This window comes from Abramis brama (genome assembly GCF_963993115.1).
Source record: "Abramis brama genome assembly, chromosome: 3".
Classification (NCBI taxonomy): domain Eukaryota; kingdom Metazoa; phylum Chordata; class Actinopteri; order Cypriniformes; family Leuciscidae; genus Abramis; species Abramis brama.
The window spans coordinates 13,848,856-13,920,944 of NC_139965.1; the positions used below are offsets into that span (position 1 = coordinate 13,848,856).

The following is a 72,089-nucleotide window of genomic DNA, read 5'->3' on the forward strand; positions in this document are numbered from 1 at the left end:
CTAAAATTCGCTCCATTGGTTCAACAGGTTCTGTAGGCTGAGTTTGACATAAAACAGCCTCAGGTTTAGCAGCTTTGCTAACCTTTGTTTCAGGAGGCTGGACAGCAACTTCCTGTTTCAAAAGAGAAATGGCCGGGGGCGCTCTAGAAACAGAGCCACATCGTCTCTCTCTTCCATACTCCTCCAAACGTGCATGAACATCAGCCGCCGTCCATTGTTCCAAAGGTCTGCATTTGAATATAAGGGAAAGCTCAGGGTCAGGACAATGTCTGATAAACATTACTGTGAGCTCATTGGATAGATTGTCAATCTTCTTGTCCTGTCTCTTTAAACAGTCCTCAGCCATATCCATGGCCCTATTCAGCCTCAGCCAATAGTCAAAGGGATCCTCACCAGCGTGTGGAAGTGTGCCATAAAAATCAGCTAATGGCATGCTAGAAAAAGCTGTGTCACTGAAATGTTGTTTCAACAAATCAAAAATAGGACTCGGGCCTTTGCACAAATCAATGGAAGGGTTACTACGCAAGCCCACCCTCACAACTTCACGAGCCCGCCCCAAAAGCCTACTTAGGACTTCATCAGCTTGTTCTTCGATTGGCGTCCCTATCTTGCGCAAATATGACAGCACTATGGCTTCCCACTCATGTATAGTGTACGGCTCAGCCCGATCACCCCTAAAACAAACAGGTTCCTTGATTTCAGATTTTAGAACTCTGCTCAAAACAGATGAGTCTGCACTACTTGAACTGCAGACTTTAGACTCTAAACAGGAAGCAATGCTCTCCCCAATAGAGCGTCCCATTCGCTCTACCATCCCCACTATTAATTCCATCGACTCATCCCCTCTCAAGCTGGGTTGTTTCAGTCCACCTTCACTGAACTGGGGGGGTGGAGGACTTGAATTGACATTTACATCTTGCACAGCCTCTAAGGCAGACATTGGAGTAGATGTAACAGGAGTATAATCAAGTCTGCCTCTCCCAACTGATGGCATAGGAGTAAACATGAATAGACCTCTACCCCTTCCAAAACTGTTGTCTGAATCCATATCCTATATTGACATTAGCACTGATGAACAACAACAAAAAAACAACAACTATATATTACTCAAACAAAAGGAAAATAAAATAATAATAATTCTACCCTTTTTTTAACATATGTAATTGTGTTGTTTCAAAACTTCAGAAAAGCACTTTCATAAAAAGAGAGAAAAAAATAAAATAATAATAATAATAATTCAGAGTCCGAAGTTCAGTCAAAATGAATGTGCTAATATTCAGAGTTCAAAGTTCAGTCAAAATGAATTTGCTACTTTTCAGAGCTCAAAGTTCAGTCAAAATGAATTTGCTGATGTTCAGAGTTCAGTCAAAATGAATGTGCTTATTTTCAGAGCTCAAAGTTCAGTCAAAATGAATTTGCTGATGTTCAGTCTCCCCAATAGTACTTTTCAATAAACCAGTCAAAAAAAATAATAATAATTACGTAAAAAAAAAAAATATATCCTTCAAAGGTTAATCTTCAACGGCTATTATTGTCAAATAAGCAAATGTTGCCTTCAAATGGATACCACAATACCAGAACTTTGTTCCTCTAAGCAGTGAAACGTGTTCCTTCACTCCACCTTGTGGACAAAAACGGTATTGCAGCAAACAGCTCCGGCGCGAAAACTCTCGTCACCCACGGCACGAACTCCTCCGGAAATCTCCGATCAGTCGATTCACCACGCTGCTTCCAGAGTCACGGTCACGGCACCATTGTAACAGTGTTGTCTCTGCGTTGTGTTGTGTTGAAATCAGATGGACACCAAATCGCACTTTAAGATGTTTATTCTGTTGACAGTGAATATAGAACAGCGGTGATCAGTTTCAGGAATCACCCTCGTGCATTCGCGGCCATTCTCACTCTCGACTGGCGCGAGTCTAAATGACTCTTTTACATAAACTACATAAACAGTAATTGATAACACATTTGAAACTGGTCTGTACCTGTTGACAGTGAATATAGAACAGCGGTGATCAGTTTCAGGAATCACCCTCGTGCATTCTATTGGAAGTGAACATTAAACTTGATATTACAATACATACAACAGTGACACAAACCCAAATCATACAACATACTTCTAAACACACGTATAACTCAGTATTAGCCCTTAAAATGGTTATATAATTACGAAAATATATTTAACACACGGAGCACTCACTCACCGCGGCCATTCTCACTCTCGACTGGCGCGAGTCTAAATGACTCTACCGGAACCAGTTCATAATTCTACCAGATCTGGGCGGAGAGTGCAATTAAAGGGGCCATACATGAAAATAACTGTAGCAAGTGGAAACACATATTTGACCTGTTACACTTACATATTTAATATGTTGTTCATCAGTAGTGTCAATCACTCTATAATCCAAAAAAGACTAATTAGTGTATTAAATATGCATAATCATATATCAATATTTGATCTGATAAACCTGTTAGTTCAACAGAGAATGTGTGTATTTCATTTTCAAAAGTACACCTTTTTATATACTGGAAGTTACAAGAATTACAGGTATTTATTTATTTATTTAATATGCAACAGTTAACATGTTTCATAACTAAAAGTAAAGTTTCCCATCTTGGGACCAAGGAGGATAAATTATTAAGGCAAGTGAATAAAGGTTTGAAAATTCTGTCATTATTTACTCACCATCATGTTGTTTCAAAGCTGTATGAGTTTCTTCTGTTGAACACAAAATATATTTTGAAGAATGTTGGTAATCAGACAGTTGACGGTAGCCATTGACTTCTTACTATGAAAGTTAATGTCTATCGTCTGTCTGATTACCAACATTCTTCAAAATATATTTTGTGTTCAACACATACAGGTTTGAAACTAGCTTTTGTAGTTCCCTTAAAGCTACACTGTGTCATTTTTAAAGTTGATTCTTAGCAAAAAACACTCTGTTCTTTCAAAATGATATGTGCTCATTAATGTGTAATTACTTCTACCAACTAATCAAGTATTCTCGTAAGCGTAGAATCTGCCATTTAGAATACATACGAGCGAGTCGCTCGAATGGCAGCAGTCATGTTGCACCTCCATCTTGAAAATACATTAGCCAAAGAGGGACATACCTGGAAATTCAAGCTTCGCCTTTCGCGTTTTTACACTCAGTGGCACCGTGACGAATGCGAGGGGGAGATTACTCGCGACTGCCGCAGATTTGAAGTAATACGGCCACCGTAGGAGTTAAAACGCCCTCGGAATGGGAGGGGCTAGAAAGTAATATTCAGTTGGTAGTCATAAACAATTTCACCGCTAGATGGGAGAAAATCCTACACAGTGTAGCTTTAAACCTGTGGTGCATCAAATACATATTCGAAGTACAAATGATGCTATAGTTTCTAGAAAACGATAGACAAATGCTTAAAACGGAGCGTGTCTCACTGCAGGACAATGTTAAATACCCAGGCAGACACTGAGGTGTGACTGTGAGAAGATCACAGTTGAGGGGTGATCTCATCGGTCTGTGTCGCAGTGTCCATGAGTCCTGGCTCTCTCCCCAGTCTGCGGGGTTTTAACAGGTAATCCGAGTGGAGGGAGGACTCGGTCAGGTCCACAAACCGCATGTAGCTCGCCTGCACCTTCTGAAAGAGGAACAGAAGCACATCAACATGCTGATGCAGTTAGTTAAACAGGTGAACTCTTCATAATGACCAAAGATGGAAACGTCCTCAAGCCAAAGGTCAAATGTCAACACTGTTGTTTATTATGTCAGGAAGGGAGGAACCAGGCCTGATTCCAGAATTAAATCACTGAGGGAGATCTAGTAAAGTGCAGATGTAATGTGTAAGCAAGCTCTCCACACTACATCCCGAATCGCGTACTGAGTAGGGATTACATTTGAATTTGAATTCACTTTGCGACCGTTAAAAAAGTATGTTCTATATGGGTAGTATGAATGTAATCCGGACGTACTGCATCCGCCATGTTGCCATTATCATGTGACTTACCAGCGCCAGTTACGTCTCTTCCCTGTCATTCATAAATCCTCTCCTGTGGCCTCATGGGATAGTAAAGTGTTCATCGTATGCAGACTTAAGAATCTTGCTGGAAGTCGTCCGGAGGCTTTACGCCTACTGTTTTCGAATACTACGGCTGCATCCGAAATCGCATACTTCCCTACTATATAGTAGGCAAAATCATGTGACAAAAGAAGTATGTCTGAATTCACTGTACTCATAAAAGAGTAAAAAGTACCGGATGATCTACTACTTCCGGCGTAATTCTGAATCATGCATACGATGGACACTTTACTATCCCATGAGGCCACAGGAGAGAGAACAGTCTGGCTGCAGGCTTGCACTCTCAGACTACATATGTTACATGTACTTACCATAGCAATAACAGTAAATTATGCATAATTACATGCAACTAACCCTAAACCAAATCCTAATCCTACCCTAACCCTATAGTAAGTGAAGTCACTTGCAGAGGAAGCGCAGGTGAGAGTAATGAATGACAGTGAAGCGACACAACTGACGCTGTAGGTCACATGATAATGGCAGCATATAGCGAATGTAGTAGACCCGGATTACATTCATACTTCACACACATACTACATAGAACATACTTTTTTAACGCTCGCAAAGTGAATTCAAATTCAAAATAAGTACCTACTCAAGAGAGTATGCGATTTCAGACGCATCCAATGTATTCAGACATGCTATTCTGGTAGTGTACTGTTTTTCACATACTATATAGTAGGGAAGTATTCGATTTCGGAAGTAAGCTCACTCTCAGTTAATTGCGATCTCACAAAGTTCTGTTATAATCAATGAAGCTGACAGCATAGTTAATCTCTTACTTGCATCGTGTCTGCACGTTGTTAATGAGAGGATTCACAAATGTGCAGAACTCATCACTGAATAAAAATACTCTGGCATTTTGACCGATGAGTGGATTTTGATTTAGCACCTCTGATTGGCCACTGCGTTCAAGAGATCAACAAACATGTCTGTGATTGGCTACATAATACTAACCGCTGCAAAAACACATTGCAAATAGAAACATTTGATGTTCTTCACAGCACAAACACTGATTTGTTGTTTTGTCAATATGATATTATTACAGTAAGATGGTCTTGCTCTTAGCATCCTCAAGCACTCCCGTAGAACCGGGCCTGAAAGGAACACCAATGTATGGTTTGCGCCACGGAATAAAAAAATAAATAAAGTTAATTACAAATTTTTGTCTTTTATATTGAGTTACAATTGCTAGTTATAAACTTGTTTCACTTGCTAGTTTAAATCTCGGAATTCTGACTTTTTAAAGTTATAAATTCGCAATTGAGAGTTCACATCTCATAACGCTGACTTTTCCCCCATCAAAATACTTATATTACATCTAGAAATTTGACTTTTTTTCCTGAGAATTCTGAGTTTACATTTCACAATTCTGTTTTTTTTTTCTGTTATGGAATTTAAAAAAAAGAGAAGCTAATTGCGCTTTTTTATCTCACAATTCTGATTTGTTTTCTTGCAATTGTGAGTTTATATCTCAAAATTGTAGGAAAAAAGTCAGAGTTGTGAGATGAAACATTGCAATTGCATTTTTGGAGGAAACATGCTTCCATACTAATGCACAGACTCATGGGGGGAAACAAACTAAGCTTAACTCTTTCCCCGCCAGTGTTTTCTTTCTTAAAGTCACCGCCCAGCGTTTTTGATCATTTTCGCAAAACTTTCATGGCCCCCCGAATATTTTGTTGTATGAATATCTAAACATGCAATACAGTATATCAAAACAGAGAACAAAGCCTCTGCAAAAATTTTTTTGCATTCTTCTTTTATCGACACTTGAATATGAGTAAGTTTCATAAAAAAGCAACATTATGAACAAAACTCTGAGAAGCTGTCAAAAACGAATCGCTTCCAACAACCCCCCAAATCTTCACAGTCCTGCACCTATTCATGGGTTTGACATTAGGAAGTTTGATTTATCTGCTGTTTAATGTTCACGATCACGTTATTTTCTATGTGCATAAGCAACAATTCTATAGCACTTGTTTCTGCTTCTTCTTCGCCTGCGTTTTGATCTGGAGATTCTGTACTCTTCCAGAAGATGCATAATAGCGCCCCCTACCGTCTAACAGAGAAAACATCTATCTATAAATTACAGGAACGTCTGTCTGTCTGTCTGTCTATGTGTCTGTTATTCACATATCTCTCGAACCGTTAGTCCGATGGATTTCAAACTTGACAGGTGTCTCGCTACGGACACGAGTAAGTGCAGTGCCAAGTTTGACGTTGTTTGGATTAGAAATGCAAAAGATATCGTTAAAAATATCGGTAAAAGAAGCACTTAAAGGTTGTGGTTTAAAAATAAACATTCTGACATAAACACTGTCCGCTAAACAAAGTCAGCTACACTGTTTATTTCTGAATATTATATTTTATTCACGGCCATCATTTGTAGTAACCTATTCACAAACTGTTTGGTCAAGCGTAGCGTTTTTTCGGAGTTCACTGTGTAGCTGTCTCCCTGAATCGTTGCGCTTATTCATTTGTGGATGTTAACTGAATCTGTAAGTCAGCTACACTGTTTACTTCTGAATATTATATCTATCTAAAAATTACAGGAACGTCTTTCTGTCTGTCTGTCTGTGTGTGTGTGTGTGTGTGTGCCTGTTATTCGCATATCTCTCGAACAGTTAGCCCGATGGATTTCAAACTTGACAGGTGTCTCGCTATGGGCACGAGTAAGTGCAGTGCCAAGTTTGGCGTTGTTTGGATTAGAAATGCAAAAGATATCGTTAAATATATTGGTAAAAGAAGCACACATTTGCTTTTGCCGCTCTAGCCGCTGGCCACTCCCCCTCTCACACTGCACACTGAGTGAGCACAGCGCAGGACCAGAGGCCACTCCCCCTCTCACACTGCACACTGAGTGAGCACAGCGCAGGACCAGAGGCCACTCCCCCTCTCACACTGACACTGAGTGAGCATAGCCCAGGACCAGAGACAGAGAGGGTCGAAGAAAGCAGCGGAGCTTAAGTAGCGTTTTCTCGGAGTTCACCGTGTAGCCTGCTCCCTGAATCGTCGCGCTTATTCATTTGTGGATGTTAACTGAATCTGTAAGTCAGCTACACTGTTTATTTCTGAATATTATATTTTATTCTGGTGCGCTTAACGTTATCGCTACTGTGTAATAGTAGCCTATGCTATTTACCTACTAAACATATCCTATTCAATGTGTTCACAGTCTCTTTCACGGGCATCATTTGCAGTAGCCTATTCACAAACTGTTTGCTCAAGCGTAGCGTTTTCTCAGAGTTCATTGTATAGCCTCCCTCAATCATGTAGTTCAATTTACCATATTTATTGTATGTCATTATGTCAGTATCAGTATTTGCTTTCTACCATGCACAAAAAAAAATGTCACTGAACTTTTGCTGTGTAATTGTAACAATGAACACTCAAACACACCGAACCAACAATTACTAAAAACACACACAAAAACTGATTTTGCACGGGCACTTTGCACTAGTGGTCATAAATGACGATGAACGAGTCAACAAGAACCAAACGTCAGAGGAGGTTCTGGCTCGGGAGGAGAGAGAGAGAGTTCTGTTATTCTGTCGTTTTGTTGCAGATGCTGCTGGATTCGAGCAGGTCCCATTTTAGAGCTGTTCATTTATTCATGATGACCTCATTACAGGGGCTGACCTTAAACTCTGCTTCGTACTGAATGCTCTCCCTGCAGGCCTGATCCAGACTGTCTCGCAGCTGCTGGAGCCTGCAAACCAACACACACACACACACACACGCTCATGCACCACTTCAACAAATTATTACAAGGAGGAGAAAAAATAAATAAAAAAAGAGTGCTGGAGAGGCAGTGTTGATGATGACAGAAACAAAATCTATAAATTCTAGGGTTCCTGTAGAAAAGGGAGAAGGCAGAAAGATACAAAGAGAGAAACTGATGAAATTTACAGAAGGTGGGAAGGAGAAAGAGAATAACTGAGATGCATCACAACAGGGATCTGGGCTGAGCGGGGGGGGAGTTTCATGTGTGTTTTTGCCTGTTTTGTAGCTCAGATATCTCTTCTTCATGTCTGTCCTGTAGGACCCGTTTCTCTCTTTCTGCTTTCATGTCACACTCCTCACGAACACGTCTCTCTGCGTCCTGCACACATCTCCTCACACACTCCTGACAGACAGAGGAAGGCAATGAGCAGAATGACTCACTATGAATAATACGTTATTCTGATTGGTCAGACTTTAAACTGTGCAGATTTGGTTGGCTCATATATTACTAGTATATCAATCGGTAGTAAATCAGTTAATCAGTAATTGCATTATAATCAGTTGTTAATGGTAGCAAATTATTAAACAAATCTAGCACTTTTCTTGATTTGTCTGATTCGACTACAAGAGAACCCTCACTCTAGCCTGGAAATCCAGACCAAAATCTGAAAGATTAATGGTCTGGCATCGACTAATGAAACTCAGCTCGAGGGGCGGCACCAAGCATGCATTTGAAAATCTCACTGCACGCAGTTGGATAACACTACAACCAATCACAACAATAAAACCCATACGCTTAGATACCAGCAGAGCTCAATGGTAGATTAGACTCTTGCCGTATCCGGTCGGCAAAACAGCAAAAACGCCCTTCTTGCAAAGGAACGATTGGAGCGCCGTCTTCTGTTCCTCTTTTAGATAAAAAGCCAAATCTAACTCGTTCATTGTAGCGGCCAAAGCCGTTTCAAACAACTGGTGTTCATCCATAGCCATCTTGCAATGTTTACTATTGACTTCGACGTCACAGCGCTGTCGTCATCTCGCTTCTGGCCCGCCTATATCAGATAACCCGATGTGATTGGTGCAGCTCGGATACAAGGGCATATTTAATGAGCATCATTACTCAACGCCAGAGTAAACTCGCTGAGCAAATTCAACGTGTGCTCTCGTGAGAACTCTGGATTTCCAGGGTACCCTAACCCTAACCCCAAGATGGAAATTTTCACTGCACATCATTCAGTCATGTACAGCTATTTGTTGTCTTGTCTGTAAGGGTTGTTTAGTTTCATTGTGTTTTAGTTTGGTTTTCCCTGTTCCCGTTTTTCTGAGCTCTAGTTCCTTGGTTGTTTCCATGGTTACAAGTTACACACCTGTTCCCTGTTCTGTTGATTATTTTTCCTTGTGTATTAAATGCCCCGTACACTTTGTATGATTTTGGGCTGTCAAATGAAAGATGACCGATCGTGGCGATTGATTTCTGTGGTCGTGGCTCCTAAACGGTGGTTCTACGTCGAACAGCGAGAGCGGTTCAAAGACGGCTGTTGTAACAGTCTTGCGACCAAAGACAGCCTGTGATAATATTCTGAGTGTCAGTAACTTAGCGTGATCGTCTCAACGTGTGTTTTCTGCTACGACCTACATCTACTGACTAGCCAATAAAAATGCAACATAAATTGATCAATGCGACATGCACTAAAACTTACAAGATTTACAAGATTGGCATGCCAAGTTGGCCTCTTTTCCCTAGACATGACCACGTCCATATTCTCCTCTTTCAGTTCCTCCTCTTTTTTCAGCGCACATAAAAACCACAATTGCCAAAGTGCGATTCATCTTGCTCTATTTGTTCACCACTAGCGCAATGCTGATGATGACGTTTTATTCTTCTATATTAACTTAAGTTGTAGCCTACGATTCAATAGGTGTCATCCTCATATAGTATACATCCATGTCGTACCCAGGTTTATTACATCCATGTCGTACACTGTGATCTATAATGATCTTATAGGATTTCCCAAATCACACAGTCTGTAGCAGGAATTATCCCTTTTTTTCTCAGTTCCTTGTTCTGTTAACGTTATGTTGAAAGTGTGTAGTTATTCTTTGTTCCTAGAGTTCAGTCTATCTTAGTCATTTCTCCTGTGTTTCTCCATGCTTCTGATTGGATTATACTCGACCAACCCTGACAGAGCCATTTATAATAATTAAAATTTGATTTCATTGGGAACTGTGTAAAATTCTTTATTGTAGATGGTTTATGACTAGTACAGTTTTTTGGTTAAGTATGACGTTTTGCAGGTATCTTTACCTGGCAAACCAACTATTTGCCTACTTCTCTGAGGGGCATTCAATTTCAGAAATTTTTCAGCCCTTTAATATTAGCTCTGTAAAATGTTCTGTGATTAGCTCATAGTCTGTTTGATCTCAATTTAATATAATATTGTTACAGGTTTCATCTGGTTTCTAAACCAATTGTTTTGAAGACTGTAATTAAAAAATGGTTAGACAAAAAAAAAAAAAACTATTTGCTTAGTGGAAGCTCAAAATTCAAAACTTATTTAAAACTCAAATCAGTATTTCATGTCCACATATTTATTTGTATAGTAGCTGCGTTACTGCACAAGCATGATAATATAGTCAGCCGGACATTATTGCAAAATAAATCAACTAATTGTCCAATCATTTTCTTTTGTATGTTTACTACAGACCTTATTTTACTTATAATTTGAAAAACACCATTATAAAAACCCATAGGAAAATCTCGAGAGACAAATGAGTCTTCCGTGTTTTGTCGTCCCGACTGCAGCACTTCATTGCCACCAAAACGTAACAGACATGTTTTGACATGTTTACACACCAAACAAGACATTATTTAGAGCTCTTATGAAGCTGACCTCACCACAATGCAGTGTAGGTTTATCTGGTTTATTATTGTGGGAACCAAACATCTAATAATAAAGATCAAGATAAACAAGACCACAGACACACACACCTGAGTCTCTTCTCGTACGGTTTGTATTATTGTCTCTCTGGTCTCCTCTGCCTCTTTGTTCAGCTGTTCTCGCAGCTTCCTACAGGCTTCCCCTACGGCCTGGACCTTCTCTTCCTCCATCCGAGCCTTCAGGCCTTCACAACGAGCTCTGAACTGGGCCTGAAGCTCGATCTGAAGCTCTCGCCTCATTTCAGCCTCCAGCCTGTCCCTCGCTCGCAGGGCCTCCCGAAACTGGGCCTGCAGACTCTGGGGAGGACGCGAAAGAGATGAAATAAAGGGATGAAAATGGATGAGGAGGACAGAGAAGGATGAAGGACAGATGATGAAGGTGTTGGGGTGAATGCGAAAAGTGGGAGATGGAGAGGTAGAGAGAACACAAGAAGACAGAGGGCGTTAGGGAGGGAGAGGAAGAAATGGATGGATGATCAGAGTTGGCAGGGCAACTGTACTGGGCTTATGAAGAGGAGAGTCATCTTTGGGTTTGGCTGCTGCTTGCTTTCCCTGGAGAGCAATTACACAAGCAATTACACCCTATTACAAAAGCTCTTCTCATTTCTCTGACACAATGGCGAAGATTTGACTGCTACTGGCATTGGAGTCGAAACCGGATCATTCGTTAAATCTGACACTCGGATGCAGCGAGGATTATGCTGCTGTTGGACGGGGGAAAAGAAGTTGAATTAGAAGCCGAGTCTTTTTATCAGAAAGTTTTAATCAAGTCCTAATAAAATCTCTCCAGACTGCTTCCCTGGAGACTGAAATATGGCTTTCTGAATTCCAGGAGACACAGTGTTACAGTCTAATATGTCTGTATTAATTACTTTTTTGACATGGTTCACTTGAGGCTTACAAATATTCACCTCCTCTTGGAGTTTAAGGGCAGCACGTTTCTCCTCCTCTGCCAACTGCTTAAAATCCTCCACGACGGGGGCGTCAGGCTGTTCCCGTCCAATCGCAGGTCGGGAACTGACCAAGTTTGGAGGCAATTTTAGGTGGTTGTCTGTTCTAGCGTTGGGAGATGACCACGGACACAACCGTTCTCCTAGTTCTGAAAGAAGAAGTGGTTTTAGCATGAGAGTCAGTGGTTGCAACAGGTGGCAACCGATTACAAATCACATATGGCTTTTAAATATGTATTATAAATGGAAGATCTTATGCATGCTTCATAAGGAAGTGTCTCAGATGCACATATAGGAAAGAAAAACCATAAATGTTATCTCTAAAATCTCACTCGTTTATCCTGGACACTTAATAGAGAGCAAATGAAAACTTTGGTTTAAGTCTTTCCACATGTTCCTCCAGTGGAAAAAGAGCCACATGAATCTTTCTAGAGTTTCAGAAGAGAAACATCTCAAACTGTGCTCAGATTCGCCAAGAGACCCAAGTCTGTAATGTAAAGAGCTTTTTCCAAATATCTCAGATTAAATTCTTCCAGTACTAAAGTATTTGAGAAATGTTGCCATGTTCATTTACAGTTCTATTCTGAATGTCAACAGTTGTTTTATTTGTCTACTTTTTTTTTTTTTTTGTGATCAATTATTTATTTATTTTCTTACACAATGGAGAGGAAACACCTTCACAAGATAAAGAGAAGACCTTAGACTGATTACATCATCATTGAAAATAAAACAGAGCGCAATTAAAGTTACTATTACTTTTTATTTATCCTAAATTTTCGTATGCGTTTTTTCATTTCCGTCATTCAGTGGCTCTGAATTGTCAAAACACCTCTTGAAATGCTTGCTACGAATGTGAAAAACGCAGAATTTTTTTTTGACGGACAAAAGTTTCGGAGACGTAAACGTGCCGAAAAATTTCGGACAAGAATTTCAGACTCAGTGTGCAAGGACCTTAACACCGTGTCTAAACCAGACACAACCGTTGTCGCTAGAAGCTGTCCACGGCAAAGCAACTCGCCTCGCCTCGACTGGACAACCAATGATGATCGTACACACCATCATTGGACAACCTGTCAGAAATCAGACAGAACAAGAAAGAAAAGGGAGAGAAAGAAAGCGCAATAGAACAAATACAAGAAACGCAAGTCATAACAGTCCTTCGTATCAGAAGTAGCTTCTGGTACGAAGGATTGTTACAACCTTTGTTCTTGTATTTCTGTTTCTTGAATATGTCCACACTGGATGTGGCATGCTGGATTTGCATTTGTCGTTTTGTTGCGCCCCTTGTGTCAGGTGTAAGAAATTTCAGGAGGAACAATACACATGAAACATAAATAGTTAGATAGTTCACCCAAAATTTTTAATTCTGTCATAATTTAGGCTACTCATCCTTGTGTTGTTTCAAACCTGTATGACTTTGTTGAAAGTAATACAGGTTTGGACCAACAATACTTTGGGTGAAATATACCTTTAAGTTCTGAAAGAGCAACTTTTAAGCAAGTATATATTTTTGTTTCTCTTAAACACATATTCATTCTTTTGTGGATGAACTTGTGTATAATTTTTGACCCCTCTTCCTACATTTCTCTGTTTGTTGGACAAAAGTCCAGTAGCAGACACTGTGGTAACGTTAGTAAATGCCAGAGTCATTAGGCTGGATGTGTGGAGGTTGATGGCACTGATTGCTGTGAGTTTTACTCTGGTTGTCTGAGGCAGAGAATGTTCTGTTCTGCCCTTCAGCATGAATTCAGATTACACTACTGGAGAGCAACCTATATGTGACCTGGTATGCGCTAATGAAGGCTTGAAGAGAGAGGATGTTTGTGTGGTATTAAGGCTAAACTCACCCAGAATGTGTGTGTGGAGCACTCTCTGTGTGCTCAGAGTCGTCCTGTTCACCATCTTCTCGAGAGACCTTGTGTCCCACATTTTGCCTTCACAAACACTGAACCTTGGTCCACAGAAGCACCAGAGATTGGTTCTTAAAAACTCTCAATTTCCTAGTCTCCACAACGTCTCATTCTCTTTCGGGATTTGTCTTTTCTCTCAGCCTTTGACTTGCTGATGGTCGCTTAGCAACATGGACAACAAAACAACAGACTGCGCTGCTTAGCATTCAAGAATGATTTGATCCAAGAGATTTCAGACAAGATGCCTGCCAGCGTGTGTGTGTATGTGTGTGCGTTTGATTGTGTGGAAGTGTTTTATGAGCAGCCTCCCACTGCGCTAGTCATTTGAGATGTTTTGCTTCAGGGTTCATGCTCATTTGTGGGTCACATTTTGTGGAGTACAAAGAGCCTAAAATGGAATATAATGCTCAAAATGGAACCTCACATATATTTTGAAAATCAAAACATACAGGAAGATGTAACAGAGATATTCTAAAACAATAAATCAAATCAAAAATAAATCCCAAAACTAAAACATATGAAATTACAAATTTAAAATGATATTAAAATAGAAAACGACAACTGATTTTGACATTTTTATACAATATGACTGGTGCTTGCCCATGCAAAAGTTGCTGCCATGATCCCCACAGTAAATACCCACTGGAGTGCCACAGGGCTCAGTACATAGACCGCTTTTATTCTCCCTTTACATCAAATCAGTATTCATCACCTCTTACATTGTTCTTATGAAGATACTCAACTAATTATCTTATTTCATCCCTCTAACAACCAGGTATCCTCATGAATCACTGCATGTCTGGCAAGCATTAATGCCTGGATAAAAGTTTGATCAAAAACCTCTGTTGATCCCAGTGAGGAAACAACTTTGCCTCATCATTCTCAACGCTTTTCACCCACACAGAAAGCAAAAAAACCCCTCTAGTCACACTTGACAACTTCCTGCCATTTGCGCCCACAAATGAACCAGATTCACCCAGCTGAACATCCACTAAGTCAGACCTTTTCTCAGACAGACACGATCCTATGTGCAAGTCAGTCAATGCTTAATGTCACACCTTCAATAGCGCCTATAGCAGGGCAAAGAACTTTGCTTTTCCTCCTCACATGATGTGCAAACAGCAACATCCTAACTAATCTTCAGATGCAGACACAGCTAAAGAACATTTTGTAAGTTGCGTTAGATAAGAGATATACATATTTAGTTCTAAATGTTTTTGTGCATGTCTGTATGATGATATGTGGTTTGCAAGGAGTTCACTTGTTTTATTTACCAGGTGAATATGCAAATCTTGGGATGGAGTAAAAATACAACTCTTATTTTCTAACTCAAAAAAGTATTAAACTTTTTTAACTTTAAAGCAGGGCTATGCAGTTTCGGGAATTTCTTCGCTGTATTCTCACTTTTTGCTCACAGGTTTCTCTATAGAGCTCCCCCTACAGCTTCGGAATAGATATTTGACAACACTGTCGAAAAACTCGTTGGTGACTCTCAGATACCAGAGGCTAGTAGATCAACGACATCAAAGCAGATGGGACTTTCTTTAAAACGTCTTCTTCATTTGGGTTCGAACAGCGTGAGGGAGCGCAATAATGACAGAATTTTAGCAGATTTTTTTGCCGTAAAGCAATTCGTTACATCGCGAGACCTGATATCACGCGATACTTGGCCCGCCGGCCCAAAGTTACAAGGGTGGTTTTTCAGCTCTCAGGCGCTTGGGGGGTGCGAGACGACCACCATTCAACCCGAAAAAAGTCATATAACTATTCCAATGACTCCGAAGCTGTTCGGTTAAGGTAAAAAAGTTACTTAGTTTACCTTTAATTAGTGTGTAATGTTGGTGTTTGAGCATAAACAACATCTGCAAAGTTACAACGCTCAAAGTTCAAAGCAAAGGGAAATATTTTCTGTGTGTGTCTGCAAGCTGCCTGCTAACACGCGAGCTCTTGAAGCTCCGCCCTCTGTGCCGGGAGCAGCAGCTCATTTGCATTTAAAGGGACACACACAAAATGACGTGTTTTTGCTGACCCTAAAAAGGGACAATTTTAACATGCTACAAAAATGATCTGTGGGGTATTTTGTGCTAAAATTTCACATACACACTGGGGACATCGGAGACTTATTTTACATCTTGTAAAAAGGGGCATTATACCACCCCTTTAAAACAAGTTTTGTATTACAAAAAATACTTAAAGTCAGCATTAAAGGAAAAAAAGATTCGCCCTGATAATCGATAATCCATTAAACTCATATTTTAGGTAAAAATATGGAAGAAAAGATTTGCCGTTTTACCGTGACTAAGAATGTTATCTTTTTTCTTAAGATTGTTCTTCAGACAAAATTTGAGAATTCAAAAATGTAAAAAAAAAAAAAAAATGAAATAAATAAAAAAAATCAAAGAATTTAAACTGTTATAATAACTTCTTTCAAATATGCCTTACAAAATTGGTCTGTATTGAAATTGTTGTAATACACCGCTATAAAAAAAAAACTTACAAAATGCTTCAAGAATTGCACTTTGGAACATCCTCAAAAACGTCTTAGAATTTATGTTTTTAAGATTTTTTTCTTAAGACAACTTTAATGAATTGGGCCTATGATTGCTTTGAAATCTGCATATCATCATAGAACAAATGCTGGACGGGAGAAGTTACGCACCCATGAAGTTTAATACTTTGAGTTAGAGGTTTGTTAAAGCATGAGCAATAGTAACTTACCTTTGCAAACACCACTAATTACAGAAAGACAGTGACATTTTTGATGTAAACACGTTTATTAATCTTAACCACTGCGATCTACCTGTAGCAAACGGTTCCTCTGAGCAGAAAGAGCCACAAGCAGACCTGAATGAGGTGGCTTACAATCCAGGAAAACTGTACAAAATAAAAGGGTTTGTGTTACACATTTGTACAAACAACTGAAGCTTTCAGCAGTGGATGTAATATGATATTCAGCATGCTGACTAGAGCATGTTTGGCAAGCCTGAAACATTCAAACCCAGTGCTTTAAAGAGTAAAGTACAGAACATACACACAGCGTAAAGCTGCAAAAAGTGTACATTTGTAAAAATGCACACCATTTTGTCAAGACGACAGCTAACATTAGAATATGAATAGACTCTCTCTCGCACACACACACACACACACACACACACAAACAAACACGGGTTATTATAAAAGGGAATGTGCAGCCTCAGCTAAAGCAATGAGACTCATTGAGAGGCAGGAAACCAACCACATTCACACACAATAAAGCAGATCACTGGCTTACAAAAATATATTCACAGCTGCCCACTGTAGCTCTATAACACATTAAACATATAAACCGTCTCAGTCCATCACACACAGACCTTCCCTGTGTCAAAATCATCTCTTACATGGATTAAACCTGCTGCTGAAATAACGGTTCTGTCTTCACTGAAAGTCCCAGACAAGGCTCAACGTGTTTCCTGAAAACAGGTTCTACGTGGTGAAAGGAAAACAAACCCAATGCAAATCGGAAAAGGCTGTGCAGCTAAATGGTAAACCTGAGAGGCATCTCACTCCAACAGCGGCAGATCCTGAAGGCATTGCTAGAAAACCCAACGTAAACATCAATTTAAGGAGCCATCCAAACAAAATGAAAACTATGAATGAATTATTCATATTTCAGAGGTGTTCCAGGTCATCTAAATCATAATTTGTTGTCAGAACCAGTTTAAATTCAATGGATTTTGGTTTTTCTTGACTTTTAGACATTCACCGATTGAGGTTTACGAACCTAGCGGCATGCAAAAAGGCCGGAGGATTTAAAAAAAAGGACTATTCTACAATTAAAAACAATGCAGAATTACAGTCTTACAACTCTTCACCTAAACAATCGGTATGATAGGTTTGGCAGTAGATTATGGGTCCGTTTGGTGTGCAGTTTTACAATCAAAAGTTCTAGCTTTCAATGACTGCTGGCTCCTCCTCCTGCACCCTCTCATTGGTTGAGGCCAACGGGCCGGCCCACCACAGCACCAGAGCGTTGTCCTGTCGGACATCATTTGTTGGCATCACATTTCCCTCGTCTGACTCAGAGTCCGAGTCCCCGCTGTCAGACGGCCAACAGAACTTGCGCTGACCGCTGGACGAAGCCACTAATGGCATGAAAGGGTGCACACTGTAGAAATGAGAGAGTAAAAAAAGTTAGTGGGGGTAAAGTTAGCAATATTTAGTCATTTACATTTATTTATTTTGCAGATTAAAGGTGCACTATGTAATAGGGGTGTAACAATATATCGTGTCACAATATATCGTAATACAAAAATACAACAATATGTGGATAGTGACAATATGTATTGTGTATAGTTCACCCAAAATAACATTTCTGTTTGAGGAAAACATTCACGTTTTCAGTGTCAGTACTACATTAAACTACTATATATATATATATATATATATATAAAATGTTGAATATAATGTATAATAATGCAATGGGGGAATATTTGTGGGTCCTGATAATGCCAAATGTCTGATGTTACCAGTAAAACGTGTCCTACATTATTTTAAATATATCTAGTCAGTGAAAGAGTGAAAGCAAATTCGTCTAAAATAATTCTGTATTTTCGGCTTCAGAATCATGAATATTTTTATTCTGGTGTCTCTATTGTCCTGTGCATTGGGTTTCCAGGACCAAGTCCAAGCCTATTCATTTACACCCACAATGTAATATTAAATTTAGCATTTTAATCAACAGTTCATTTGCTGTTAACCTTTTACCATATGTCTTGGAGTATCGCAATAATATCGTATCGTGAGTATAGTATCGTGATATGTATCGAATAGATGTATCCTTCGCTGCCTTTGATATCCCACAATCCTATGCTTTCCAATCTGTGAGAGTTGAGCAATAAAATAAAGATGGCACCTGAAAGGTGTGTTTGCTGGTCAGTTTGTGTGTAAATGTAAGTTTTTGATAAACATTTTCCACTTCTGATGTAATTTCTAGGGAGAAATTACTATTGTAGTAATTAAATATTCACCAGAGCTCGCTCTATTTAGCTGTAGATCATTAAACTGTTACTCTGCCACAGAAGTCTGTCCGAAATCAGTTTCGTGAGGAACCTTCGTGCGCAAACACTGCCTGCAAAGTCACGGCCTATAAGGCAGCAAGGAAATAAGTCACTGTCTGAGTTTTCAGATGCAGCCGGGTTATTTTAGCGGTCAGCAACTTTCCTATAGCGGTCGCCGCGCTGACTCTGAGCCTGAATGGTTTCGTGAACCTAGACAGACCAGCGCTTACACTGCAGATAAATAGCTGCGATGCCAAAAAGCACTCGCTGTTTATCATTCATCTTTGATATTAAGCATTTTATGTCCTGAATCCATTTATGAGTCTTTTCCTTTAAAAAGTCATTCTTCAATAAGGGGCAGATCTTGAAAAATGTATTTTTTTAAAAACACATACATGCACACATTAGATATATTAGAGTAAGTAAGATTTTTTTTTTAATACGTATATTAATAGTTTGAAAATGTATACTTTTATTTAGAAATATCCATTAAATTGATCAAAAGTGACTCTTACATTGTTACAAAAAAAAAAAAATCTATTTAAAATAAAAGTCATTCTTTATATTCAACTTTCTTTTTTGGCAAAGAATCCTGAAAAAAAATATCTCGGTTTCCAAAAAAATATTAAACAACTGTTTTCAACATTGGTAATAATAAGAGATGTTTTTTGAGCAGCAAATCAGCATATTATAATAATTTCTTCAGGATCATGTGACTGGAATAATGATGCTGAAAATTCAGCTTTCAGAGGAATAAATTACATTTTAAAATACATTCAAATAGAAAACAATATTTTTAAACTGCAATATTATTTCACACTATTACTGTTTTAATTGTATTTTTGATTAAATAAATGCAGCCTTGCTGAGCATAAGAGACTTCTTTCGAAAACCATACTGACCCCAAACTTCTAAGTTCTTAAGAAAAAGTGCAAATTATAGTTCTGGCACAAATTTAACCTTCGAGTACTCTTAAAATGAGGAAAATGAAAGAGGCACAATAAAAAGATAAAGAAATCACAATCTATCCATTAAAGCGAAGATTTATAAGGCATTATTTCTTTGAGGTTTACATTTTTGTCAAATTTAAAGTCATTGTCATGCATTTTCTACTTGTACCTGATGCCATTGACACAATCTGTGTGCGCCTGATACTGCAGCATTGGCTGTAGTGTCTCCTCATTCCCATCAGGTGGCGCTGTGAGGGTGTCCCACACTGACACCACACCATCGGTGTCCCCACTCAGCAGATATCGTCCAGATCTAATTCAGACACACAAATATCAACATAACATGAGCAGGGCCAATTACAATGGTTGAGTTTTTAGGCAAGTTGTAAATCTTGATCTTACTGGTCCATGTCAAAGTAGATACGCTGGTTGGTATTGACGTTCCTGTGCATGGAGAACAGAACCTGTCCTGGATCTCTCACGTCCCAGCACAGGATCTCTGAGTCCTAAAAGGCAGTGACACACAGTATTAGCAAGACAATTCAAAACATACACGCAAATAGCAGTGCTTCTGATTGGCTGATGCATCTGACAGCCCACTGACCTTGCGGCCGCCCGTGTACAGGTGATAGCCGTTGGGTGAGAACAGCAGGTGTGTAAGGCCTCCGTGGTGTCGAGTGGGCAGAAGAGCCAGCAGAGATCCATCCTCACAAGAGTAAAGGCCGGTCGAACGAGAATACGACCCTAAGGCGTACATGGACTGGCACGGACTGAAGGCAATACAGGAGATAATGCCAGTCTGACCCTGTTTCTTCACTTGAAAGATGAGGGATGTATGAAATGAGCGGAAAGAAAAACAGGAACAAAAGTTATTTTGCATTTTTGTTTTTTGTATTAGAGAACGAAAAAGATTCATGGAGTAAATGAGAAAATACAGAGGGGCGTTTCCCAAACAAGCCCAGATGAGAAAGAACTTGTTATTGAAGGGATAGTTTACCCAGAAATGTAAATTCTGTCATTAATTACTCGCCCTCATGTCGTTCAACACCCGTAAGACTTTCGTTCATCTTCAGAACAGAAATTAAGATATTTGTAATGAAATCTGAGAGCTTTCTGTCCCTCCATTGACAGCTACACAACTGACACTTTGACGCTTCAAAAAGATCATAAAGAGATCGTAAAACTAATCCATATGAATTGAGCGGTTTAGCCCAAATTTTCTGAAGAGACACAATCGCTTTATATGATGATTTAATTTAGGCTTTTATTCACATACTGTAAAAACATTGATCAACTAACATAAAAGAAGCTCAACTGAACTTGTGTCAAAGTGGTAGTTGCGTAGCTGTTAATGGAGGGACAGAAATCTCTCAGATTTAATCAAAAAGATCTTCATTTGTGTTCTGAAGATGAACGAAAGTCTTACGGGTTTGGAACAGCATGAGGGCGAGAAATTAATGACAGCATTTAAATTTTTGGGTGAACTGTCCCTTTAAGGGGTCTAACGAGAAGCTGAATTTACTCAAACAACAAACAACATTGCAACTTTACGCATAAATAAGAATTAATTTGATGTGCCGTCACAGGTGTACACTTCTGTTCAAAAGTTTGGGGTCTGTAAGATTTTTTTTTTTTTGTCTCGTATGCTCAAAAAAATACAAACATTTTTTAAATAGCAAGTTACAATTAAAGTATTTAAAATAACTGTTGTCATGTATTCCTGTGATCAAAGCTGAATTTTCAGCATCATTACTCCAGTCTTCAGTGTCACATGATCATTCAGAAATCACTCTTATATGCTGATTTGCTGCTCAAGAAACATTTCTCATTATCATCAATGTTGAAAACAGTTGTGCCGATAAATATTTTGATGGAAAAAGTATGATGCAATTTTTCAGGATTCTTTGATGAATAGAAAGTTCAAAAGAACAAAATTGAATATATTTCAACATAAGAAATATTTTGTAACACTATAAATGTCCTTGAAGAATAACTTTATTTTTTTACCTTTTTTTTATTTGACCCCAAACTATTGAAGAAGTAGTGTACGTATATCAGCTACTTCACAACGACTTTGTATGTGGCTCATCCAATCAGAGTATAAAGATGGAACTATATTATCCATTTTACTATAATATAACAATATGATAGGCCTGCATATTTCTAACACTCATCAGTTTGAACAAAGACCTTTTGTGTTACATCCAGACCAATAATTACAATAGCAGTGTTGAACCAACGTGAATGAGTCAGACACCACAAACATGCTAAGATAATTATATCCACAGCCACTGTCTAGATCAGAGCCATGCAAGCCATGTCAGCTTAATCAAGCCAAATATGTGTTTCCCGCCATGAATGCGTTTGGAATGAATCCACCCAAACAAACAAAAAGAAATTAAATGGGATTACAGGCATTCCACACCCATGCAACCAGACAGCCGTCTTGATGACCCCGATTAAAAACCGTTTGAAGAGTGAGAGTGATTGATGAAGTGGTTATTTCTCTACAAGAGGGACCCTCACCCATGGTGGGCCTTTCCTCGCAGTCTCTCCCAGGACGCTCGGTGTGGAAGACCCGGACGATTTTATCAAAGCCGCAGTAGAGCTGAGAGCCGTCGGGAGAGAAACACAGGGAATGGGCCGCGGTCAGCTCATCCAGGTGGTTGTAGGGTCGAAAAGATGCACGGAGGTCCCCGTAGAACGCGTCCCATATGTGGACTGGGTTGTCCCGGCTACTGCTGGCAATGCTGAAGGGGCAAGCAGCAAAAAGTGGGAAACTGAAATACACTGCATGTTACAGAAATATACTGCAAAAGATCTAAAAACTTTTTTTTAAAACTACAAGAGAATGCAACATCAGACTTAGTAATCAGTCTGGCTTTCATCTAAACCGGCAACACAAAAGACCCATTCACAATAGAGAATCTAACAAATTAAGAGCTAAGACAATTTGAAGTGAAAGATGACGACTACCGCTAGATGAAAGAAATTAGGCATATGAGTACGTGCCCTCCAAAGGATTGGAAAATCCCTAGGCAATCCCTTGGCATTGATAGGGGACAGTACAAACTATATATATATATAAATATATATATACTAAAACATTTTATTACATAAATTAAGGATTTCAGAACATTGAAAAAAAAATACTAGAGCTTTTTATAAACCATCTCTGCACTTTGGGATGTTCATGGCAAAACAAGGCAAGATATTGCATGGAAACTTGGTCAGGTTGGGATTAAATGCATGAATACTCTCATGAATATGAGTGAACGCTATGATTTTACTGTAAAACTGCTAAATTGTCAGATTGTTTTTCACCAAATTCAATTGAAGCACTTGGAAAATTATCAGCGAGTCATATTATATTTTGATATTTTGATCACGCTTTTAAGGTGCGGACATCTCTGCCATTGCTCAGTGAAAGTTCAGACGAAATCCAGTTATTGTAATAGGAATCCGATGGGGAGTTTCAGTATGAGGGCAAAAAAGTTTCCCACACAGGTTTCACACATGAGAAATCAAATGTGCCTTCGTCTTTTGACATATAAGAGTACTTTGTACCATTAAAAAATCCTGCAAGTTTCAGAGCTTAAAGGTAGGCTAGCAATAGCAAGCTAGCTTTGAAAGCATGAGATCCCACCCTCCCTTCAAAGCGTCTCCAAAGCCACGCCTCCTTCAAAACACATGAACTCACACAGAAGAGACGGCAAAGCATCAGAGACAACGTTAAACTACCTCATGTCTAAAAGTACATAATATTACAATAATAATGAACGTAAACAACTTACAGAGCTCTGACTTGTACCACCTGACTGCTGCAGATTCATTTCGCCGTTAATAGTGTTGACATAGAAACGCATAAATCTGAGTCTGAGGACGTGAACAGCTCCGGGTAGAACTTCACGGGTTGCCATCTCGTCATTACGATTATGACATGCTGTGAACGCAGCATAAGCTCATTGTTTCGGTTCAGGAGGAACTGTAAAAGTTCTGTTTCGATTGTGGTGCTCAGTGACTGACGTCTGTCTACAACTCTGCAAAGTCTCATGAAACATGCTGATGAAATTCCAGTAATCGATCACAAAATCATGGATAATTTTCCTTAGGGGTGGTGAACAGTCTTACAAAAGCAAGAGCTTACAAAAGCTAAAGTAAACACTACATCAATACTGTAATGTTAGTTAGCAGGCTAGCGGAGGCAAAGCTTTGCCCTTCGTTTACATCATAGCAACTACACACAACTTATAATTGGAACTGTTAATAGAAAACACAACTGCAAATAATAAGACATACTAAGAAGTTGTGATCCATAAACAACAGATTGTCCCGACAAAATGGGAACAGCTACGTCTCTCAGGAGAAGCTTTTGTGCATATAGCCTGCATCGTACTCTGTCTGCTTTTCTCCGTTAAATGTGCAGCGCACAGACAAACGTTGAGATAATCTTCAGGAACAGTGTTAAAAATAAATTTTAACCTCTCTAAGTTCGTCAGCCTTAGGACAAACTTTTTCCGGGTGGAAAAAACAGCGACGACACCCTTCATCTTCTCTGGCGCAGCTTAACCAGGCCTCGCCAACTTTTTAGCATATTCAGTGGGCGGAGATTATTTAAATGAGGACCATTATGACTTCATAAGATCCGGAAAAATCGTGATGTAGCCCAAACGAGCCGTTCACTGAAGAGTCATTACAGACTAACATAGTTCTTGAAAAGTGGATTCTGCTAAATTATATATCTCCCTTTGAAGTGGACTTTGAGCTTTGTAACCTTGCCTTTGTAAAAACCTTGGTAAAATACTATTTGCACTGTATTTTATTTCCTTTTTATTCTAAACTGTTTTAATTATTCTTATTTCTTTTGATTATTTTAATTACTTCTATGTAAAGCACTTTGAATTATGTTTACTTCAATGGCGCCGATGTATGGCGACATGCTTACGAGCCTCTCTCACGCCGCGCTTAGTGTTAGTTTTAACCTTACTTATTAGTTTGATAATACAGCCTACGTCCTCCCTTATCACTTATGATCGCCAGACTTTATTGGACATCGGACAACATCTATGATACCTGTGGATATTATCAAAATATCAGAAACCTGGCGCACTGGATATCGAAGGCGATATGGGCGGAAGAGAGGAAGACGCGGGGGACTGCTGGTGAGGCTACGCGGCCTCCAATACCAAGCATGCTGCTGGCAAACATGCAACTTGCCTCTGTTTTCACTGACATTTTTAACCTGTCATTCTCTCTTTGTGTGGTTCCAAATTGTTTAAAAAAAAAAAATCAATCATAATTCCTGTGCCTAAGAAAACGACTGCCACCTGTATGAATGATTTTAGACTTGTAGCCTTGACTTCTGTGATTATGAAGTGTTTTGAACAGCTCGTGAATACATCAACAACAACATACTTGTCTCCACTGATCCGCTACAATTTGCATACAGATCAAACAGAGCTGTGGATGATGCTGTATCCTTGGCTTTACATACTGTGCTCCAACATCTAGAGGGCAGGGATACGCATGTCAGGATGCTGTTTGTTGATTATAGCAGTGCCTTCAATACTATCAGACCGTCTATTTTAATACCCAAGCTGTTAGACCTGGGCCTCCGCAATACCATCTGCAGCTGGATACAGGACTTTCTAACAGGCCGGCCCCAGACAGTTAGAGCTGGTACTACATACTCAGCCTCTATAGTGTTAACACCGGAGCACCTCAAGGCTGCTGTCTCGGTCCTCTATTATATAGCCTGTATACCTATGACTGTATTGCAAAACATCCCACTTATAGTATTGTGAAATTTGCTGGCGATACTACCGTGGTAGGACTCATTGACAGCAATAACGAAACGGCCTATAGGGATGAGGTGAGTAATTTGATCATGTGGTGCCGCAGAAACAATCTGTCCCTCACTGTGGGGAAAACCAAGGAGGTCATCATGGATTCAGAAGGAACAAACCCACACATACACCTGTCTATATTAACAAGTCTCCAGTTGAAATTGTCAACACCTTAAGTTCTTAGGCATCCACGACTCCCTCTTATGGTCCTTCCATATCAGCTGTGCCATTAAGAAAGCACATCAGAGGCTTTATTTCTTGAGGTGTCTCAAGAAATATGGCATGTCCCTTAACATTCTACATAACTTTTACCGCTGTACAATTGAGAGTATACTGACAGGTAACATTGCAGTGTGGTTTGGCAGGGCTACTTCATGTGATCTTAATCTTCTGACAAAGGTGGTCAAAACTGCATCTAAAATGATTGGGGTTCCACTTGAACCGCTCCAAAACATTTACTGGAAACGCAGCACTAAGAAGGCACTAGGTCATTCTAGTCATCCTGCACATAATCTCTTCTCCCACCTTCCATCGGGGAGACGTTTGCAGAGCATCCCCACGCGCACATCACGTTTCAGGGATAGTTTTTACCCTCAGGTAATAAGGCTACTGAATGATAGTACAACAGGAAGAAGGGTTGAGGTTTGAGCGTAGTTACTATGTTTACTGTGCTTGGATATTTTAATGTTATTATAATTGTTATTTATTGACTGGTGCTGAGAGAGTGCCAAGGCACATTGTATTTCATTGCTGTGGTACTCTGTACTAATATGCATATGACAAACTTGAACTGAACTGAATTACCATTTAGTCCAGTCATTTTATGAAAAAAGGTTGAACAAATTGCAACAGAAGCAAACTCAACTGATTTTGTATCCTAATTATTTCCTGAGTATGGGGTAAAAAAGCCCCGAAGAATCCCATTAGGGGAAAGTTTTGAAAAAGACCCAAATATAGCCTATACATACGCCTATTCATTATTTCTCTTACGTGAATAGGGTAAATTTTTTAACCTTTAGATATCACCATGAAAATTACTGAGTTGATTACTTACATCAAGACAAACAAAAAATGTATTACAAGTTTTTTTAAAATTGTTTGTTAACATGGACAAATGGTGCATAATCTAATTATGTATGTGCTAATTTGCATAAATACCACAACAGGTCTAAACATTGGGTATAGCCAGGGGAAAATGTCTTGTTGAATCTTGTTGACATATAACAGTAAAATACTTAATGTCAAGGTCTGAATGGAACCCATTTAGGCTACCCATGAGCATTAATACATAGAGGCAGGAAAAAGTACTTTAAACCAGCCTTTATTAATTATTATTGCAGAGATGGGGTTTGGGACTGTTTCTGGGGATTCACTTTTTATTTTGCCTACCCTTTGTCTTCTCCATTCTCCTTACCCTCTTGTCTCCTGTTCTTCCCTCAGACTCGTCCCCCGGAAACAGTCCCACGGACCCAGCCCCAAACCCCATCTCTTAAAAATGAATAAAGGCTGGTTTCTAAAGTACTTCTTCCTGCCTCTATGTATTAATGCTCATGGGTAGCCTAAATGGGTTCCATTCAGACCTTAACATTAAGTATTTTACTGTTATATGTCAACAAGATTCAACAAGACATTTTCCCCTGGCTATACCCAATGTTTAGATCTGTTGTGGTATTTATGCAAATTAGCACATACATAATTAGATTATGCACCATTTGTCCATGTTAACAAACAATTTCAAAAAACTTGTAATACATTTTTTGTTTGTCTTGATGCAACTAATCAACTAAGTAATTTTCATGGTGATATCTAAAGGTTACAATTTCTACCCTATTCACGTAAGAAAATGAATGCATAGGCGTATGAATAGGCTATATTTGGATCTTTTTCGAAACTTTCCCCTAATGGGATTCTTCTGGGCTTTTTTTTTCCTTACTCAGGACATATTGAGGATACAAAATCAGTTGAGTTTGCTTCTGTTGCAATTTGTTCAAGGTTGACCCCCATTTTGGCTTAAAATGACTGGACTAATTGTGTATGAAATGTGCTATATAAAATAAACTTGCCTTGCCGATCTTTTTTATGCTCAAACAACAGCAACATTACAGACTAACTAAAGTTAAAAAAGTGAAAAAGCATAATAGGACCCCTTTAAAATAAAAAATAAAAATCCATGTCATGACCCCTTTAAGCTCGTTATGCAAATTCACTGTGCAGACCAACAGAAAGTGGATTGGTTTTAAAGTGAATCGTTGAACTGTGCTTTACTATGCTATTGACAAATTAATGCCATATGGGTTTGGATTGGAATGACAAGAGTAAATGATGTCAGAATTTTTATTTTTCGGAGAACCATTCCCTTAAGTACAGATCCGACGTTCCGTCTCAACAGGAGGGCAACAGTTTAAAAGTGAATAATGAGAAACTACACCAAATGACTAGAGTCGAGATGGAGGATGTAAATGACCTGAATACTAAGCACCTCCCCTGGAGGAAACAGCCAATCATAAGTCAGAGTTAATGATCAACCCCTGTGGACCTTCAAGCAGCTCTTTAAGCCCTTGGCAGCACTCAGAACATTACGCTACACACGCCTGGAAGAGAAATACTCGAAAGCTGCTGTTTCACAGTGCTTCAGAAATACCTGTAAACAATCACTAAGACAAGATAAAAGATGACAAATTGTTACTGAACACGTCTCTGACTTCTTTAACCTCATCCTCTTCATCTTAATGATTCCTTTATGAAGTTTACAGTTTGTCCTTGACCCGCGACTTGTCGTTCCTCCCTTTTCCTTTGTCATTTTCGGTCGCTGCAGGGCGGATTCTGTAATCCCAAACAACTTTGATCAGAACCGATGCTGCGCGTGTGTGAAACAGCACATGCCACAGTTAACGAGCCCTCGTTAGCAACCTGCCGCAGTTATTCATGACGACTGCCATTGATTTGGACTGATTTCTGTTCCATTGCCTTCTGTCCAACAAAAAACATAACCATCAAAGAGAACATCATTAAACGAGAGCTGGAGCGACGGAGAACTGGAGATGAAGAACAAGAGACCGCTTACTTCCTCCCTAAACAATTCCAGCACTGCTTTCTGCAAACCCTAACACACACACACACACACACACACACACACACACACACACACACACACACATACAGACAGACAAATAGATAGATAGACAGACAGACAGACAGATAGATAGATAGATAGATAGATAGATAGATAGATAGATAGATAGATAGATAGATAGATAGATAGTTAGTTACAACAGTATTCACACACACACAAAACACACACAGACAGACAGACAGACAGACAGACAGACAGATAGATAGATAGACACACACACACACACAGACAGACAGACAGACAGACAGATAGATAGATAGATAGCTAGCTAGATAGACAGACAGAGATAGATAGATAGATAGAGAGACAGAGAGATAGATAGATAAACAGACAGACAAACCGATGAATGGATAGATACAGACAGACAGACAGAGATAGAGACACAACAGCACTCACACACAGATAGAAATATAGATAGATAGATAGATAGATAGATAGATAGATAGATAGATAGATAGATAGATAGATAGATAGATAGATAGATAGATAGATAGGACACAACAGCACTCACACACAGATAGAAAGATAGATAGATAGATAGATAGATAGAGATAGATAGATAGATAGATAGATAGATAGATAGATAGATAGATAGATACAACAACACTCACACACAGATAGATAGATAGATAGATAGATAGATAGATACTGTAGATAGATACTGTAGATAGATAGATAGATAGACAGACAGACAGATAGAGAGATAGACACAACAGTATTCACACACACACACACACACACACGCACAGACAGACAGACAGATAGACAGATAGATAGATAGATAGATAGATAGATAGATAGATAGATAGATAGATAGATAGATAGATAGATAGATAGATAGATACTGTAGATAGATAGATAGACAGACAGATAGACAGACAGACAGATAGATAGATAGATAGATAGATAGATAGATAGATAGATAGATAGATAGATAGATAGACAGATAGACAGATAGATACTGTAGATAGATAGATAGATAGACAGTCAGACAGACAGACAGATACTGTAGATAGATAGATAGACAGACAGAGATAGATAGACAGACAGACAGACAGACAGACAGACAGACAGACAGACAGACAGACAGACAGACAGACAGACAGACAGATAGATAGATAGATAGATAGACAGACAGACAGACAGACAGACAGACAGACAGATAGATAGATAGATAGATACTGTAGATAGACAGACAGACAGACAGACAGACAGACAGACAGACAGATAGATAGATAGATAGATAGATAGATAGATAGATAGATAGACAGATAGATACTGTAGATAGATAGATAGACAGACAGACAGACAGACAGACAGACAGACAGACAGACAGACAGATAGATAGATAGATAGATAGATAGATAGATAGATACTGAAGATAGATAGATAGATAGACAGTCAGACAGACAGACAGACAGATAGATAGATAGATAGATAGATAGATAGATAGATAGATAGATACTGTAGATAGATAGATAGATAGACAGTCAGACAGACAGACAGATAGATAGATAGATAGATAGACAGATAGATATTTTACCACAACTTAAGGGATGTTGTTTCACACGGAGCAAAAATCTGTCACATCTTAGAGCCAGAACTAACAGTTTTATAAATAGGCACAATCAAAACCACTCACTCCCTCCAGAGGGTTTCGCAGAAAGTACAGGAAATGTGAGCAGCCACAATAAATCCAAGCCTTGAAATTTACATTCTGGGTCGAATCCAACAATCTCCACCAGAGGAGGAGACAAGGCTCATCAGCACTGATCATAACAGAGAAGAAACACAGCAACGCTGATCTGGAACAATAAGCTTAATTAAAACTCAATCTCTTTAAAGACGTGCCATGTCTCTGGAAACAATTAACTGGAGATTGTAAAAATGTGACTGTTAATCACTGAATGAAACCTGACCATTTGACCCAAATGGTCCACAAATTAGTCAAGTCCAAATGGTCAATTTCTTAAAAAAAATACAGCTTTGAAAATAGAGAGGATAGAGAACCAAAGAATGTCAATATCTAAGTCAACTTTTCCAACAGCCATGAACACATTACATTAATCTTTACTAAGTGACTATCAATGTCGTTTTTGTAAAGTGAAAAGCTCAAGAAATATTGGAAAAAGCTTCTTCTGATCCTCTTGATCTGGGGTTACAAACATTGGCATGTAGAGCATGTTTTATTTTGCTATGGGAAGCCAAACACAATTATTCTCCACAGAGCAAACCATATGCATACTGCATATCAATTTTGGCACTGCTACATGATTCTGACTTTGTCAGTTGCCCTGCTGAATGGATAATAGCGCAGTTTTTTCTGCTTTATCTGTTGCTTACTAGCTTTCAAAACAACTTTTGAGATAAATACAAAATGAACACTATTAATGAGTGTTTCAAACCGCCCAGCAAACACAGTCCTTAATATTAACAGTCCAAACACAAGCCACAATAACAGGGATTCTCAAAATGGTGTTATTAAGGGAAGATGTACTCCTAATACTCTAAACCCAAAGGGAACAGAACAACACGAAAACTAATGTTTTGTAAATCGATAAATTCAGTTCAAAAGTTTTTTTTTTCTCTCACTTTTATTCAACAACAATTGATCAAAAGTGACAGAAATATTTTAGCATTCAAATCAGTGCTGTTCTTTTAAACGGCTAAACATCAACGAATTCTGAAAAAGTTCATCAGTTTCAACAAACAATATTAAGCAGCACATCTATCGTAATATCAATAAATGTTTCTTAAGCAGCAAAATCAGCATATTAGGATGATTTCTGAAGGATCATGTGATACTGAGGACTGAAATGATGCTGAAAATTCAGATTTGCCATCACAGGAATAAATTGCATTTTAAAATATGTGACCCTGGATCACAAAACCAGTCACAAGTCGCACGGGTATATTTGTGGCAATAGCCAATAATACATTGCATGGGTCAAAATTATCGATTTTTCTTTTATGACAAAAATCATTCGGATATTAAGTAAAGATCATGTTCCATGAAGATATTCTGTAAATTTCCTACCGTAAATATATGAAACATTTATTTTTGTGAGTGAATGCAGCAATATCACAAACATAAATGTACAACTTTAAAGGCGATTTTCTCAATGTTTCAATTTTTTTGCATCCTCAGATTTTCAAATAGTATCTCGACCAAATATTGTCCTATCCTAACAAACTATATACATCAATGGAAAGCTTATTTATCCAGCTTTCAGATGATGTATAAATCTCAATTTCACAAAATTGACCCATGTGACTGGTGACAGGGTCACATATTTTAAGTTAATAATATTTCACAATATTAGTGTTTTTACTATATTTTTGATCAGATAAATGCAGCCTTGATGAACATAAGAGACTTTCAGAGACATAAAAAAAAAAACTTTTTAAAATTCCAAACAGTAGAGTATAGACACACACACACACACTATATATACACTCACAAGCATGTGTCCGGGTCCATAGAGGTCATCTTAGGGAACCAGCAGTAGTCATAGATGGTGTCTCCTTCTGCCATCTTCAGCACTGGACTCTGAGTGGACACAAACAGAAGCAACACCATTACATTGTGTACAGGATTTCCAAATAAGCAAACAAGAATGTTTATATATTTAAATGTAAAGCAAGGGTTTAGACGCAAAGCAAAAAAAAAAAAAGATCCTTTGACTCAAGGCTTTCAAAATGAAGATGCCAGTATTCATTTAAACTGTGTCATGAGCAGTGTTGGGGAAAGGTACTTTAAAAAGTAATGCATTGCAATATTGCGATACTCCCTAAAATGTAACAAACTGCATTACTTGGTAACTTTTTATGGAAAGTAATGTGTTACATTACGTTCTCTCACCTGGGATAGGCTTGCATGTTTGTTTTTTTAATAGCAAAAAAAAAAAGTTCTGTTTTTTGGCAAATGTAAAAGCCCTTTCACACCAAAAGTGAAACGAGTAAGCCTCAGGCTGAAGAAAATGCAAAACCACGCCTGTACAGTAGAGGGCGCAACTCAAACAAACCTGTCAGCTGTGCTGCCGTTCTGGATTGCAGAAGAAGAAAGTTCAACAGCAATAAAAACACAAATGTGATGTTTAACTAAAGTTTGAATTCCCCTGTTTTTATTCATTTTGATGAAAACTGAATTTGTTTCTGTGCAAGTCAGAATAAGTAAATGCCTGCTCACGTTTAGTCTAGAACTACAATATCCATCATGTTTGTTCACACACACAACGCCTCTGCACTTACTCACGATTTCTCTCAACATGGGGACACGCTGTCAGTCAATACATGTGAAAAAAAACTAACTTGTATAAATTATTTGAAAAAAGTAACTAAGATTTTGTTGTAAATTTAAAAGTAATGCATTACTAGTTACATGATAAAGTAATCTGATTACGTAACTTGAGTTACTTGTAATGCGTTACCCTCAACACTGGTCATGAGACATTCATCATTTTGAACACTGGCCAAAATCAGTTCTTCGTATTTCTACTTCTACAGGTACATGGTAAATATGAAAAGAAGATCTGGAAGAGGCTGACCATCTCAGAAAGCATGTCCCAGCGGCTGCTGTACAGCTCAGGCGGGAGGTTATACACACGAAGAACGTTATCAGCGCTGTTTGAAACAATGCAGGAACCATCTGGAGCCCTGCAGAGAGGCGTCACAAAGAAAGATCGATACTGTGGTACAGTTTACACAACACAGCCACCATTAATGAGTTGCTTTCATCAGTTATTATCACCATTTGCAGCCTCTGAGGTAATTCTCAGCGATGTGGGAGTATTCGGCCCAGGAGCCCGTCAGCATCTGAGGGTTATGACTGAAGTCGAGGACTTGACTGAGGACACGGGAAAAAGACAACGTTGAGTCGCCACCCAATGGCTAGCCAAGAATATCCCCGTCACAATAGGTTAAAGGGATGGTTCGAAGTCATTCAACCTGGGGTCCTTTGCACCATGACCTCGAGCCAAACACCCCCCAGAAGCTTTTTTTTCCCTTGGTCGAACATTATTAAAGTTAGAGCTTATTTAGAGATATCAGCCGAATGGCTTATTGCAGGCGTTAATGGATCCAAGGATGTATCCCGTAAATTACTCACTAATAATGCCCAGAATGGGACCAAACTTCTACAGTAGTACAAATAGGTTCTGTACTCATAAAACGAGGCATTGGAAAGTTTGTAAGTACATCAGGAGTTTATTTAAATAACACTTGTCGACACCACTTCAGTGATTTGGGAAAAGCCCGTAAAAGTCCTGGCAGAAAGCGATCACTGAATCAAAAATCACTGAAGTGACTTCGACGTCCGGGTTAGCGGTAGCAGGAGCCGTCAGGCAAGTGTCATTTAAATAAACTCCTGATGTACTTACAAACTTTCCAATGCCTCGTTTTATGAGTACAGAACCTATTTGTACTACTGTAGAAGTTTGGTACCATTCTGGGCATTATTAGTGGGGTAATTTACGGGATACATCCTTGGATCCATTAGCGCCTGCACTAAACCATTCGGCTGATATCTCTAAATAAGCTCTAACTTTAATAATGTTCAACCAAGGGAAAAAAAGCCTTCTGGGGGGTGTTTGGCTCGAGGTCATGGTGCAAAGATGACTTTAAATCCCTTTAAGATGACCGTATACTTACTAGTGCTGCTCAGTGGAGGTGTCTTCTGGACTCTTCTTCTCAGACTCGTCTGCTTTATCCTCCTCGGCCCGTCCGAGCGTTTCTCTGGTCTCGGCTCCGTTCTGATGCCACTCCACGTCTCCTTCAGTCTCCTCAGGTCCTACAGCACGCTCTGTTTCATCAGTGTGATGACAGGCGACTGACAGAATCAAATTAACGTTAGCTATGTTTCCATCCGAGGTTGCGAATTTAATGTGCAAAATTGTAATATCGCATAAAACATTTATAAAGCAGCGTTTCCGTCCCCTCGTGTTCAAGAGAACAAAACCGTCACTTCCTGGGAAATTGGCGCAAAATATCTGTAATAAAAATGAAAGTTGCTGTAATATTTTTCGTACATCATAAATTACTTGCATCTCAGAGCGTAAAGACGAAACGCAATAAACTTTTCAGACCAAACCAACATTTGAGATGCTGTGCGATATAATTGATTCACTGGTTAGTGCAGATATCCAATCACATTGAGGAATTTATTCAGTAAATGTGTTTCCATCTGCATGTCTTCTAATCAAATAAAAAAAATTGTCCATCTCAAATGAGCGCATGAGTTTTTGTGCACATTTTTAGAAACATAGTTTACCTATATTGCAGTACCTATAATTACAGAATTTAGGAAATGTTTTTAGCAATAATTTAAGGCAATTATCATCTATATTTTTGGTTGATCAGTTACAACAATATTATCAGATGTGTCATGTATCTGTGTTTTTTTTATTATATTAATGTATACCATTAAAACATTGGTAATTTAATTTGATTTAATTTAATAAACATGACATAAGCCAAATATTAACTAATTAATCAGTGTTTGTATATGTTTGTTAATGCTTCTGTGGCTATTTTAATGCAAAGAAATATTAGGCTAATAATTCAAGTTTTTAATTTCCACTAATAACTCATGTTAAAAGTACCAACTGAATAAAATGATCTTCTAAACACTTATGCTACAGTTGTCCATGGCTTGTTCACTACTTTAAATCTATATTAACTGTAAAAAGTGCAATTCAAATAAAAACTGACTTATGATGTTACTTGGCTATCTGTGATTAAAGGCAGTTGTACTGGACAAGTGATCAACGTTCAATGGCATTCACATGTGATGAACCATGACAAAAGTGAACCACATCTCATTTCAGATCCAAGAAAAATAACATCACATCCAGATTTATTAAAGTGAACCGAACAGTTCACTTACGGAGAGCTGCTTAACTATAAAATTGGATGCATATGAAAGACTAAAGGACAATATCCGTGTAATTACTTAAAGATGTCAGTAAGAGAACCACATATGGAGTTTATATCAGCACATATTAAGACATCAGAAGGGCATACTGACATTGCGCCAAACAGGATACTGTAAATCAGAAGCTTTGAAGTGCTTGTAAAAATGGCCTTACCTTCCTCTAGGGTCCCGGCAGCACCTGGGCTCCCACGTGTCTCCTCTGAGGGCATCACCGGCTCCGGTGTCAGGAGTAAATCAAGACCCACATCGTCCTGCTCCAGTCGAGGCTGCTTCGCTGCTGGTGGTGCTTCCTCTTCTTCTTCTTCCTCCACCCCTCGCTGAAGAAAAGCCTCGTGAGGAGGTTCTCCATCAGCCTCTGTGTCCTGTCCTGCACCACCATCACTGCTTTGACCCGCACCTGACATGCTGTCTTCAGAGGCCTGGAGAACAAGCACAGTTCATATCATTTCACTCATGGAGTTCACATACAGATTACATACAGTGGCAGCGAGAGTTACACTTATAAATAAGCTTGTACATTCAGATATCTGACTATAATAAACATGAAAAAACATTTTGTAGTACTTTGTAATATTGTAGTAAACCGTATTATATATATATATATATATATATATATATATATATATATATATATATATATATATATATATATTAGAAAACAGTAAAAGGAGATTCCCAAGAAGTCCCTGCTTGACACATGACATTTTATTCTATGAATCTCAATTATGAAACCCTTAAATACTCACTAAAACAATAGTTTCTGCTATATGCATAGCAAAGTTTCTAGAGAAACTAGCCAGCAAACACCACCTTAGGATTCCTTCACTTTTACTAATTTATTTAAATGCATAAACTATAATGAAAAGTGATGTCACATAAGGACTTCTGGTAATCTCCAGTTACGGTTTATAATTTTTATATTTAAAATGAACTCTGTACTGATGAATCATTATAATAAACAGCAAATGTAATATGTTATTGTAAAGATACACGTATTGTATTATTGACTCACTCACTATCTCTCTCTCTCTCTCAATATACATGATCATAATATATAGTGTAATTTCAATATGTATATAGGCAATTTTGCCTACAAGAAACATAACTGCTCAACTACATGTACTGTTCTGATATTTCTAATAAACATACTTTATTATATATATGGTGACAGCTGTAAGTTAAAGGGTTTTTACGGTTACATTCTTAAAATGATGAACATCTTTCAGAGTATAACAGCATTTTGACTCGTCCAGCCAAAGAGTGTCACTCTACCTGTTGTTTCTTTAATTCGTGTCAGGCGTATCTTGTGCTCTGGATCTTACAAATCCGACCAACTTCCTCAGTGTACTTGTATTACTGAGTTCAGATGACAGTTTCAGAGCATCTCTTCTATAAACACACTGTGTTGAACCTAGTAAACAGGAACTCACGCGTCGTGTTTGTAATCACAGGGCGCCGCCATGTTTGCACTGTGTGTGTATGCGCTGCCAGGTCACCTGACTCTCGCGAGATTTGCGTCATACCCCGTTACAGGTTTTTACCAGAGCCATAGAGAGAAACAGTTTTACAACGGAGGTCTATGGGAGTGTCGCAACTCTTTCTCTCTATGGCTCTGGTTTTTACCAGAGACTGTGGCTGAATCCGAAATCGCCCCCTATACCCTCAAATAGGGCGTTATTTGAGGGGACAGCCATTTGTAGTGGTGTACGAAACCATAGTGTACGTTATTGAGTGCACTTATTCAATCCCACACTGCACTGCAATAACAAGTACACTTAACGGCTTTCCGAATTCGCTCACTCGTTTTCATTCACTCCTTCAAGTGAACAGTATTAGTGGACTAACGTAGGGAATAGTGAATGAGGGTTTAGGGGATGATTTCGGATTCAGCCTGTGTTTTCAATATAAATCGTATACATTTAACGTATGCATTAAGGCAGAATTTACTTTTAAATCCATTTAATACTTTACAGAAAACCACAAACGGATTGTCTTACGTTGTTTGTGTGGTGCTAAGCGTTTATCATACATTTCTATTTTAATATATATTTTTACCAGTAGGCTATTTCAGTTAATCTGGTCTTCATTAAATGTTTTGAAAATAGAAATTTAAAGTTTAAAAAAATAAATAAATCTTGCATGTTCACTCTAATGAGATGTAGACTTCAGTCATCATATTAGTAGATTTATCAAATCAGTTTTACATAAAGTAGGGCAATAAGTCAAGTATATTTTTTGTATAGCGCTTTTCACAATACAGATTGTATCAAAGCAGCTTCACAGTATTAAAATAAAATAAGTGTATTGTGATTGTCAAAATCGGTAACTAAACAGAATTTCATTAAGTTTAAGGACAACATGTTACATTGTTTACATGGTACAATGACTGGTAGGCTACTCTTTTTATAAGTGCTTAACACAAATTTCATGATTTCAATTCATAAGCTTGCAATTAGATTCCTGTCTCGATTCAATATCTATTCATCCTGATAAATACCAGGTAGGCTACAGCTACATGTTCATTTTTCCAAGGGTGCATCCAAAATCACAAACTTCCCTACTATATAGTAAAGTGAAAAGATTACATTCATACTACACACATTTATAATACATAGAACGTATTTTAGCTGTCGTGAAGTTATTACTTATTCAAAATAAGTACCTACTCAAGAGAGTATATGCGATTTCAGACGCAGCCCAACTGTTGAATACTTGATTTCTCGGGAAGGAGCCTTCGAATTGAGACGGCCTCCGTCGCTCCAAGGTGATGCAATCGGCCTTCGAAGGATGCAGCCTCTGAATTGGGACGCAGCAATAAAGTCACCTTATTGGAGAGAAATGACACATGACACCCTTTTCTTGTGTCAAATGCTAAATAGTGAGAAAAGCAAAGTCCACACAAGTGCTTCATTCTGAAGTATTTATTAATTTTCTTCAAACAAACCAGAAACCCCAAAAACTATTCACATGATGAATATTCAAACATTGTCAAAATGGTTTTTTTATGACCTTTTTTTAAATGGTTGTATCTCTGGAAATTTCAAGACATCCAACTCGTGTGTGTGGCGTGCAAGCTAGAGACGTACACGATCTCATTTTGAATGCTGATTTCGAATCAGCCATCGCCGCTGTTGTTCGGTTGATCACTTTAAGATGAACACACGACTCTGTGACAAGCGTCAATACAGTACTGTTGCTTTTCACACACTGAATCAATAGATATGACAAACATGTATTTTTTTTAATCATCATTAGAATTTTAAAACCTATTTTTGCATGCCAGTAAAGACATTAGGCACACAATTAATCATCTTCTTTGTGTTTCTGAACACCAATTTCTCTTCTGAAATCAACGATGAAAAGGCATTTTTATGTTCATTCAGTCGACACAATTCTGACCTGGAAACAGTTTTTCCCGCTCATATTGAAAATGCAAAGCAAAAACTGTTCCGACGTCAGAAAAACTCGCCCAGTTACACCAAAAAAGTAATCAATTACACATCTTTTGCGGGGATCACTTGTAATGTTATATAAATCAATTCACAGGTTCATAAACAATGTTTCATGGGTTCCTTAAATAAAATCACACGCTATTATGTCACAGAGCTAGTCTCACTTTTTTTTGTTTTACGCATCTTAAGTGTGCCTTAATAGGCAGAACTGAACTGTTAAGGCATGTCATAAAAGAGAGGAAGAAAAAAAAAAAAAAAAAAAAAAATCAAACAAATCTGAAAACCCAACAGAGAATGGGAAAAGGGTTAAGGTTATATACATTATTTACATGGCAGCCAGACTGAAGTGTAGTGGGACTGTGTTAAGCCATGTCAGCGAGTGTGTGTACTTGATAATTCATTTCTGAATGTGTGTGTGTGTGTGTATTTCAGTTATTATTCATGTGTGTGCTGTGTTTGTAAAGTTAACTCTGGCTGCACTCGAGCAGAACTATTCTGTGCAGGTTCGAGATCTCATAGTTCAGCTGTTCCAGCATTCACAGTTCACTCCCTCCTCCTAGCAAGGAAACACGTTCCTCTTAGTAGTCCGAATATGGTGCCATGAGTCCATCAGTCCTCCTCTTCCTCCAGGGTTCTTCCTCATTGACATGCAGGCATGATTACATGTGCTGTTGGGAATCTCCGTCTCTTGGGATCTTCCTCTGAAGGCTGAGGACAGGAGATGGAGATGAAGACGAAGACAAAGCAGTGAGAGCCTCTATCTCCATCTGAAGATCTGGAACAGCAAAGATCTAATCAAGGCAGAGAAAAAAAAAAGGAAGAAAAAAAAAAGGAAGAAAAATATTTTTGAGAAAATAAAAGAGTAGATCTAATAATATATTTTAAAGGTTGTGTTCACACGTAGTCCGGTTTAAGCATTTAGTCCTGCTCCGCTTAGGGTTCACATTGGCATTTTAACAACGAACCTAAAGGAATAGGGATATGTTCACATTCACAACCTGATTGGTCGCCTTTTATTACGTATATTTCGCGACTGAACATCCAGATCAATGCTGTGTGCTGTGGATAAATGCGCTTGTTGTGTGTGCGTAGCCTAAATATGATGGTATTTTGACCAGCTGAGAACTCGTGAAGAGTTTATATAATATGTGAAGCAGTCAAAACAGCGGCAGGAATCCCTCCGTCACACACACACACACACACACACACACACATCTTTGTGGGGACTCTCCATAGACGTAATGGTTTTTATACAGTACAAACTGTATATTCTGTCCCCTTACACTAACCCTACCCCTAAACCTACCCATCACAGAAAACTTTCTGCATTTTTACATTTTCAAAAAAATATCATTTAGTATGTTTATTAACCCATTTCCCTCATGGGGACCGCTGGCTGGTCCCCACAATGGAGGTGATCTCAGGTTTTACTATCCTTGTGGGGCCATTTGGTTCCCACAATGTAATATAAACAAAAACACACACACACACACACACGGGGTTCTGATGCCTGTACCGAACTGTGATGGGCTACATCGCGTCTATAATGAGAAAAAACAGCTGTGCTTGAGCATTCTGTTCTTTTAGGGTCGCATCCTGTGACATTACGTCCTGTTTTTGGTTTGTTTATGTGTCTTTGGTCCGTGTTGCGTTCATATTTCAGTCCAACCGCACCAGAGTTCGTTTGAAAGCGGACTGAGACTCATCTTTTCAGCGTCTCGCTCCGCTTGTTTGGTGCACCAGGGTTCAGATATCAGCGTTCACACTTATTCAAATGAACCGCACTAACAGAGCAATCGCACCAGGGTTCGTTTTAATCCAACCAAACATGACAAGTGTGAACACACACTAAGACAATATGAGTGCCCATGTAAAAGCCCTCACACCCCTGATATCAGTGTGTTGTGAGTGGTTGCCATTCCACAGTGCTTCTCAACCAGGGTCCCGGGGCCCACTAGGGGCCATCAGTAAATGCCCTCAAGATGGCTTAAAGATCCCCTGTGGTCAAAATCAAGTTTTTAATGTTGTTTATATGTCTATGTGGTGTTTTTAATATGCTTTAGGACTAACCATGTGCAAATTTATCAGTCAACCCCATTGTGGAGTATTTTCTCCTAAAAACTGCAGTGGAGAGTCTCAAAAACACGGTTTCCTACCATCACAAACATGTGACTAATCCAGTCAACGTGCGGTGCGGGGCTTTTCTCCAATGACTTTCTATGATGTTGAAAGCTTTTCTAAGGATACTGATTTTCAAAAGGCAGCTGTCTGACTCTGGGGATGGCGAACGGGAACATGGTTTGTGAAACACATTATCAGCTGTTTGATAACAGTCAAGCAAAGGCTAATCATATCAATTACCGTAATGTGTCTGACGTAGAGAGCAATACATAAAACACATTACCATTCTGATACATCGACTTGTAGACGAGCCAGTATAATTCACTCTTCCTGTGTTCAAACATTCACTGATGCTCCAGAAGGAAAAATGATGCATTAAAAGCTGGGGGGTGAAAACTTTTGAACAAGATGAAGATGTCAGTTTTTCTTGTGTTATCATATTCTTTCATTTCGTACTGTCCTTCGGAAGCAACAGAAGATACTTACATGTTTCCCGGAAGACAAAATACGAACAGTTTACTTTGATTCAAAAAGGTTTCACCCACCAGCTCTTAATGCATTGCGTTTCAATCCTTCTGGAGCATCAGTGAATGTTTGAACCTTTTTTTAATATATGTAAACATTTTTTATGTAAAATATCTTACTTAGGACCGTACTAAATAAAACAAATGACATGCATTTTGTATAATAATTAACATTTAGCAGATTCTGCAAGGTGTATGTTTGACCTCGACTGTATATACAGTGGTGGCCAAAATTATTATAACGGTAAGATTTTTTTAATGTTTTAAAAGAAGTCTCGTCTGCTCACCAAGGCTTCATTTATTTGATCCAAAATACAGCAAATACAGTAATATTGTGAAATATTTTTACAATTTAAAATAACTGTTTTCTATTTAAATATATATTAAAATGCAATTTATTTCTGTGTTGGTAAAGCTGAATTTTCAGCATCATTACTCCAGTCTTCAGTGTCACATGATCCTTCAGAAATCATTCTAATATGATGATTTGATGCTCAAGAAACATTTATTATTATTATCAATGTTGAAAACAGTTGTGTACAATTTCTTTTCAGGATTCTTTGATGAATAGAAAGTTCATTGTTTTTTGTTTTTTTGGAAAGAAATTAAAGAAATGTATAATTTTATTCAGCAAGGATGCATTACATTGATCAAAAGTGACAGTATAGACATTTATTATATTGCAAAAGCTGTCCACATAACTGTCTCCAACATTGATAATAATAATAAATCTTTCTTGAGCAGCAAATCGGCATATTTGGATAATTTCTGATGGATCATGTGACACTAAAGACTGGAGTAATGATGCTGAAAGTTCAGCTTTACCATCACAGGAATAAATTACATTTTAAAATATATTCAAATAAAAATAAATATTTTAAATTGTAAAAATATTTCACAATATTACTGTATTTGGATCAAAGAAATGAAGCCTTGGTGAGCAGAAGAGACTTCTTTTAAAACATTAAAACATTTTTACCGTTCTAATAATTTTGGCCAACACTGTGTAATATTAATTATGTATGTATATATGTATATGTATTGTATATATATATATATAAAGTTTATATTATATAAAACATTTACAGTATAATATATCAAAAAAGCTGTGAACCTTGTATTTAAAAAATGTTGAGAACCAATGTTTTAGCATTTTTTTTGTTTTGCTAGGAGGATGCTCCGGGCATTGTCAAGTCATCACTAGTTGAACACACCTTTATCCCAAAGTACAGTAGCAGAAAAAAAGTTAATAAATCAGTGAATAAACATAACCAAAACAAACATAAATAGTATTCTTACCAAACTAATGGTCTTGCGGTGCCGTAACCACTTCAAGCCAAAGGTGAACTTCAGCCATGCAGTCAGCAGGTGGTGGTAGAGCTGATGGAGCTTATTAGTTATTGATCTCCAATACAATACAATACAAAAAAAAAAAAAAAAAACTGTCCTCCAGTCTTTAAAAAGCCTTTTTCAGTCATCAATGAAATATTTAATTCCAGTCCACAAAAAAACAAAAAACAAAAAAAAAACCGTTGGCTAGCACCCTGGACCAAGCAGTTTAATCCTTTTTACATAACGGAGAACACGGCTGAGTAAATACGCTCTGAATCTCCACATTGTAACCAAGTTTGGAGACTGTTCGTATAGTCTTAAATATCAACATTGTTCAGTGAAAATCCTGTCCCAATGTGTCTGGAACTTCCCTTATCCTTCTACGGTAAAGCTTGTGTGGTGCGTCCTCAAAAAGCCTGAGAAACAACCACCATAAGGAGAACGAGTCTCATGCTAGGGCGTCAAAAGCTCCCGAAGCGCCCCGTCTGCTGACAGAGAGAGGACATCTCGCGTCCTCCGCCTGTGCTCTCCAAGCCCAAGTGAAAGTTCCTCACAGTTTTGAGCAAATGAAAAGTGCATAGGGAGGGTATCAGGGCAGTGCTAGTCCCTTTGTCATCTTTATGAAGACGATGGCCATGACACCCCATCCACCCTTAGATGGGCGGTGGGTGAGGGGGGAGAGAAATACAAAAACTATAAGCACTGTCCAAGGAATTATCTGGCAGATCTGAGGTCAAACATATGTTCTTGTTGTTGTTGTTCTCAATCAACATCCATCACGGATATGTCCGTCCAATATAATCCACAAGATGATTGGGGAAAGGGGGGAAAAGTGTTAAAGCATTCAATATATGCATCTCAAAGTACCAAGAGGTCATCTGTGCTGTATGATTTTTGCCTTCTTTTCTAGGTACGTGAAGCATTTCTTCTGCCTTGATGATCATTATCGATTTCATTACAAAGAGAGATTAGTAAACAAAAAGAACATAAGAAGTCCAGTAAACAAAATATGGTCGCCTTTATGATTCTAGAAAAAAAAAAAAAAAAAAAAAAAACACACACCGTCCATAAGATTAAAGGTACATGAAGAAATCTTTGATGTAATTCCATAACTTGTGTTCCAGCAATCAAAGTTTGTTTCAGTCAGCGAGTTATATAGGCTGCGTTCATATCCACATGCAAAGGAAGGGGTCTTGACGTCATGCCATTGAAGTCCCCTTCCGACAAAAGCGATTCTCGACTGCAGAATCGCATGTTCAATCACCACAAAAATGAAGAGGAAAAAAAAAGCACCCACAAATGTCTGTGCGGTTTGTAAACAACCAAAACTCCAGTATGGAATAGAATATCTTTTTAAGTTCTCATTTTCATAGTCAAGAGTCTGTATGAACAGGATTGTAGAGGCAGTGTGTTTTTGCGGTAGCCGTCGTGAACGTATTTCCATCAAGAACTCTCGACGGACACAAAGAAACGATTTTCAATTTCGCTCCTCTTGATGTCCTGCTGATTACGCTTTAATATCCTGTGTTGAGCAACTCCATCTACACCGTTACATATTTGGAATACATTCAACTTGTTTGTTTGTTTTTTTTTAAGAAGGAAAGAAAAAAAGTACACAAATGCACTTCACATGGTGGCAACTTAAAAAAAAAAAAAATCCAAGGAAAATTTTCAAAATGAACAAAAAAGTAGCAGCCCCAAGTGCTCTTCCTTGTAGTCCAATACTTTGTTTATATCCATAGATTCATATATAATCATATATAACATTAAAACAAAAAAAATAAATCACCATCATTGTCATTGACAACAACAATGAACAAGTAACAAAATATTCAAACATTTTGTGTGCACTGCTGAGTGCACTTGCACAGTTTGTTGCGATCATTTTTTTTTTGTTTGTTTGTTTGTTTTCTTGTTTTTTTTTATAGCCAGAAATAGTCAAAACCTCAGTCACTCGTGAACAAGAGAGTGGACAGAAAGGCAATGTTAGGTCACATCCTCCAAAATATCAAACATTTCTTTCATCCAAGCATCCCCAGGCTACAACAGAACTGTACAGAGATAGGCTCTCGGTTCAAAAGCATGGGAGGCATGTGGGGGCGGAGCCTTGTGAAGCCACGCCCCTTTGCTAAAAAAATAATGTCTCAATGGCAGCAATGAAGTCTAATCATTCGCCCTTTAGTTCTTAGGCACACATGTGGGGACAGAAAACACACACACACACACACACACACACACAACGTACGTACCACAAGTAACCATTTCCTAAAAGTATACAAGATTGAATTGAGCTCAACAACAACACACAAAACTAAACGATGATGACAACTAATGACGTGTTCTTAAACCTCACAGAGGCAAAAAATGAGGCAGCGGAGGCAGGAAAGGACGTCCCTCGCGCTCCCCGCCACGAAAACTAAGAGTGCTGGTTGGCGTAAAATGGGCTAAAGCTTTTGTGTTTGAATCTAGAGGTCTTTCTTTGTTGGGGAATGAAGAGCTGGTGAAAGAGGATGTGTTGTGCCGTTGCCCCCCCTCTCTCTGTCTCGCTTTCATTCGCTCATTTATTCGCTCGCATACTGCACATTTACAAGAGGAGTAATACACACAGTTCCTCCTGCACACAAGCGATCACATTCACAACATTCATTCGGTTCATAAAATACAAAAAAAATTCACTCCGAATGACGAAATGGCCTCTTTTGATCATACGTCTAAATAAGCGATTAAAAAAAATACATTGTGCAGACTGGTATGTTTTAAACGCGCGCGCACAAACACTCATTCCGTCTCAAACAAACATGCGTGTATAGACACATACACACACCCACACAGGCACACAATCACAAAAATATTCTTCTCTATTATATCTAACACATTTTTTTTATCTTTTTAACTTGCATTTTATGTGAGTGCAAATCTTCAAGTTTTATAATCAAAGTTTTTTTTTTTATAATAGCTTTACATTTTTTAATAGAAACTTTATATATATGTATATAAAAAAATGAAACAACAGTGTTTGTCTTTAAAGAGAGGATTTTTTTTTTTCTGATAATGTCTGAACTGAAACACACAATGGTCCCCCAATCGCCACCGTTTCCTCCCAGCACAAACTCCAGTTCTGATTCAACACACACACACACACACACACACACACACAGTATATGTATGTGGTAATATTTCTGAAGCCATACCACATAAATATACAATCTTCTCGAAAAAGAAAAAAAAACAAAACTATTCAAATTACATCTTAATAAAGTGCATTAGTCTGAGTGTAAGGTGCTTAATGCTGTAAGTGCCAGAACTTTATCACCCCCCGTCCCCCATACACACATACAGACACACAAAAATAAATTCACACCTGTTCCCTTCCCTGTTGAATTACATTCTTCTATTCCCAGCGCAAACCCACCCACCCCGCCCACCCCTGAACTGATACCTTACTCCTGGCTTATCCCCAATCCCCTCCCCCTCAAAGCAGTGCACATTCGACTTGCGGAGTCTGATTAGGTGGACCCGCGGGTTTAAAGGCCTCGTGTAGCTATTGCTGTGGATTCAGTAATCCTCGACCATCTCCATCTCGTTTAGACCATACCGATCAGGGCCACCATGGAATGAGTACCCTAAAGAGAGACAGACAGACCATTCAAATACAGTAGATCAGTATACAGTAGCCAACTCTGTAGAGGTTCTCTTTAGGGGCTTTCGCACCAAACAATTTTTTTTCATATCCACTTTATTCCTACGCCCCATGACGCTTTGCACGAATTATGGGTGTAACTTCTGTTAAGCTGTAAACAATCTGTGAAAATGCTCGCTCTATGAAGTACTCACGGTAAGATATCAGCTGAATGTGTTTGATTCACTAAAAAGAACCAGTTCGTAGGAGTCATTAGTTCAGGAATCAGTTGGACTACACTGATTGTGCTACATGTGGTTTTGATTCACTAAAAAGAACGGTGTTTGGTGTTTTATGCCCCCAACGGCGCCTTCCAGGCAGCGAGGGGATGGGTAGGTTTAAGGTTGAGGGTAGGGTTAGCTGCCTCTAAGGAGCCATTGGGGGCTTAAAACACCATCGAGAAAAAAGAACCAGTACACAGGAGTCATTTGTTCAGGAATCAGTTCAACTACACTGATTGTGCTACATGTGGTTTTGATTCACTAAAAAGAACCAGTTCATAGGAGTCATTTGTTCGGGAATCAGAGAGAGAAATAAATATGTAAGGGGTACCTAAGATGCTTGGGTCAGAGTGCAGCATCATGGGCTGTTTCTTCTTCAGCTTTGCTGCCTGATCATAGACCACACCACTCTTCCCAGAATGCACTGCCTGGAACATAGACTGCAGAGTGCTGGGGTTCATTCCTCGTACAGTATCCTATTCGACAAAAAGTGCAAGGGCAAGAATGAGAGGCAAACACAGGAATTAAAAATCTGATAAATGACAAACGTGACTTGGTTCTGCCCATCATGGAAATTTAAATCACTGTCAATACAGAGTTGTACTCATACCTGCAGTGGGAAGTTGTTCATGCTAAGTCCAGCCATCTCTTTGGAGAGCTATAAGAGAAGACCAAGAATTGAATTTCAAGAAGGCAAACACTACACACACACACACACACACACACAGACTTTACATCTTCCTGTCACACACACCTGCTGCTGCTGTCTCTGGTGGTTAGCTTTCTGTTTGGCACGGCGCTCCAGGAACTGTCTGGCGAACTCTTTGGCTTCGACAGTGTCGCCCAGATAGGAGCAGATAAAGTTCAACACCTCATACGGAGACTCCACCTCCTTCAGGTATGCCACAATGGTGGGCACTATGAACACAAACGCACACTCGTTTTCCTGCTTATGAACTCTCTGGCCTGCTAGGCTAATAATGCGCGTTTACTGTAAACATGTCATTTGTTGTTTTCACCCACTGAGGGATGAGTCTTAAAGGGATACTCCACTTTTTTTAGAAATAGTCTCATTTTACAACTCCCCCAGAGTTAAACAGTTGAGTTTTACCGTTTTCGAATCCATTCAGCCGAACTCCGGGTCTGGCGGTACCTCTTTTAGCATAGCTTAGCATAGATCATTGAATCGGACAAGACCATTAGCATCTCTCTCAAAAAAATGACCAAAGAGTTTCGATATTTTTCCTATTTAAAACTTGACTCTTCTGTAGTTACATTGTGTACTAAGACCGACGGAAAATGAAAAGTTTTTCTAGGCTGATATGGCTAGGAACTATACTCTCATTCCTGCGTAATAATCAAGAAACTTTGCTGCCGTACCATGAGTCCAGCAGGCGTAATGATATGACGCAGCGCCTCAGAAAATCGCAACTTTTCATTTTCCGCCGGTCTTAGTACACGATGTAACTACAGAAGAGTCAAGTTTTAAATAGGAAAAATATCGAAACTCTTTGGCCATTTTTTTGAGAGAGATGCTAATGGTCCTGTCCGATTCAATGATCTATGCTAAGCTATGCTAAAAGTGGTACCGCCAGACCCGGAGTTCGGCTGAATGGATTCGAAAATGGTAAAACTTAACTGTTTAACTCTGGGGGAGCTGTAAAATGAGCCTATTTCCAAAAAAAAGTGGAGTATCCCTTTAAATGATTTCTCAGAATAATTGGCAGCCTCTGCAAATGTTGTCAAAAAAATTATTTTATTTAAATATAAAGCAACCCAAATGAGAGAAAGGCTGGTGTGTGCAAATCCTGAAAGAGAGACGTCTTACCATCCTGGGAAGAGGAGGAGTTATTGGCGGAGGTGTTGAGCGCATGCAGCATCTGTTCACACCAGGTGGTGAAGCCGTCCTGAGACTTCATCCCCTGCAGGAGTTTCAACAGCCGATCCTCCTCCTCAGTGCGTTTACGGCTCCTCATCATGTACTGCTCACTGTACAAACACATACTAACGGTTTACCCAGAACACACACTTTGGATTGTACAAGCATAGCACTAACAATGCCAAGGTCATGGTTTTGATTACCAGATTGCTTTGCTTTTCCTATCATGTACCATAAAATGTAAATTTCCCAGAGTTCCATGATTTTTCTAAGCCGTTTTTAAATGACCAATTTAAATGAAAATAACCAAATCAAAAAAAAAAATGTTTTGCTCACAAATCAAACATTTCTATGACTGTCATTTTAAAGCGCCCATAATATGCTTTTTTGAATATTGCCTTTCATGCAGTGTGTAATATAGCCGTTTGTGAAAGAATCGATTCTGAACTGTCGAAACGAGTAGTTAGTAATTCCAGCCTCACTTCCTGTTAAACCCCAGGTTTTTAATACATTTGCATAATGCCAGTCTATGGTCTTCATTGGCTGCCCGCAAACAAGGTCTACTTTAGTTTTAGTTGTAGCTGAGGATTGGACAGTTTGGTTCGTGTTGTCGACATGTCGAGAAGACGCCGTTTTCTGCGCTGCAAAAGCAAATCTACTTTGCTGCACTTCGAATGGATGAGGACTCGTGCTGAAATTGATACGGTAAAATCGACAGCATCATTAATGTTCATATCACTGTGTATCAAGAACTGAGAAAGATCCAGAGCTGAAATTCAGATCTCTGTAGCCAATCACTACAGACTGGGCCTTCTGACCAATCAGAGCAGAGTATGCTCTCAGAATGAAGGGGTTTAGAGACTGCATCTTCGAACGAACTGTTTCTGTGATGCATTTAAATCTATTGTAGGAGACCTCCAAAACAAAATTAGGAGCTTTTAAGACTTTATTTAACTAATGATGCACTAATGATGTCCTTAAATATTGTCCAAACTGAGGAATTGGTTGATATTTGGCATCTTGGAATCATTTCAGCTGATTAACAGAAGTGGTTATTTCCTAAATTTACAGACAACCTTGGCAATGGAAGAATCACATTTTCTACTTTCAAATATTTACATACATTATAGACATTATGCTTGGATTTTAAGTAAACGTTGTAAAAAAAATAAATAAAAAAAAGTGTTTATATTATAGCATTATACATTATAACATTATAGCAAAAATTGTTATGAGCCATTGAAAACGCCATTGAACTTGTCATTAGTTATCATGTGGTTTGTTTGTGTTTACCTCAGTGAGGGACTGCTGCGGCTGTTCTTCAGCCCCATATTGTTGCGAAGAGCGCTCTGGTTCTTGAGGGCCTCGTCCCAGACGCCCATCCCTCCTCCCGAGGGGCTTCCACCACCACCCACCTTTCCATCCAAAGACCCAGATGCTCCCCACAGCGAAGAGGAGTCATTCCACTGCAGAGCGAGACATTCATAATGCATTCATTTTGATTTTCAGGACTGCACACCTGTGATGTTTGCATGTGCGTGTCGTACCCTCGGCTGTTGCTGGACTCTATGCTGCTGTTTGTGCATTCTCTCCGCCTCCGGCTGGATGTCCAGGAGGTTGTGGGGTTTGGTCTGCTTTCCCAGCCCAGGAATGGGTCCTCCGTTCCAGCCCGACCCGGAGCCCGAGGCACCCTGACGCGGAGCCTGCTGGAGCAACTTCATCAGCAAATCCTGCTGCTGCTAATGGGAAAAACAAAAACAGCGATATGAAAAAAAAGAGAGCGTATGATAGAGACCAAAACAAAATTAAATTTACACTACTGTTCAAACGTTTGAGTTTTTAGAAAAAAGTCTCTTATCGTTACTAAGGCTGCATATATTTGATTAAAAGTACAGCAAAAGCAGTAATATTGTGAAATATTATTATAACAATAAAATTACAAATGTTTTCTATTTGAATTCATTTCAAAATGTATTTTTTTCCTGTAAAATAAAGCTGAATTTTCAGCATCATTACTCCAGACTTCAGTGTCACATGATCCTTCCGAAATCATTCTAATATGCTGATTGGATGCTCATGAAACATTTCTGATTATTCACAATGTTGAAAACTGTTGTGCGGCTTAATATTTTTGTGTGAAAACCGTGATATTAATATTTTAAGGATTTTTTGATGAATAGAAAGCTCAAAAGAACAGCATTTATTTGAAATGTATATATGTGTGTGTGTATATATATATATATATAAAAAAAACAAAAAAGTTTTTAATGCATCCTTGGTAGATAAAAGTATTAATTTCTTTAAAAATAATCAACTTTAATTTGGAACAGTAATGTATTTCAGATTATTTTAATATAACACTATCACACCTGCTTGCGCCTATAAAGATCCTCCTCCTCTCTTCTTTTCTGCTCTTCTCGCCTTTTTTCATCCCTCCGTTTCCTTTCCTCTTCCTCACGCTTGGCCCTGAGTTCAGCTTCTCTTCTCTCATGTAGCTGAGACACAACAAACAGGAGTTTTGAGTTCAGTGCATTTCCTCAGATCACCAGCAGAGGCCATCAGTGTCAACTCTTACCTTCTGAAGCTGTTCTAGAATTGGACCCTGAGTTGAAGAATTCATTAAGTCCCATAGACTGGCCTCACCGCCTGCTCACAGAAAAGAGAGAGAGCGAAAGAACGTGTTTATTTTCCGGATGCGAGTGTGTGAGGAAAAAACAAAAGGTGATTCTTAAAGTGCCCCCTTATTACTTTCATGCAGTGTGTAAGACAGCTGTTTGTGAATTTAAAAGGTCTGCAAAATTTTAAAGTGCATGACAAATAAAGTTATTGTCTCCTAAAATAAAAAAAGAATCGATTCTGAACTGCTGAAACGTGTCGTCACGTTACAAACCTACGTAACAATGTAACAGATTTGCATAATGCCAGTCTAAGGTCTTCATTGGCTGTGAACAACGTCTACTCAAGCACTGTAGTTGTAGCTGAGACTGGAAGAGTTTGGTTTGTGTTGTTCATGTCGAGAAGACGCTGTTTTCAGCGCTGAGAATCCACTCTGCTGCACTCACTCGGGAATTTAAACGCAAAAACCGACACCATCGTTAATGTCCGTATCACTGTGTATCAAGTGCTGAGGAAGATCTGGAGCTGAAATTCAGATTCAGATCAAATCACAACAGACTGGACCGTCTGACCAATCAGAGCAGAGTAGGCTCATGGAAAGGAGGTGTTTAGAGACTGAATATTCAAAGAAAACATTTTAAGACTCTTTAAGAAACGAGGTGATGTGCAACATATATTTTGAGAAAATTAGTGTTTTTTTACCTTGGATGCATGTAAACCTACTGTAGGAGACCTCGAAAACAAAATTAGGAACCTTTAAAATAGCATAACGGGCACTTCTTGTGTGTGTGTGTGTGTGTGTGTGTGTGTGTACCTGCTGGCTGTGAGGCTGAGGTATGCGTGTGTGTGTGTGTGTGTGTACCTGCTGGCTGTGAGGCTGAGGTATGCATGTCCCACATGGACCCTGTATCTGGCACTGACATCGACCTGTTTAACGAAGGCATCATACCCTGCTCTCCACATCTACACAGAAAAAGAAAAGCAGTATTAAACATATGAAATGTACACAGTGGCACTGTAAAAAGACACAAAAACTCAATCACTCACCTGTTGATGAGCTGAAACAGCTGCTGTTGCTGCTGGTAAAGAGCCGTGGCAGCTGCTAATTCCTGCTGCTTCTTCAGCCGCTCCTGATCCATATTTCCCTGATACACACAGAAAGGTCAATAACACACATTAACCCATGCCAGAGAGATCAGATACATGCATTTATTCATGAAAGAGACTCTTAAGAGACGTGAACACACACAGGGTATCTGCCGATTTAAGGAAATCATGTTAGACATCAAGACTTTAATGCAAGTTTTAAAAAGAATCAAGACCAATATAAAACACCCTGCACACAATCCACGTGAACACAATTACAAATTTACACAGTCACACATTTGCAAACAAGCTTATCACCACTAGACCTAAAATAAGAACTAACGAAGCAGAAAAACTTAACCCAGAATGCAAATAACCCCATGTAACATAACTCCCCGACATTCACCCCTCCACCCAGAGACTCACGATTGCCCCCCGGGGTGGTTGAGGGCGAAGATGGGCTTGATTCCTCACCAGGAGGGGCGGAGGGGAGGGGCCGGGGGCAAAAGGCACACGCCCCCACATCTTAATGACTTCCCCCAGCGGCTGAAATCCCTCATCACAACCACGTTTAACAAGCAGGTTCATGGCGAAATACCCCGCCTGAAACCATTCACACATTTCCACTGTACTGAACGGACCTGAGAGAGACAGAACAGACAAAAGAGACGGTATTATAATCAAAGTACTGCTCCATATGCATGAGTTGACCTCCTATGAGAGCGTGCGTGCGTGCGTACCCTGAATCTCTCCTTGCGGGTCTTTGTAAAACCATTTCATGGCAGAGTCATGGGAGAGAGGAAGAGCAGAGGCTGTGTTTCTGCTCTCCTGAAGAGTCTGGGTGAAACACTCTTCCTCTAGAGATGTATCCTGCAGCGCTGCCACCATCTTCTCTGCCTCCTACACACACACAAATCTCCATCAAAAACGTTTTCGCAATAATGTAAGTGTGCTATAAACAATGTGATTTATCTAAATATGGGACGTATTCTACACATTTTGTGCATTTGGTCTATTTATGGTGTTCAGAATCCAGGTTTCTATTCATTTAGCTTTACAAGCCCATTTTCTTTCTGACTAAGATTTAAACAGACAGTTTCACTATTGCACATTTAAGACCTCTGTATGCAAATAACCATGTTGTGAAATAAGCCTGTCCTATGTGAAATGGTTAAAGGTGCAGTATGTAATATTGACAGCTAGTGGTTGAAATAGGAACTGCAGTCCAAATTCAAAATATTGGAGAGAGTTGCTTCTCAACCATTCTCCTCAGACTCGAATCGACGCTCACACGAGTTGCCAGATTGAGGACACGCAACAGGAACGAGCGCAATTAACAATGAAACCCGAAGAGTCTTACACTATAAGCTGATCGGCTAATATATACGTTTGCAATGTTTTTATTGCTAAGACTTTTTGGGTCGGGTGGAATCTGCGATCTCAGACCCAGTTTGTTTGCTGGATTTCATTGCTGTGTTTGCCGCCAACTGGCAACCCGGCGTGTCGAAATACTATTGGGTAAATTGGCAGGGGGGCGGGATCACAGAGACCAAAACAAAAAAACAGACATTCCGACACAGAACGGACATTTCAAAGTAGAATAACTGGATTTAGCATTGCTTTACTTAGAAACAAGTATTTGAACTTAAATCTCTGCAAACATATTATGGTATTTTTATGCTTAATGACCTTTTAGCAATAAAATTCTGTTAAATTGTATATTATCTGATCTGTTACTCTCAGAACTCATTTTCTGTGGTACCTGTTGCAGGTGCTTCATGCCCTCGTCATCCTCAATATCACCCCCCGGCAGTGGGAGGTCAGTAGCAGCAGAGGACGAAGAGGGAGGCGATGAAGGCAGACTGGAGGAGGCACTGGGGCTCAAATCTAACATGGCCTCTGATAACACTACAAAAAAAGACAACACAAATTAAGTGTCACCCATTCATACAGCTGTAGGATAACCAATTTAAAAAAGCGTAGTTTTTACCTTCACTTGGTAATTTGTTGGGAATGGAGGGGACAGGTTGAGGCTCCTCCAGGCCAGAGGGGGCAGCAGAGGGCAAAGCCTCAGGGACAGGAGCAGGAAGAGAGGGAGGGAGAGAAGGAGGAGGGGAAGGAGAAACCGCTTTCACTTCAGTTTCAGTCACTGGAGTGAAGTCAATGACATCTGTGGAAACCAAGGAAGATATACTTATTTAAAATCGTGAATTATTTAAAAAATGTATCTAAAAAAACTTCATAGGTGTTTAAATTGTATTTTGGTCTACAAAGAGGTAAAAATTCAGTCTGTTCTTCACACAAAGCAATGATTTTCATTTTTACAAGAACTGTGCTTCAAGCATTTATTTCCCCCACAATTTCTGTTCCCACCTTTCTCGCTTTTCACAGCACCAGTGCCGTTGTTCTTCTCTAGATTAGCACAGTCCTCTTCCTCATCCTCCAACCCCTGGAACTCAAACTCCTCTTCTAGAATGGGGTCTTTCGGACCCTTCTAAGACAACAGAAGAGCAGAACAATCAATGTAAAGAAGAGAAAACCATAGATCAGAAATTCAAGTTTTATTTATAGAACACAAGTTTAACACAACCTTAGTTTATCCAAAGTGCTTTACAATACAATAAAATAAATCAATAACAATAAAATAAAGAGAAAAGTAGTAAAAAAACAAACAGAAATGGAGATAAAAATCAAGTATCAAAATCATTCAATGTATATACATACATACATAACGTATACCAACTAATTTAAAATACATACACCGCATCACTCGAACGCAAGAGAGTAAAAATAGCAATCTATATTTCTGTGCATTGTTAGAAAGTTGCTGATTTCTCATATCAGGTTAAACGTTTAATACACTTTTTAGTTGTCTGTTAAATGGAGTAATTGTGGGTTAGTGCGCGTTCATTTTCAGGTCACCTTGATTTTTTCCAAGTCAGGCACGTTCCTGGATCAACATATTTTGTAGTCCTGAAAATGTAGTCCTAACCTTATCCCTATCCCTATCCCTAACCCTAAAACCAGAGGGGAATGATATGTGAATAACACTGATGTAGAAGCACCTAACCCTGGTGTTAAGCCTAAACTTGACATAAACTATAAACTTGTCCCTCAGATCAGATGTGATTCTGATTTGAATCTGGTTGATTGGAATGTTGTTCCAGTATCAAGAAAGATGTTGATCCATAAACATGTTGCACTTGGTAAAATCACATTCACCGTTCATAAAGTGCCCTCTAGTGACCAACTGACCAATACTGCCACTTCCAAGCCTTTATTTATGGCCTGGGTGACAAATTGGAGATTAAACGTTTCGTTATTTAGCATTTTTAATGTACACCATTCAAAAGTTTATCCAGATAGCAAATGACATCTGGCCCAGTTGTGGCCCACATCTCCCACGTTCTTCTGGCCCATATACCGTATGGAATCAGGACACGTTGCGTTTACACCTGTCCACATCAAGTGGCTTCTGTATCTGGATAACAGATCAGATCTCGCATTCCCGCCGAAAAAAAAAAAAAAAAAAAAAAAAAAAAAAGGATGGCTGCGGTGCAAAGTCGACCTGAAGTGGTGGGTTTTCTTCTAAAAACAGTTTTCAGTCGGGGGACACTCGCAAAATGAGGACGATGAAGAGGCTGCAAGTGCTAATAATGTGGATCGATGCCGTAATGGAAACAGTACAGAGAAACAAATGGGTCCGAGAACGTTGTCAGCTGTGGTGGGAAAAATGCGCGTTCTTTACAGAAAATCAATGGGTCTGCTTCAACTTTCGGGTACAAAGGCAAACATTTCAGTATATTTGCGATGTACTTCACACTCGACTGTATCGCAAAACCACACAGCTACGTGCAGCAATTCCTGGAGAGAGGAGGGGGAATGATGACAGTGGGCGGGGTTTTGTGTGACATTTAACATTGCGTTTACATTACACTGAGATCCGATCACAATGTGTCCTCGACTACCTCCGAACCTAGACACGCTGATCGTACAACATTCCGAAAGAAGCTTGTTTACACTTGTCTTTTCAATGTGTATGTGGACAACATCCGGATACAGGTCGCATGCTAATGCCAAGTGTAAACGCAGCCCTAGAGGCTGTGTATGGCCTAATAAGTCATTAGAGACTAGATCTTAAGGTCTCACCTTAATACACATAAACGCTCCAGAAGAATCAAAGGTTCCCATTTCTCCATCTTCCTCATCAGTGCACCACTCCGGCAGACCGTCTCGCTCATCTTCTGCTCCATCGCTGCCTGTTCTCCTTCTGCCTCCCTCATTCCCTCCATCCCGGAAGTCGAAGTCAAACTTCCTGCGGCGAAGTGTTTCACCTGGACCAGTGTGTTCCCGCCAACCAGCCGAGCGAGGACCACCATCTAAGAAAGAGAAGCACAAGTTTTGGGTCTGAACTTTTTTTAAGGTTTTTTATTTGTTGAAAAATATTACTCTCATTCTGCATCGAGATTGCAGTAAAAATATGCTTTTATTCTCATAAATTGTCGTACTTTGACGCTGTGCTAAGCTAAAAACGGTTAGCATTTTAGTCTCCTCTAAATAAAATCACATGGTGTGGTCTTACAAATATCTGATCAGTTTTGTTTATCAGTATCAGGGGGCAAATAAGTGAAATAGTTCCTTTTGTATGCAAAGGTGTGATTCATCTGCTAAAAAAATAAAAATGAATTTGACAGCATTATTTATTTTTTCAAGATTTCTTTAGATATCGCTTGAAAAACCTGATATTGTGACATCCCTAATTGTGAAATATTATTACAATTTAAAATAACTTTCTCCCTTTATTGTCACTTTTGATTAATTTAATGCATCCTTGATTAATAAAAGCATTGACCCAATCTTTTGAACAAGTAGTGTATGTTTAACATTACACAAGCTCTGTTTACACGATACATCGAAGGTGATCCACTAACAAGTGGTCAGCCAAGACCTAGAGTGCGTCTCAATCAGCTCCCTAGTTCAATAGTCAGGGCACTGACCATAGAGGCGGCCGTACTAAAGGCCGTCTCAATCTCAAAATCCTTCCAGTGCACTGAAACATTAAAAAGTCCCACAATGCACCGTGAACATCGATGCTCACGTTGTGTCCCCTTAACAGAAGTTCTAAAGCACAAAGCAGATGTTTGAGGTTTTGAAAAAAACAAACCGTTTTTTAATTACATTTCAGCATAAACATACATCACTAGACAGGTACTGAACAATCTAGATGCATTTATAATTCATTTACAGCTAAAAAGTTGCTGGTATATGTAAGAATCAAAGCATTTATCATAATGTACTTTAAATAACATTAGAAATATAAATGTCGGAAAAATATCAGTTTTGCTGTTGTTCATAAATACGTTGTCATGTTACTATCAGTGTCCCAATGTGTAGTGAGCAAAGGTCCTTACCAGTGCCCGAATTCATGTGCACGATATACTGATTCACGACCTAGGAAGCTGATTGAGACACACCTCAAGTTTTAACTAGGGGTTTTCCAATGTCAAATAAAGTTAGTAAATAATTAGTAAAAAATATAATCTTTATGGTGAACCATTTCCTTTTAATGCCAAGTGCGAATGTGTGATGTGTAATGTGCTACCTTCTCTTCGTAAGCCAGTGATTCTCCAGCTGCCACCAGCCTCTGCCGCTTCCTCCTCCTCCTGTTCCTCTCTCAGCGTGCGCCAGTTGTCGCTATCAGAGCGCATGAACTCCTTTCTGCCAACTGGAGCTGCTTCCTCAAAACCCAAACGCACACCATCCCTCCGCAGAGGTTTCTCAAAACGCCGCTCACTTCTGCAGAAAGAAGAGAGAGAGAGAGAGAGAGAGAGAGAGAGAGAGAGAGAGAGAGAGAGAGCTTATCAAGATGGCTTATGATTTGCTTCAGTGGGCCTCTTAATCTAGATTGTGTGCAGATAAAAAGGATTTTTATATTTATCGAGATGAGAACTAAATAAACAAACTGAGATCACAATAACGGATATACTACAAAAAAATATAATAGAAAAATAGAAAAAATTGGTTTTAAAATTACTTAAAAAAATGATAGGGAAAGTAAATCATTTATAATAATGTAAAAAAAAAAATTATATATATATTATTATTATTATTATTATTATTATTATTATTATATATATATATATATATATATATATATATATATATATATATATATATATATATATATATATATATATATATTTTTTTTTTTAACAACAAAACAACAAAACAAAAATGGTAGGGAAATTAAATAATTTATAATAATGTAAAAACAATTACATAAAAAAACAATAAAATAATAAAAAACAAAACAAAAAATAATAAAAATTTAAAAACAACAAAACAAAAATTGTAATAATTTATAATAATGTAAAAAAAAAAGTATAATAAAATAATTTATATATATAATTTTTTTTTTAAATAAAATAAAAAAACAATAAAATAAAAATTTAAAAACAAAACACAACACAAAAATGAGAATACCTGTCATCCCAGCTCTGGCTGCGATGGATCTCTCGAACGCTACGACCAAAACCACCCTCTACTTCCTCACCGCTTCTTTGGTAGAATCCGCCCTCTCCTCTTCCTCGACCTAAACACACGACATAAACTTCAGCATCTCCGCCGATACATGAATAATTTACACACACGTACACATAAATAGATCAGCTTGCCTCGACCGCCTCGCACGGTGCCTCTGCCTCGATTCACCCCAGCTGGGGCGGCTCCGCCCCCTTTACCCATGAGCCTCAGCACAGCCACACTGTTGACAGACATGGAGAAATTCCTCTGCAAAGAAAAAATACACAAGGAATGAAACCAGGACCTCACCAAAAAAAACAAGATCGGTGTACATAAAAATCACTGTAGTGCCAAAGGAGTTTATATTTAAATGTGTATGTGTATATATATATATATATATATATATATATATACACACACATATACATACTACACACACACACAGTCAAACCAAAAATTATTCAGACACCTTGCTATCCTCACTTAAATAAATTAACTATAGTGTCCTGCACCCATTAGTAAAAAAATATCAAATTATATCTGGTGTCTGAATAATTTTAGGATTCACTGTATGTGTGTGTGTGTGTGTGTGTGTGTGTTTACAACTTCTGAAAAATGTGTCCGCCGCACCTCAGATTACTTTCACAGGATAGTGTGTGTGCTGCATGTCTAATCAGCCCGAAGCTCAAAACGCCAGACGTGCAAGTGTGCACTTCTCACCTGCTCCTCTTCAGTGAGAGCCAGCAGTGCCAGTGGCTGTTGAGGCTCATCCTGCAGAATAGTAGCAAACTCCTTATCCTGCATTTCTTCAGGGACCTGAAAACACACACACACAAGACTAATGACTCAATCTACTGTTGCAAATGACTGACTGAAAATATCAGTAAATTCACACTAGCTGGACAGAGAAACATGAAAGGTTTGAACTGTGCTTGTCTGAGTCAGGTTTAAACCTTCTCAAATATTTGGTACAGCACATTTTGAGCAAGTTCTCTTAAAAGGGCACTGCAACGAGGGAAAACCACATGAAGTGAGCGACTGAATCAATTCACAAAAGGGCCTTTCCTTAAGGCTGTTTGAGAAGTGTACATTACATTGCTGTTCAAACGTTTGGGGTGAGTATGTTTTTGAAATAATTTTCTGATGCTCACCAAGGCTACCCTGGTAATCCAGAGTTCTTGCGAGAGCACAAGTTGAATTTGCTCAGCGAGTTTACTCTGGTGTCGAGTAATGATGCTCATTAAATATGCCCCTCTATCTGAGCTGCACCAATCACATCGGGTTATCTGATATAGGCGGGCCAGAGGCGAGCTAAACAGATGACGACAGCGCTGTGACATCGAAGTCATTAGTAAACATTGCAAGATGGCTATGGATGAACACCAGTTGTTTGAAACGGCTTTGGCCGCTACAATGAAAGATTTAGACTTTTTCTCTAAAAGAGGAACAGAAGACGGTGCTCGAATCGTTCCTTTGCAAGAAGGGCATTTTTGCTGTTTTGCCGACCGGATACGGCAAGAGTCTAATCTACCAGTTAGCTCCGCTGGTAGCTAAGCGTATGGGACTTGTTGTGATTGGTCGTAGTGTTATCCAATTGCGTGCAGTGAGATTTTCAAATGCATGCTTGGTGCCGCCCCTCGAGCTGGACGAATTTCATTAGTCGATGCCAGACCATTAATCTTTTAGATTTAGGTCTGGATTTCCAGGCTAGGCTACAACAAAGCTGCATTTTCAAAAAAAAAAAAAAAATCGAGTAAAAACAGTAATATTGTGAAATATTATTACATCTTAAAAGAACCGTTTTCTATTTTAATAATTTCATTTTAAAAAAAATTTTAATTTTGAATGAAACCATTTGTTTATTATATTGCAATCGTAATATTGACCTCTATTATCGCAATATGAAATTTTCCCCAAATCGTGCAGCCCTACTGTTGGCTATATGACACTGCAGCAGACGCATATTGCAGTATTAAGGCTAACGATTAATCGATCGTTAATTTAAACGACGATCGATCATGGGAATTTGTGAAAATTGACATCCCTAATACTGGTCCTACATAGAGACTTGAGTGGCTGGATTTCTTAAACACTTTTCAAACACACAAAAAAAGTATTTACATCAAATAAATATGCTTGGTCGGTGCACACTCAATATTTCTTCTGCAACAAAAACTATGGTAAATGATTATCCTGAGTCTCTACAGTCTATTTTTGTTGCAACAAAGCTCTGGCACTGCCGTTGCCCATGGAAAACTTTATGACTTGTGTCAGTACGGGTAAGACATTTTTTGCATTTTTAAGTCAACCAGTGGAAACATGTACTTGACACACTGTGTGTTAAACCTCAGGCCATGTGAACTCCACTAAAGACGTCCATTAAGAGACAGTAAGAACAGGTTAGAAGAGTTCACTGTTCAACAGCATAAAAAAAAAAAAAACGTAAAACTTGACTTTTACAAACGTAAAAAATAAATGTCTAAAAAGGGGTTTTCCTGCATTGAAAATAGTTCAATTCCACAATTTTATTGCCAGTCACAGACATATCTGTGTGAACGCAACGTGTGAACGCAATGGCCAATCAGACGCGTTTAAGTTGGTCAGAATCCACTCAACAGTTCTCAAAACGACTGCACGCTCACGAATCCTTTCGTTATAACCAAGTTTAATAAAGTTTAAGCTTTGCCAATTTAAATATTCAAGTGTAAAAAGACGCGAAAGGGAACTCAATTAGTTATTTACGTGCTGTGTGGAAAGTTTTGCATGCTACACATCCGAAGCGCACGCCTAGTAAGCCAGACAGCGCACAGATACTGAACTGAACCCTCATTCACGTCTTATTGTGCTTGAACGGATAAATTCACACAAAATTGTGTCAAAAAATGCCCGTCTCGCCAAGTATCCTAGTGAACAGTCAGTTGTGCCTTAAGTGAATGCAAACAGTAGAGATAGACAACATGTGTAGGTCTTAAAGTGACATCAGCCTAATATTTCTGTTGCTGTCTGTGTTTTTAATGTTAATCAAACCAAGGACAAAGAAAAAACACTTTACTTATTCTTTACTTTATTCAATGACTCAACCTGAAAACTACCGTTAACTTCTTTTAATAAGGTTTTAAATTCATATTAGTCAGGTTAGTAGTTTTAGCTGTGGTATCGAAATTGGAATAGAGAACTGTTAACTTTCACCAGTACCTAAAATTTTGGTGCCATAACTGCCTTATAACGGTTTCATGGCCAGTAAAAAATATGTATGGCTGGTAGGGGTGTAACGGTACGCAAAAATCACGGTTCGGTACGTACCTCGGTTTTAAAGTCACGGTTCGGTTTATTTTCGGTACAGTAAGGGAAAGAAATGCAAACATTAAACTGCAGGTTGTTTATTACTATAAACTTTTTTTAACAATTTGTTTACACTTTTTTTAAACACTTTTTAATAAAATATAATAAAATATATATAAAATAAAAAAAAGAATAAGAAATAAAATACTGCTGCAAAGTTCTCCACTAAATAAAATACTCTCAGTCTCAAACCAATATCACATAATACATTTAATGAAAAATATAAATAAATAACTATGATTACAGTGCAGCATTACCAATCCCAGCTTGTAGGCCTGCTCATATTTAAAAATTAAGACTGGGAAAAAAAATAACTTTAATTGCACAATTTGCTGTAATTAATTGCAATTCCTCCAAGCTTGTAATCATCAATAATTAAACTTAGAATCACCCAATTAAATGAAACACCGGGAAAAAAGGAATAGAAAATAGCCCTATATTAAAATAATATATATATCAATGTATTATTATTTTTCAATAATCAATCAACAATCAATTTAAGATTTTTTTTTCCATTTTTTTACTAATTATCAAAATAAAATATATTCCTACAAAGCTATTATTACCAGAGCATGTGATCAGAGCAGGTCATTTTACCATTGTTGCCAGCATGACTATACCAGCTCAGCAAACAGAAGTGTACTACTGAGAAATTTCACCTTATTTGAGTGGACTTTGCTTTTCCAGTGCGTGATCGGTACATGATTGGAGTGTTTGGGCCGTTAACGACAGAGCAGAACGCGCAGCGCAAACACGGAGTCGAACATTGAGCAGAGAGCGCAGCGCGCAGACACACACGCACACACACACGGAACGGAGAGTGCGGCGGCGCACACGGAGCGGAAAAGCTTTTTTTCACCCTGCAGTCGATTTCATTGGTTTAGGTTACAGTGACGACGGGTAAAACTAAAACCAGACGGGCTCTGGTTAGAATCAGCTGCAGGGCGGGATTTGCGCTGAACGCGAAGGCTTCCGCCACTTAATATGTTCGTGTGGAAACACGAAAATGTACCTATGTTCCGCACACAAAATATTGCATTCAGTCATTCGGTACACACGTGCACCGAACCGAAAGCCCTGTACCGAAACGGTTCGGTACGAATACACGTACCGTTACACCCCTAATGGCTGGTACATACAGCGTAGACAGCTTGATTTATTATAATGGGTATTTTCGCAAGAGTGCAGCTTTGTGTATCTCGCTTTGTAATTGACAGCTTCGGTGATTATAAGGGCAGCGATCTTTGCTCGCTTTCTGTATATAATATATATTTTTCATGCTGCCAATCACACATTGCAATGTGTGATTGAATCTGATTGAGTGATAACCATAGCAATGGATGTGGAAAAAAATCTTATACTGTATGTCAAGTCTTGGGAGTGTAAATGCAAAATAATAGACCTGTCACCTTTTCTATGTAATGCATTACTTTGTTGTTAATTTTATTACTAACTTTTTAAATCAGTCACTTTTTAACACAATTTACAGATTTTTAAATATAGAAATAGTTCTAAGCACTTTCTTTTGTGATCTTTCCTGACAGTGATTATTTTAAGTTAATATTACAAACTCTCGCAGTTCACATGGGTAGGGTACCATGTTCATGACCGTGTTCTTCCGCCACCACCGAAGACCATTTTTGACCCAGGAAATACCTTGCTAAATATCTAATAATGTCACTCTTATGGTGCATTATCATATCAAGCAAATGAAATCTACCAACATAAAGACTGTTCATCCGAAAACTGTGTGATCAATTTATTCTGATTTCACTCAAATGACTTTTTATTACTTAGTTTTTTCTGTGAAAAAAAAAAAAAAAGGTTATTTAGCGAAATGTCCAGGCTGCTCTTTTCCATTCAATGGAAGTGAAGAGACCAGGGTCTGTCAAGCTCCAAAAAAGGCAATAATACAGCAGGATACCATAAAACTAGCCCATTAAAGTTGTAGTCACACTAGCAAAATTGGAATCCATTGTGAAAACATTCACGCACACACACAGATACTAAATCTCAGATTTTCATGGATTACTAATGAAATAACTGGATTTTGCCTGCGAAAATTCACAGAACAACAGCAAAATGTGACCATACTTTGTGAGTTACATTCTAAATCAAAAAGTTGTGTGAAGAACAGACCTCAAATTTAAATAATTATTGACTAAAAATCTTTACTTCCATATACTTGCAATGGTCACTGTCTACTTTCACTGTATGGAAAAGAACAAGGACATTTGGCTGGATAAATCCAAATCGAGTTAAAAAACAACATTTTGAGCATCATATAAACTTGTTTTATAAAAAATTTTGGTATAAACTGACAAGGTTGTTAGTTGATTTAAATCGGCCAAGTACACATGAATAACAACCAGTGACAATAACCTTAAAATATCAAATTATAAGATGATGAAACTTTGTTTTTGTGCAAAAAAAAAAACCTTACTATGATATTCAGATGCAAGCACAATCATGGCACACTGAATGCTGGGATATCACCTAGGCTTTAAACTATGCTAACAAAAAAAAGATTTGTTTCAAGCGTTTTCCCACCTTGTTGTCTTTGACATAAAGTGCTAGCATCTCCTCTCGGCCGTAACGGTACTCGGCCAACTTGTACTTTGGCATAGCAGGAGAGGCAGGAGGGGAAGACACACTGCCTCCACTGGAAAGTGCTCGAAGCCTGAGAAAGAGAGAGATAGAAATCAGATCAAAAGAGATTCAACAGCAACAATCTGGAAGCTTCATTGAGAAACGCTCCAGTCTTGGCTATCGTCCAAGGGCGGCCCTGACAATCCCGACTCCATGACCTGATTTATTTAGGATCTCTCACACTCATTTTCAACTGATATGGTGCTGAAGCTTGGACAGTGGAAACTGGTCAGCGTTTTCACTTTTAACAGGCGAACTATGACAAGTGACTGTTATCACATAATCACAATCAGAGCAGAGTTGAGATATTTAAAAAAAAAAACTAGTATGATTCAGAATCTTTTTTGCCATCATGAGCTGCATTTAGTTACTGTTAGATGTTAAACCTAATGAAACAGTACCAAACAATTCAAACAAGTTCTGCCAATCAAAAACTGGGGGTCAGTAAGATTTGAAAGAAACGAATACTTCTATTTAGCAGGAACGCATTCAGTTGATCAAAAGTGGCATTAAAGACTTTTATGATGTTATAAAATATACAATTTTTTTTAATCATATTTTCCACAAAAACATTGATATATTGTTTTTAATATTGATAATAAGAAGTTTCTTGAGCAGCAAATCAGCATATTAGAATGATTTCTGAAGGATCATGTGACACTGAAGGCTGGAGTAATGGTGCAGAAAATTCAGCTTTGATCACAGGAATACATCTACATTTTAAAATATATTTAAGCAGAAAACAGATCATTTAAATTGTAATATTATTGCATGATGATATTCATATTTTTGCTGAAAAAAACCCCCACCAAACTTTTGAACTGTAGTGTATATTTTGTAATATTTAATTTTAGAAAAACAGGAAAATCAAGTGGCTGGAGATGCTGTGTGAGATATTGTTTATAGGAACTGGACGCTTACAGTATAAACAGCTCTGTTGATTATAACGGGAGAGATCTGGTTTTGTTGTGTGTCAGTCTCACCAGAGTTGTTGTTTTGACAACTTTACTCAGTGCTGACATTATCCCGCCTCCAGCATCTGACGTTCCTGATTTAAACCCTGCAGCTTTTAGAGGCCAGTGCAAAGTTGTTTTTCAGCGGTGGACAGGAAACATGTGAAACGGCACCGGCTGAGGCACCTCGTCGGTGGAAAAGGGGTTGCAGAGCTGTTGCTGGCTTTGTAAACTTTACATAAATACTACCCTGCCGAGATAAGCTGATGGAGAAGGCTTTGAGGCAACATACCACCCCTGCATTGTACATGTCAAACCCAGGAATTCACTTTTGTTGGCCGAGGACCAACTATGCACAGAAGAGCCTTAGTTCAGCAGAGAACCACGCCTAACGGTTTAATTTCTGCATAATCATTTAGTGTGTGCCAAGAGGAGATACAGGGAGAGAAGGGGGTTGGGAAACAGGGAATGACAAGAGAGAATGAGAGAGGGAGAGAGAGAGAGAATGAGAGAGAGAGAGAGAGAGAGAGAAGGGAAACAGGGAATGACAAAGAGAGAGAGAGAAAGAGAGAGAGAAAAAGAGAGAAAGAAAGAAAGAAAGAAAGAAAGAGAGAAAGAGAGAGAGAGAGAGAGAGAGAGAGAGAGAGTGTGTGTGTTGGGAAACAGGGAATGACAGAGAGAGAGAAAAAGAGAAAGAAAGAAAGAAAGTGGGTGAGTGTTGGGAAACAGGGAATGACAAAGAGAGAGAGAAAAAGAGAGAAAGAGAGAGAGAGAGAGAGAGAGAGAGAGAGAGAGGGGGAAACAGGGAATGACAAGAGAGAGAAAGATAGAGAGAGAGAGCAAGAGCAAGAGAGAGAGCGAGAGAGAGAGAGCAAGAAAGAGTGAGAGAGAGAGCGAGAGAGAGAAAGGAAGAGAGAGAGAGAGAGAGTGTTGGGAAACAGGGAATGACCAGGGAATGACGAGAGAATGAGAGAGAGAGAGAGAGAGAGAGAGAGAGAGAGAGAGAGAGAGAGAGAGAGAGAGAGAGAGAGAGAGAAAGAAAGAAAGATAGAGAGAGAGATTGGAGAAACAGGGAATGACAAGAGAGAGAAAGATAGAGAGAGAGAGCAAGAGCGAGAGAGAGAGCAAGAAAGAGCGAGAGCGAGAGAGAGAGCGAGAGCGAGAGAGAGAGCGAGAAAGCACCTTGCAGAAATATGGGGAAAGTAATGCTGGGGAAGGTAGTTATGAGTATTATTCTAAGATATTATGATTAGCTCATAGCATGCTAAGCGGCAGTTTTGAGGTCACTGCACTGAAGTGGTTTTGAATGGAAAAATATATTCAAAAGTATTATTATAAATGATATACATAGAAGCTATTTTGTGACATATGTGACAAAAGCTATGCTTTTTTTGCAGATTGTATTGCATTACATCTCTTTTTATAGATTTTCAGTTTCAGTCCAGTTCAGTCCACATTGAAAATCTGCTATTCAAAATATTTTAACCTTGAAACAAAACAGTAGAATTTTTAAACATTTTAAACAAAGAAACGCAAGATGTAAAAATTATGGTCAGATTATCTTGATTCCACTGAAGCACAATATGGACTAAATTAGTGTGACAGCATTAGATTTACAAATGCAACTAAAACAATAACTAAAACCCTGGTGCTCAAAAAACATTTCTTATTATTATCAATGTTGAAAACATTTTAGTATTAAGAGAACAAAGAAATGGGAGGGATCTGACAACAAGAAAAGGAGACAACGAAACGGAAAGAAAGGGATTTTACCATTCTGGGCCAAAGTTAAGTGTTTCAGCAGTCATATTCTTCCTTCCTTCTCGGAGGTGAAAGTCTACAAACAAAAAAACCTGAACATGAGCATGTACCAACTCAAATATGTTGCAAGCACACTTCCCGTCATCAGTACACACAGATTCTTATATTACATTGATTGCAGTGTGCACTGACATACTCCAGATTAACATTTGAGAGCAGTAGCACCGGTGCCACTAAGTTCTACAGATGGCAGCGCCAGAACCTGATTTGAGCGTTGGCGGGATTTTCTTTTTGCATTAATAAGTGTAGTAACTAATAATATTACATGTTTATTTCTTGGAAATGCACATTTGACAGTAAAGCACTGAGCTTGAGTTGAGATGCACATAAAATGTACTTTTTATTAACGACAGTAACATTTAAAAACCTAATTTTATTAAGGAAAATTTCAAATATTTTTTCATTTTTGGTAATCACATTAAAAATAACATTTAAATTGGATAATATTTAGAGCTTTGAAGTGCTGGAAAAAGTGAGAAGCACATGAAAGTCCTCGAATCTCACTCTCGAAAGGATGTATGAACCCTGAAATAAAAAAATGTAAAAACATTCGACTATTTCTGCCACAATACCATGGTTACAGTTAGCCTTACTACATTAAATGCATTGTGAAAGTTGGTGATTTGTGAAAATCTATAACTTGTTCTCTCATGGCACTATGAGTCTCTTGGTTTCCACGTCAGCACTGTTTGATCTGATATCTACGGTTTATCACAAGAGAATTCTGCACTGAATTTGAATGCTTCCCTCGCAGCGCTGTGTAGTAACAATGTCGAGATCGGCCAGCGAGTAAACCTGTTCTGAGAGCGTCCTGCGCCGTCTAATATTAGTCGGACTCAGAGCTAATACACTGTCCGCACAGCGCAGCTCAAACGAGAAGTGTGGTTTCACTCCACTTTAGTTTCGTTTGCCGTTTGATGTTTTTATATGCAACAGATTAGTAGGGCAATACAAAATTTTGTCGCAACGGCAATAAAAAAAGGTTGCAGTCTGGAGCCCTGATAATGCACACGCAACTGCAAGACATGTGTGTGTATGTATATATATATATATATATATATATATATATATATATATATATGTGTGTGTGTGTGTGTGTGTGTGTGTATATATATATATATATATGTGTGTAAACACAGCCGTTCATATGTTATTCTTACCCTGTCCAGGGGAGTGGCGCAGGGAAGACTAGGCTGGACCAGGTCTGGGTGAGAGGGCTGAAAGGTGTGTGTGTGTGTGTGTTTCAGAGTAGCTAACTTAAAGAGAGAGGAGGGTTATAGCTGCCTTATTCAGGATGTGTGTGCAGAAGAGTAGAAATACAAAAGGTCAGAGATGGTAAGAGCTCTCGTTCACAGCTGATGAAAACAAACAAATAAAAACAACTGGAGAACCAAAACAGTGACCGAAAACCCTCTAAAATTAGTAATACCTGTAGGACTGCAAAAACTGCAGAGCTTTGATACTGACGTCTAAAGTCGATTGACTGCAGGGAACAAACAAAAGACTAACAAACAAAATAAAGAGACTAATTTGTTGATAATACAGCTGCCAGAAGCAGTTATGACCACAATAAGCTTCTCTCTTTCTCTATCTGTGTGTGTCTTTCTGACTCTTCCTGGTGTACTGGCAATGCTGTGTGGACCAGGTCCCAGCTGGTGACCCTCTCCTCACGCCGACAATCCCTCTCCCTCCTTTACCTGCAGGAGAAACAAAGACAACTTTTCAATATTGTGGACTAAATGCAAGTACAATAACCAAAGTTAGGGCTACAAGATATTGAAAAAAATGTGATATGTGACCCTGGATCACAAAACCAGTCACAAGTCGCACAGGTATATCTGTGGCAATAGCCAATAATACATTGTATGAGTCAAAATGATCGATTTTTCTTTTATGCCAAAAATCATTAGGATATTAAAGATCATGTTCCATGAAGACATTTCATAAATTTCCTACCGTGAATATATTAAACATTTATTTTTGTGAGTGAATGCAGCACAATCGCGAACATAAATGTACAACTTTAAAGGCGATTTTCTCAATGTTTCATTTTTTTGCACCCTCAGATTCCAGATTTTCAGATAGTTGTATCTCGGCCAAATATTGTCCTATCCTAACAAACCATACATCAATGGAAAGCTTATTTATTCAGCTTTCATGTGATGTTGAAATCAAAGAATTGACCCCATGTGACTGGTTTTGTAGTCCAGGGCCACATATGTGATATTCGCTAATGCTTTAAGAGTGTAAAATAAATTTAAATGATATATAAATAAATAGATATATAAAAAACTGAAAATGATAACCATCAAATGGTTCACATTCTTTTAGTGAGAAGAAAGCATCCCTACAACTTCTGAAAGAGAACAGCTGTTTTACAGTAAAATTACATAAAAACGTAGGCCAAGTCATTTTAACGCCAGTGTAAACCTAACTACATTAGGCTTAACAACAGACATTAAATAATAAGATGCAAAAATAAAACACTGCTTAGTTTTCACTGTATGAATTAAATATATACTGATTGAAAGTTACAAAAGTTATTCAGTCAGGAGCAGTGTGTGATTTTCTCTCAGGCCGATTTTTTTTCAGCCAGCTGAAAACGTCTAGCTATGGGCGCTTGAGAGCATTTTGGCAGTGCACGAGCGCAGCATTTTTGTCAGTTGAGACACTTTGCTTGTTATGATACGGAATATCCGCGAAAGTGTTACTAGTAGGCACGTGCCGGTATCAAATTTTCATGCTGCGATTAATTGATTGAGCTTTTATCACGGTATATGGTATTATCACGGGGGGGGGGATTCAATTCAATTCTTGGGATTTGATTTCAACCTTGATTCAATATTGACTCTTTGGATAAATATTAGGTAGGCTACAGTAGATAGACTATGTTAATTTTTCTCAAGAAAAAAATATATCTCACATAATGCTGTAAACATACAGAGAGCCCTGTCAGCTGGTATTATTAAAGGTTAAAAATTAACAAATTAAATAAAATATAATTTGGTTTTTATTATAACAATTATGACACAAGTAAAAATATAATACAAATGTAATATAGTGCACATATTTAGCAAAATACTCTATATTTTTCAAAATACTCTATAACACTCTATAGCTATTTTTTCTAGTCAACTAACGTGTTAGTCATTAAATGGCTTTCCTGAGGTAAATGTAACGTTCTGTGACACAATTGTTCACCTGCAGTTTTTTTTTTTTTTTTACCTCTTTCCGTGGTTGAAAAACACTGATTGATCGATATTATGTATGAGGCATAAATACCTTTCGGTAAGTTGTACTGTATCTTTAAATAAAAAGTAACAGATGATCGGTTTACTTGAACTGAGGCGCTCCAGCGATCTGCATCTTTCACGTCACATTTACAAGTGCCAAAACGGTAGGCTATTTATTGTCTGAATTTCGTAATAAAATGGACAGAACATGAGAGCTGAGAATTGTTTTCATATCAAAAGTAACCTGCTCTGTCTAGTCTGTCGGTGTCCGTGTCCTCTTTGCTCCGCGATTTTTCTCTGCGTGAGAAAATGGATGTGTGGCGTGAGAGCGTGTGAAAAGTGTAAATTGCGTTAGTCTCACGCTGAATGCGTAGAGTTGGCAGCCCTGCTTTTAGAAGGGGGATAAATCGTCGGCAGCGTTCCTCCTTCCGCCATGCTTCTTCTCCATGTGAGGATTGTTTACATTAGACTAGAGTGCTCACTGCGCCGCATGCACACAGTGCTACATGTGGGGATTGTTTACATCAGAGTGCGCACGTGTTTCGCGCAGCATATACGCAGTGTTTGTTTAAAGGCTGATTTATACTTCTGCGTCGGACCTACGCCGGAGCCTCTACGCTGTAGGCAACGCGTTAGTTTTCATTTATACTTCTGCGTCGTTGTCCGCGTTCACGCGCGCAGAGGGAGCATGTGAAACCCAAAGGGGGCGGTCCTAGCAGACCAATCACAGCGCTTGCGTCCACGTAGAGTTGACGCGTTGTTACATTTTTGGAGAGGTGCATGTCAAGGTACGCTGAAGGGTACGCACGCTACACACAGCCTACGACGTAGCTACGGAGTAAGTTCGACGCAGAAGTATAAATTGGGCTTAAGCGTTTGATGGAATATAAGCTAATGCGCGTTCTATAAATATAAATTATGATCTATTATTTTTCACAGTATTTTGAAGTGTCCGCGATAACAATATCGTGCATATTCATTACCACGATTTATCGCATTACCGAATACCGGCACATAACTATCTCATTTCACACATATTTTGTTTCTGTGTTGATTCTATATTAAAATGTCGATACAATGTAACATATTTTCTCTGGCTCTTGTTGTAAATTATTTTGTTCCGTTATTATGCGTGTTGTTGTCGTCATCTGTGTTGACGTTGTACAGGCAGAAT

At 38.6% G+C, this 72,089-nt stretch overlaps 3 protein-coding genes across 6 annotated transcripts in view; all 3 read right to left on the reverse strand.

The window, feature by feature from the left end:
• Nucleotides 1-2,866: 2,866 nt before the first annotated feature.
• On the reverse strand, nucleotides 2,867-13,754 carry LOC311080478 (uncharacterized protein). Its single transcript, XM_084110466.1, has 6 exons — nucleotides 13,527-13,754; nucleotides 11,641-11,828; nucleotides 10,781-11,026; nucleotides 8,067-8,194; nucleotides 7,708-7,777; nucleotides 2,867-3,627 (listed from the first exon to the last, which is right to left on the reverse strand). The coding sequence occupies exons 1-6, from the start codon at nucleotides 13,606-13,608 to the stop codon at nucleotides 3,481-3,483; spliced, it is 861 nt and encodes a 286-aa protein (XP_083966592.1). The 5' UTR covers nucleotides 13,609-13,754; the 3' UTR covers nucleotides 2,867-3,480.
• A 2,590-nt stretch (nucleotides 13,755-16,344) lies between these two features.
• Nucleotides 16,345-36,979, reverse strand: wrap53 (WD repeat containing, antisense to TP53). Its single transcript, XM_084109035.1, has 11 exons — nucleotides 36,758-36,979; nucleotides 35,640-35,904; nucleotides 34,204-34,381; nucleotides 33,305-33,400; nucleotides 33,102-33,210; nucleotides 32,016-32,104; nucleotides 22,102-22,325; nucleotides 20,180-20,391; nucleotides 19,978-20,081; nucleotides 19,745-19,888; nucleotides 16,345-17,733 (listed from the first exon to the last, which is right to left on the reverse strand). Exons 2-11 carry the CDS (start codon nucleotides 35,887-35,889, stop codon nucleotides 17,514-17,516), a joined length of 1,626 nt encoding a protein of 541 aa, XP_083965161.1. The 5' UTR covers nucleotides 35,890-35,904; nucleotides 36,758-36,979; the 3' UTR covers nucleotides 16,345-17,513.
• Nucleotides 36,980-44,838: 7,859 nt separating this feature from the next.
• Nucleotides 44,839-72,089, reverse strand: part of gigyf1a (GRB10 interacting GYF protein 1a) — a 30,835-nt gene continuing 3,584 nt past the window's right edge. Inside the window, exons 2-25 of one of the 4 annotated variants that reach the window (XM_084107589.1) lie at nucleotides 68,843-69,379; nucleotides 67,635-67,698; nucleotides 64,810-64,939; nucleotides 59,638-59,733; nucleotides 59,070-59,184; nucleotides 58,879-58,987; nucleotides 57,998-58,191; nucleotides 56,545-56,774; nucleotides 54,769-54,889; nucleotides 54,386-54,565; nucleotides 54,158-54,303; nucleotides 53,136-53,295; nucleotides 52,822-53,036; nucleotides 52,357-52,454; nucleotides 52,172-52,272; nucleotides 51,269-51,339; nucleotides 51,063-51,188; nucleotides 50,241-50,429; nucleotides 49,987-50,159; nucleotides 48,643-48,803; nucleotides 47,569-47,732; nucleotides 47,425-47,472; nucleotides 47,146-47,290; nucleotides 44,839-46,537 (exon numbers count right to left, since the gene is read on the reverse strand). In XM_084107589.1, the coding sequence (XP_083963715.1) occupies nucleotides 46,470-46,537; nucleotides 47,146-47,290; nucleotides 47,425-47,472; nucleotides 47,569-47,732; nucleotides 48,643-48,803; nucleotides 49,987-50,159; nucleotides 50,241-50,429; nucleotides 51,063-51,188; nucleotides 51,269-51,339; nucleotides 52,172-52,272; nucleotides 52,357-52,454; nucleotides 52,822-53,036; nucleotides 53,136-53,295; nucleotides 54,158-54,303; nucleotides 54,386-54,565; nucleotides 54,769-54,889; nucleotides 56,545-56,774; nucleotides 57,998-58,191; nucleotides 58,879-58,987; nucleotides 59,070-59,184; nucleotides 59,638-59,733; nucleotides 64,810-64,939; nucleotides 67,635-67,669 (3,075 nt within the window). In that variant the 5' untranslated portion in view covers nucleotides 67,670-67,698; nucleotides 68,843-69,379 and the 3' untranslated portion in view covers nucleotides 44,839-46,469. Of the gene's footprint in view, nucleotides 46,538-47,145; nucleotides 47,291-47,424; nucleotides 47,473-47,568; nucleotides 47,733-48,642; nucleotides 48,804-49,986; nucleotides 50,160-50,240; nucleotides 50,433-51,062; nucleotides 51,189-51,268; nucleotides 51,340-52,171; nucleotides 52,273-52,356; nucleotides 52,455-52,821; nucleotides 53,037-53,135; nucleotides 53,296-54,157; nucleotides 54,304-54,385; nucleotides 54,566-54,768; nucleotides 54,890-56,544; nucleotides 56,775-57,997; nucleotides 58,192-58,878; nucleotides 58,988-59,069; nucleotides 59,185-59,637; nucleotides 59,734-64,809; nucleotides 64,940-67,634; nucleotides 67,699-68,842; nucleotides 69,380-72,089 lie in introns of all 4 variants that reach the window. The other 3 variants (XM_084107588.1, XM_084107591.1, XM_084107590.1) reach the window with 3 other exon arrangements.

What these genes read in the sequence shown, in the direction of transcription:
- LOC311080478 (XM_084110466.1), bottom strand. Translation starts at nt 13,608, where the DNA reads ATGTGGGACACAAGGTCTCTCGAGAAGATGGTGAACAGGACGACTCTG. An exon ending in GCTCCACACACACATTCTGG is followed by an intron (nt 11,829 to 13,526) that starts GTGAGTTTAGCC and finishes TTCTTCTTTCAG; the next exon opens with AACTAGGAGAACGGTTGTGT. An exon ending in ATATCTGAGCTACAAAACAG is followed by an intron (nt 7,778 to 8,066) that starts GCAAAAACACAC and finishes GTTGGTTTGCAG; the next exon opens with GCTCCAGCAGCTGCGAGACA.
- wrap53 (XM_084109035.1), bottom strand. Translation starts at nt 35,889, where the DNA reads ATGTCAGGTGCGGGTCAAAGCAGTGATGGTGGTGCAGGACAGGACACA. An exon ending in TGCCGGGACCCTAGAGGAAG is followed by an intron (nt 34,382 to 35,639) that starts GTAAGGCCATTT and finishes TGATTCTGTCAG; the next exon opens with TCGCCTGTCATCACACTGAT. An exon ending in ATCTACTTTGACATGGACCA is followed by an intron (nt 19,889 to 19,977) that starts GTAAGATCAAGA and finishes TGTCTGAATTAG; the next exon opens with ATCTGGACGATATCTGCTGA.